The 72,089-nt window shown below is 41.3% G+C and overlaps 3 protein-coding genes and 1 non-coding gene across 4 annotated transcripts; 2 read left to right on the top strand and 2 right to left on the bottom strand.

The window, feature by feature from the left end:
- Nucleotides 1-3,056: 3,056 nt before the first annotated feature.
- Nucleotides 3,057-4,304, bottom strand: LOC119653953. Its single transcript, XM_038059114.1, has one exon. It carries the CDS (start codon nucleotides 4,302-4,304, stop codon nucleotides 3,057-3,059), a length of 1,248 nt encoding a protein of 415 aa, XP_037915042.1.
- A 14,645-nt stretch (nucleotides 4,305-18,949) lies between these two features.
- LOC119653954 lies at nucleotides 18,950-28,454 on the top strand. Its single transcript, XM_038059115.1, has 4 exons — nucleotides 18,950-19,855; nucleotides 25,408-26,106; nucleotides 26,586-27,254; nucleotides 27,414-28,454. The coding sequence occupies exons 1-4, from the start codon at nucleotides 18,950-18,952 to the stop codon at nucleotides 28,452-28,454; spliced, it is 3,315 nt and encodes a 1,104-aa protein (XP_037915043.1).
- A 28,965-nt stretch (nucleotides 28,455-57,419) lies between these two features.
- Trnal-uag lies at nucleotides 57,420-57,499 on the bottom strand. The gene has a single exon. It is a non-coding gene; the product is annotated as a tRNA-Leu (tRNA).
- Nucleotides 57,500-62,233: 4,734 nt separating this feature from the next.
- Nucleotides 62,234-64,413, top strand: LOC119656065 (histone acetyltransferase Tip60). Its single transcript, XM_038062343.1, is given in 6 exon segments — nucleotides 62,234-62,372; nucleotides 62,556-62,682; nucleotides 62,746-63,055; nucleotides 63,057-63,219; nucleotides 63,277-63,848; nucleotides 63,910-64,413. Coding segments are annotated over 6 exon segments (1,449 nt in total). The 5' UTR covers nucleotides 62,234-62,312; the 3' UTR covers nucleotides 64,127-64,413.
- Nucleotides 64,414-72,089: the final 7,676 nt, after the last annotated feature.

Below are 72,089 nucleotides of genomic sequence, written 5' to 3' on the forward strand. Positions count from 1 at the left end.
CATTTAATGAGGACTAAATCATCCACGTTTATTTTTCGATTCTCACTAAACCACTTTGCTCGTTGCTGCAACTGTGTCAAATACTCCAAACTCCATCGATGCCAGAACTGTTGTTTGAGCCTTTGTACTAGTTGCCACTTTTTTGTAACATTGTCTTCTGTATTTCCATCCGGCAGTTCAAACAGATGTTCCCCCGTCAAGAAGTGTCCAGGAGTCAAAGCGGTAAGGTCATGTGGATCAGTGCTCAATGGTGTCAAGGGCCTCGAGTTCATACATGCTTCGATCTGTGCTAGCAACGTGAACATTTCTTCCACGTTTAGCAAGTGCGCACCGATGGTTTTGATCAAATGGCGCTTCATACTTTTGACTGCTGCCTCCCAGATCCCTCCAAAGTGAGGACTTCCCGGTGGAATAAACTTCCACTTGATGTTGTTTACAGCTAATTTTCCTTGTGCTTCTTCAATCATCTTTCGTGCCGTCTCACGCAACAGTTTGTCAGCCCCTACAAAATTGGTGCCGTTGTCGCTTATCAAGGTGTGACACATACCTCTCCTTGCAATGAACCGTCTGATTGCTGCAATGCATGTTTTCGCTGTTAGATCGCTAGCGAGCTCAAGATGTACAACCTTTGTAGATAGACATACGAACACAACTATGTATGCTTTGGTGGTCTTGGTCCCTCTACCGTTACTCCATTTAATTGTGATTGGCCCAGCGTAATCAATTCCTGTCCGAGCAAAAGGTTTTCCTGGCCGTACTCGTTCCTGAGGCAGTATTCCCATCAGTTGTTGACTCGGTTTGGCGTTCATTCTGAAACAATGGGTACATTTCCTCCCGAATTGTTTCACGGCCGTGAGCCCGTCAATGATCCAGTACTTCGTACGAATCGTCGAGCGGGACCATGCAGCATTAGATGATGGTAATGTTTTATGACCAGATTAGCCATATGTCCTCGGGGTAGTAGTATAGGGTGTTTTGTATCGAAATTTGCAGCACTCTGCTGTATCCTTCCACCAACCCGCAAGATCTGGTCTGAATCGAGGAACGGTGTTAACCTAATCAGCGAACTAGTCTTGGCCAAGGGTTTGTTGGTGTTGAGTAGACTGATATCATCTGCAAATGCCTCTTGCTGAATCATCCTAATGAGAGCGGTTTCCGCTTGTCGGAGCTCATCTGACTTTAAAAATGAGTTGTGAGAGTTAGACCTCCATCTTCTGCAGTAGACGATGACTCTTACGAGTTTCGTGAATGATGAGAATCGTTGCGTTAAATTCTCCTTTTCTTCTGCCTTAATAGTTGTGAAGCATGCTGCCTTTTGTCGTACTTCTAAATTGGCGACTGCTTTGTTGCATATGAATCTGGATTTCGGCCATTTGTCTTGATGTTCCTTTAACCAGTCCGGGCCGTTCCACCACTGTACATGATTTTTTAAAAAGTTAGGGAAAATTTCACGGGATGCGACATCTGCCGGGTTTGCTTTGCTATTTATATGTCGCCATTGTTTGGAATCGGAGGAGGAATGAATGTGACTGACTCTATTGGCGATAAACACTTTCCATTTAGCTGCTGGACTTTGGAGCCATTGTAGTACGATCATCGAATCTGTCCAATAATAGGGAATGACATCCTTCCAACCATGGGCTTCTAACGTAGTTGACATCAGGTCGCACAAGAGCGCAGCGCTGCACAGCTCCAACCGTGGAATCGATTGGACCTTTAACGGTGCGGCTTTGGACTTCGACGTTATGAGTTGAACAGTTGTGGAACCGTCACGTTCCTCAATGCGTACATAGATGACTGCCGCATATGCTGCTGCTGAGGCGTCACAAAATCCATGGACTTGAATAGTTACAGTATCACTACAGTGTAGCCACCTTGGAATAGTAATTTCCTGGAGAACCGGCAACTGTGAACGGAAGTTTCGCCATTTCGCATCAAGTTCTTCTGTGATTGGTTCATCCCAGGTTCTGTGTTGTAACCACAACTGCTGCATCATTATTTTCCCTACGACAATACACGGCTGCAACCATCCCATTGGATCGAATAATTTGGCTACCTCAGAAAGCAATTGTCGTTTCGTGAGCACAGTACCTGTGATCTCCTCTAAGGTAACCTTGAAGAAGAAACAATCCCTTGCTGGATGCCATCGTAGTCCTAGCGTCTTGATGTGATCTTCCTTGTCGATGCTTAACGGTGGGTTCAAGTAATATGTCTGTTTTGTAAACTTATCTGCGACTGGCACTTCCACCATGTGGCCTAGCTCAAGGTACTCCTCCATGAATGCTACATATTGATTCCTTAAGTCATCGTCGTTGTTCAATCGTTTTTCCAATTGCGAGAAACGAATATACGCCTTTTGCTGCGAGTTGCACACGGTTTTTCCGGGATCCGCAATTTGCTTAAACGGGAGCCGAACAATGTATCTGCCAGACTCGTCCCTCCTGGTGGTCTGCTGATACCATTCCATAGCTGCCTGCTCGTCCCTTGTTACCGGCTGTTCGCTCGGTATCTCGTTGATTTCCCAAAACCTCTTGACCAGCCTATCCGTGCTGTCTTCAGTAGCGATAAATGTCAATATTCCCTCTTGATTGTTTCGAGCAGAAGTCGGACCGAGTAAAATCCAGCCAAATCTGGTATTCACTGCACAAGCAGATCCCCTTTTGAACCCTGCTAACACGATCTCGTTGTAGGTGTCTGCTCCAAGCAGAATGTCGATTTGCCCTGGAGTTCCGTATTGGGGATCAGCTAATTTTTTGACTGATAGTCCCGCTGGTAGCTTGACTGGGGTTTCGGTTGACGAATGCAAGTTCGTTATGGTCGGTAGTACTAAAGTTGACACATTGGTTGTGAAGTCTCCATACTTTGCCTTGATCACTAACTCCACACTGCCTCTGCTCTGCAGTCTTGTACCTGCTCCGACTCCGCATATATGTATCTTTGAGAATCGCCTTCGTAGATCAAGCAATTGAACCGCTGATTCCGTGATGAAACTCCTTTGCGACCCAGAATCTATTAAAGCTCTCAAAGTCACAAATTCGCCCGAGACACTCTGTACATCAATCTGAGCGTACTGTTTGATCCAGCGTTCCATCCCCAGCCAACAACGGTTGGGTAGTCGGAATGAACGGTTTAGCATCGACTGTCAATTTTTTTGAAACGCTTGTGATTTCACTGTTATGTAGTAACGAATGGTGCTTCTTCGAACATGTCCGGCACCTGCCACTCGAGGGGCATTGGTTGACGCCATGTCCCTTCCTCAAGCAGTTAAAGCACAAGTTTTGTTTTCTTGCTTCATTTTTCCGTTGTTGCTCGTCCATCTCTCTGAACTTGTCGCACTGATTCACGTAGTGGTCCTTGATGCAAATGCTGCATGCCTTTGTCGTTGTAGTCGTCAGTGAGTCAACCTTAGAAGTTTTCCGAGGAATGTTCAACGCCTCGAGTGCCCTGAACCGACTCGTCAGGAACTCCAAAAACAATTTCAAGGTGGGTAACTCTGCGTTAGCACCCAGTGATGCCTCCCATAATCGTCGAGATTGTTGGTCCAATTTCTGAGTTGTTTCGAAAATGACCAATAAGTCCCAATGCTCAGTGTTGACGCCGATGCTATTCATATTAGCGATGAACTCTGCGGTGGCGTCCATTACTCGTTTGATAGAGGAATCAGAATCTTCCTTTGCCATTGGCAAGTTGTGGAACTTGTGCAAGTAATTCCATGCCATGGCTCGCTTGTTGTCATACCGTTCTCGCAGCATGTGCCTTGCTGCCTCGTAATTTTCGTTGTTCACATCCAGATGTTGAATGACTCTTGCAGCATCACCTTGAACATGAGTTTTCAAGTACTGCATCTTTTCAACCGCAGACAGCGTCTCGTTGCAGTGAATTAACGAATTGAACATGTCATTGAACATGCGCCACTGACTGTATTTTCCATCAAACTTCGGTATAGTCAATCTTTCCAATTGCACCCGGTTCGTCGCCGCTGAACCGCTGCTGTTCATATGTTGCGTGATTGGCTGGTATGCCGCCAAGCCCGACTTGAAACGAGTAAGCAAATCCAAATACGTTTCTTCGGCGCTCTCATACTCTTCCAAGTAGGACTTCTGTTTACTGGAATCTCCTGAAAGGTCATCCAGGACTGCTCCATGTCGTTCCTGGCAAGCCTGCCACAGTTCCTCCAGACGTTGTGTTCTGGCTTGGAAATAGCCAAGGGAATGCCTCTCCTTGCTGTCCTTCAAATGATTTCGGCTCAGTCTGTTCAGACTGGCGAAATTATCCCGCTGTACTAAGATCACCTCCTTGGTCATCTTGTGACGTCACGGATCTACAAGGATACTGACGGATGGGTACTTTTAAGCTCTCTAGCACCGGAGTCTTGCCACTCTTTTGCACCAAATTGATTTGCTCAATTTACACGGTGGAAAATATTGAGTGCAAAGATTGCGGTAGAGAACAATTTCTCCAACTCGTTCAGTATCCGGCTCGACGGACCAGAAAATGTTGACTTTTCTAAAAAAAATCAAACTGAATATGGCCAAGTGCTTAGGCAGTCTCACCTAAGCTTTAAACAAATTAAAGGCTTGTGTGCTTGAACCATATTGAAATTTTATTGCATTTGAACACTTATTATATACACTAATTTTGCTTACAGGTAAAATTCTTAGTAGACTAAAAAACCGTAGGTACGAATATTACAAAAAAAACGCTATGTCAACCAATTTCTCATGCAATGTATTTTTAGCTGATTTTGTTCAATACATTTTTAATGCGAGTTCTTTACCATCGTTGTTGACAATCGAAACTAATACCTTGCATGCAATTATTGCGAGTTAATATTATACTCTAGATAAAGTATGTGTTATATTTCTTAAAAAGACTTATTCTGATTATATTCTAAACACTATGCGTGAAAGTATTCTTCCAAAGTATGCACTACATACATACAGTATATCTGACTTCTTGTACACATTTTAGGTGGTTAGGATTACAAAAACTATGAGTTGCTGGAAATTCACCTGGCCAGGGCTTAAACACAGTTAACCTTCCATTGAATTCCGTTCAAAGAGCACTCAACTACATTTCGATGTAAAAAAGTTTTAGGAAAAACTATTATGAAAGAGCTGTTGTCTCATGATGATCCTATATAATTGAGAACGGAAAATATTTCGATTTTGAAGAATGTTACCCGGAGCAGAAAAGCAAATATTCTCTTACAACCCATGCAACATTGTTTCAGAATCTGTCTTCACCGGTGAATGACATTATCCTTAATACACATACCTAGAATAAAAGTCCCTTAAAGCTGTCCACTGGATACTTTTCTTACTCCATCCATTCGTATGCTAAGAACTTTTCCAGTGAAATTTTTATGTACCGGGTCAGAATCTTTAAACTTTTTCTCATGAAACTCTGAGGATATTTCCCTCCTTGAAATTGCTCCTGTGTTTTAATGGACGTACATCTCAACGATAAAGTGAAAATTTTACGTTCTTTTCATTCAAGTCATAATTAATGTACCAGGAATTTACAGCGAAGGGACAGTAATAAAATTTACAGTTTACCCAAAATGGTTTCGCTGTTACTCCCCCTACTAATTACATCACCAAGGTCATCATCTCCCACCATGGGACAGCATTTTTCCAGTTCGGCTGTAGTGAAATTCTTTTAAATGGGTTGGGAAGTCTACTAAAATTTAATGTTGAAAATTGAACTTGAAAGTTTTCTATTTAGCCAAAGTTTCTGATAACTAATTTACCCTCCCAAATACTGTCTTTCTTTGCTGGGGGTTTACTATGAATGTAATAGTCGGTGATTGGCGGACAGTATTAGAGGAGCGGGGAACTATCAAATCGTGAGTGCCAACGTAGCTCAATACAACACATGTCACGCTGTTATTATACTCGCTAACTTCTTACTACACAATTTAAGAGGTTATATTTGTTGGGAATTTCTTTTTCTTCATTTTTTAAGGTTTTGTAGCGCCATCTTGTGTAAGTTCCCTATACATGTGCTCCCTATACATGTGAATAGAGGGTGCAATTTTTTTTTACAGAATGTAGCCATGTGGGGTATCACAGGTCTCAATTAGTACTTTTCGGAACTAGTTCAATATTTGATATTGGGTGAAACATAGGGGAGTGAGGGCTCAAAATATGACCCCGAAAATGTGTAACAGATCTCGTTCTCAGAACCTATCCAACCGAAAAATCTGAAAAAAAATCATAATGATGCATCTCTACGAAACCTAGGCCTCAAAATATATCCAGTTCCGATATCTACACAAATAAAGTTAATAATAGTATATTTCCACATTTTAGAAATTTACCCCGCACCCATCGCTGAAGTAATAAATTTAGCATGCGTGTAATGAAGGACATAAGTTTGGTCAAGTTTGAAGAAAATCCAACTATTATTAACAAAATTATAGGGGATAAGACTTTATAATTTTTTGTGAATTTCGTGCACTCTGCAACCTGCATGACGTCATCATCACATATCAATTCCTCAATACCACACGAAATGAGTTCTTATGAATTGGTCCCAGAGAATTATAATATTTTGTTTTAGTTTTTTAGTTATTTGTCAACCAGACATGTGTGTATGTAGGTATATAATATATGCGTGCAAATGAACTTTGCGGGTAGTGCCTAATTCAAATAGATATAAGAAGTAAATCGGAATGATGGGTACGATCAATTTATACACGTGCATATATGTGTACAGTATTCGGAAATTTCATTTCATTTCATTTCATTTATTTACTCATAGTGGCTTACAACTAGACAATGATTACTTAATGCTAGCTTAATAACGGCTAATAGATCTTAACGCTATCAAACGGGTGACTATTACATAGTTTGGCCAACCCGACCTTCTCTGTAATCTATTTTACTGTGTATATTTTTATTTATACATCGATCTTGACAATTTATAATAGCACTTGGTATTTTCAAACTGCGCCCGCACTAAAGGCGCGAGAAGGTGAAATTTTACTTACTTAACCTAGTTACATATAACTTAACCTAACTTATTTTAACTTAACCTAATTTAATCTAACTTAATCTAACATAATTAATCCTTAACTAATATTTACAATAAGCACATTACAATTTTCTGTGCTTATCCTCTATCCACCCCTACCAGGCAATGAGTTTCAAAAAGGGTTAGGATTTTGGGTCTTAGAGATGAACTCACGATTTGGCAGGGCCTTAAGAATGTGGCCAATGGGGAGGTTTTACCCTGTTGGTAGAGTTGCCGAATTAATGGGTTGGAATGATCCTCCGTTCTTTCGAAGAACCTTTCCATTATTGTGAGAACGTGTTCTCGAAGTGGTTTGACTTTGGCTCGCCTATACACTTCGGCGTTTTTGCCGATCTTTTTTGTTTTCCAGTTGTAAGACAAGCCTGTGCAATGTCTAAGGATTCGGCGTTCGAATGACTCGCATTTTGCCATTGCTTGGTTGGAGCAAGAGATCCAAGTTGGTGCTCCGTAACAGATAACGGGTCTTATAAGGGCCTTATACAGGGTCAGTTTGGTTTTGGTGCCGATACCTACTGTCTTGCGAAGAAGATAGTAGATGCTACTGACTGCACCCCGTGCCTTGCTGATAGCGAGCTGAAGGTGGGGTTTGAACTTGAGGAGTTCGTGCAGGGTTACTCCCAAGTATTTGATCGAAGTAGATCCGCTCACTGTGGTGTGCCCGATTCTCATTTTCAAGCGTTTAGCTTTCCTATGGATTCCTCTAGAACCTAAGTATCTAGATTTTCTCCTAAAGGTGCAGATTTGCGTTTTTCCCTCATTAATCTTGATTCCCCAACTACGGTAGTACCTGCAGAGATTTACAATGTATTTCTCAACCGCTTTGGCTGCCCTGTTGGGGTGGAGGTTCGAAGCGAAGATAAGCGTGTCATCGGCGAATTGGATGAGTTCAACGCCGTCATCGGGGATCGGAACGTCAGCCGTGAAGATATTGTAGAAAGTTGGCCCAGAAATGGATCCTTGCGGTACACCTGACGTTACCGGCAAGAGATCGGAGAATTCATTCCCCACGCTGACATAAAAGTGCCTATCTTCGAAGAAACTTAACGCAAGTCTTATTATCGGGACAGGGAAGTCATTATCTATCAATTTGTATATAAGTCCGTTTACCCACACGGAGTCGAAGGCCTTTTCCAAATCTAACGCACATGCTACTGTGGGTTTATTGTTGACGTTAAGTCTTGAGACGACAGTGTCGTGTAGGTAGCTCAGCGCGTGCTGGGTTCCGTGTTTAGAGCGGAATCCGAACTGGTGGTCAGGGATAACTTTGTTGAGATTACAATGCTGGACTAGCCCAATTGTCCATGCTTTCTCAAACAGTTTGCCAAGGTTCGATAATAGGGAAATGGGCCTGAAATTGCTTGGCTCGTTGGAGGTTCCTTTCTTTCGGATCGCAATAATTTTTGCAACTTTCCATGTGGATGGAAAGTAGCCGTTATTAATACAGTTGTTGAAAACTGCTAATAAAAACTTTAGTGAGGCTCTGGGAAGGTTCTTGATAACAAAGTTCGGGATTTCATCAGGCCCGGCTGACCTTTTACAGTTTAGGTTTCTGGTTAAGTCGGTGAGTTGAGGTAAACTCAGAAAATGTTGCGATTCCGATGGCTTGACTGAGGTGTTGGTTGTGGTGAATTTTGTTAGCTTCTTGGAGCTCTCAGAGACGAAGGCCTTGATTGTTGAATCAACAATCGACGATATAGCCGGGTTGTTTTGAGGCGGAGGGGAATTGAGCTGAGTCTCAAAAGATTCCGCGAGAACTTGCGCTTTCCTAGCGTCACTGCAGATGTGCTCCCCGTTCTTGGAAAGAGCGATATTGCGGGACTTATGTTTGCCGGTTAGCCTGTTGATATGCTGAAACATATCTGGGCCGGGCTTAATATCTGCTAGTTTCCTTGTCAGTTCTTTGTTGCGGAAATACGCCACTCTTTGCCGAATTATTGTACTCAGACAATTAATCCGGGAAAGCAATGCTTTATACTCAGCATTGACTTTATTTCCGAGTTTGTGGAAAATCCGTTTGAGTTTCCTACGCCATATTTGCCTGACTTTCATATGGAGCATGATATCGTGAGGGACTGAGTTATATTGAAACTCGTCGACTTTAATAAGCCTTGTGTTTCTGCGTGTAGCAGTATTAATGGCATCTGTGGCCAAGGTGATGGCTTCGTCGATCTCCATGTCTGATAGATTGCGGTCAGTTGCGAGTTTTTTCAAGTTCAGCCTTGGTGCAAGGTCTGCCTTGAATTTGTCCCAATCGGTGTGGGCGAAGGACCTTACGGTGGTCATTACTCGCTTTCGCAGTTGGGAGGACGAGGACAGTTTAAGTTGTACTGCGAAATGGTCAGACATGCCTGGTAGAGTAGTGCACGATATCACTTGAAAGTTCAGGGAAGTTTCCTCAGATAGGAGGAAGTAGTCAATGGTTGATTGGCTACTGGGTCTTGTCGGAGTATCTGGCAAGACCAAATCGACATAGGCTGGCGAGTAAGGGTCTTGGATCCATTTAAGCAGGGTTTCCCCATTTCTATTGACTGCCATATCGCCCCAGGAGGTGTGCCTAGAGTTGAAGTCGCCACCGAAAATGAGGTACTTGTACTTTAACTGGAGATTGCCCAAGATCTTAAGATCTTGTCCCAGTTGCTCAGTTAGACAGTTGCATTTGATGTAGACGGAAACTACCAAAATCCGTCTACCATCAGTGGTTTTTACTATTGCCGCCGCAGCGGAAGAGGTAAGCAGGTTTCGTATAACGACTTCCTCAAATTCATAGTCTTTTCTGACTAAAAGGGCAGCGCCAGTGTTGTTGTCGTTCCGGATAATATTATACCCGGTGAATTGCACGTTATGCCTGCTATTGAGGTGAGTTTTTGAAACGCAGTATAAGTCTGCTTTCAGACTGTCGATCAACACTTGGGCAGTGGCACGTTGGGCGTGTGAGATCAGGGACGCGGAGTTAAAGGTAACGACATTTAACTCCATAGATTCATCAAAAGTTTTATTGCAGCGAATTGCCGCTGCTTATTGGTGGAGGCCGTCGCGAGAGATTGCACCAATTCGCGGAAGGCGTTTGGTGCGGGGGTGGGAGCAGGTTGTGCTGCCACTCTTGGTGCAGAGTTCCTGGCAGCTTGCGCGTACGATACGCTGGGTCTGGCCAAGCTTTGTGACAGTTGTGTCACTGCGTGCTTGGCTCGGGAGCTTTCATTTGCTCTTCTTTGCTTGGCAGCTTCCTTCCTAGCTACCATTTCTTTATAAGCTGGGCACCCGCGGTAACTCGCTGGGTGGCCTGCTTGCCCGCAGTTGCAGCAGAGTACTCCTTCGGCTGCAGTCCTCGTGCATTCCCCACGGGGGTGCGCTTTCGAGCACTTGACACATCTGTGTACTATTGTGCAGTTTTGCGCAATGTGTCCGAAGTTTTGGCAGTTGTAACACTGCACTTCTTCGAAGCTCATGACTTTTTGCCAGGAGATCTTTTGATGAAGGATGTATCTAACCTTCATCACTTCGGTGAGCTCTTGAGTGGGCTCGAATGTGGCTATAAATAGTACCGATTGAGATTTCATCGGGAGGGTGGGGACTTCTCTGTGCAGAGCTTTGTCTCTGCGGGTAACCAAGTTCGCCACCGTGTTTAGTTTGAACTCGGGGTGGTCGGCCTGTAGTTCCTGCAGGATGTCCGTGGAGTCCGTTTCCCTGTGGAGCCCTCGGATAATTAGGGACTTATTTCGCAAGGAAGGGGGGGTCTTAGTTGTGGCGTTAAGCCCTTGCTCTTTCATGAGCGCGAAGACCTGGGCGTGTTCTTCCGCCGTCTCGGTAAAGATGAGGGTTCTATCCGCCCTCGTGTTTTTTAGGGATGCTTTCAATCCCTTGGCTTTGATTAATCGGAGGAAATGGGGCACGTTCAAATTGCAGCCGGTAATGGCTGGAATTTTAACCTTTTTGGACGGGGAAGGGTTTGCGGATGGCTGTGATGGTTGTGGTGGGGCGGTCACAATTTTTGCACTAACCTTAGCTTTCTTATAACTTTTCCGGCTCCGGACAAAGTTGAAGGGGTCTCCTTCGTCAATGATGACTTCTGGGTAGGCTACAGGGGATCCCACGCTGTCCATTTCAATATTTTCCTGGTGCTCCTGCTGTTATTGTTGATGTGGTTGCTGGTGATTTTGTTGATGTTGTTGCTGCTGTCGATGTTGCGGTTCCTGTTGTTGCTGCACTGCTGCAGGCCCAGAGCGGACCATCTCTTTCAATGACGCCAACTGCTGTTGCAGTTGCTTGATGAGCAGCTGCTGGCACTCTAGCTGCTGTGCCATGGCCGCTCTTTCGCTCTTCAGGTATGCAATCTCCTTTTTCAGACCCAAAATTCCCTCGTTATCTTCGGGGCCCGTGCTCCCCTCCTCCTCAGATGACATCTCCCCTGGGAGTATTATCTTACTCCTCTTGGCGGACATTCTGTCCCCAAGCCCGTCCTACGTGGCTGATGGTCGTCTTCTGGTAATGTCTGAAATAACAAAAATTTCTATAGTTTTCTTTACAATCTACTATGCAGTGTCTCAATAATTTTGAGACGCACTGTATATTATTCAATGGACGATACTTCCTTTAGGGTATCTTATTCCACTCTGGGTATTCCACTTTCACTTTCTTCTTTTCTACCACTCGGAACTAGTGATTTTATCAAATCACCACGCACTGTAATTTTCAATCCTCTGCGTCACATCTGTTCGCTTCGAAGTCTCGGAGCGAACTCTATTCGGAAATAGGCAGTTTGTTTGTTTAGGGTGAGGATAATAGCTATGGCTGCAATATGTACGTATGTCTCGTAGTTTGGAAAAATATGAAGGAAATGTTGGATTTGTAGCTATATACGGATAGAAAAATGTGCGTTGAAGTTTCTTACATAAGATGAACACAAAACCTTTATACCCGAAGCGCGAGCTTCCGGTATTCGTTGTTTTCGAGGTGGAGATAGGGTTTGGTAGTAGAGCTGTTGGTGTTAGTTCAGCAGGCGTTACCCAGGTTTTATGCTCCATCGTGAGTACCACTCCACGTTTCGTCCTGGGACCCTTTGACCACCCAGACCATGGCATACAGAAAATATTTTACGGTTGAAATCATGCATTCCGGGCTGTATCGCTCTTCCTTTCTCCGGCGAACTACCGCTCCAATCAAATTAAATTTGGAGTCATCAGAAAAAATGAACCTTTTCCAGTCGTCCACGCTTTCGCCTCTTTTTCGTCCTGTTGCGTCGCCTTTTTCTCATAAGTTTCATGACGTTAAAGGTAATAATTTTTTTTAAGTCATTACGAGTTTACGTTTGACGAGCCGTAACTCAGTCCATACTGTACCGACAAAAAATAAAAGAATAGAAGAATCGCACCGTTATTAAATACGCTTTCTTTGAGCATCGTATCATTTCTACATAAAATGCGTGGTTATTTGCGAAAAACCGTTTAAAAAACACAAGCTACCACTAATACAAAAAATTCTCATAAGACATTTTTTGCCTAAAATTGACCCTTTAATCCATTTCTACGGTTATTTCGGATATCGAATTTTCCACCACGAGAGAGGGTGTGCCCATCGATGCTGTATAACTTTTGTTTCTTATGCCACCCTCTACTTCTACCCCAAATTTCATGTCAATTCGTCTTGACCGAAAGAATCCGCACACGATTTTCAGCTTCAGTGGCTGGACAAAGGCTTTCGAGAGCAAATTCTAAGCTCATTCAGGCGGGGCAGCATCATTCGATCATTCATCTTGCTTAAGCTCGATTCCTCAAAGTGTAAATTCGCGGTGTTTTTAGCGATTAAATTATTTGAAGTAACTAAGACTTGCTTCTTTTAATATTTTTCTATTTCGGGAACCACTTGTTCCCTTCATGAGGAACTTGTTAGCACTGAGGAAGGGAGCAAGTGGTTCCCCAAATGTCGGTATTTGCAAGACCAATAAATATCACTAGCGAATAAAAAAATGCAAGTCTTAAATATTTCAAATCGACTCCTTCTTTCCACTTTTAATTTCTGGAGCCGTTTCAAATCTATTATATCATCCGATTTATTTCCCTGTAATTGCAGTCCATTTTTTCTCCCCCTTCTCTCTCTCCTGTCTGTTTACGGAAAGATGGCACAACCGACTCACTCCTTTAATCTGCGACCTACCATATCTCTTACACAGGTAAAGATTTCTCGTTGCTTTTCCTCTGTATTTAATTTTCCTTTGCGGTTTATTATAATGCGTTTAATTTTAGAAAATCTCACTCGAAAGCAATCAAATTAATCAAATCCTCGAGATTTAATGAAGGAAACATCACATACCCTAAAATAATAGTAAAGTAGGAAAACGAGTTAAAAAAAAAAACAAATAACCCGGTATATAAGATGTTCCCAAAATTTTTTGTTGGTCGGTGCAGATAAATGCTATTTGTGTTCTCTTCCTCCTTCTTTCGAGCCTTGGACTGATCACATCGGGATATAATGATGAAGTTTGCTATTGACGACTGTATCGGTGGCAATCCCAAATATAGAACTCCACCTGAATTCATGTGTTGTATGTTTGTAATTGGATGTAACTAACAAATACCGAGGCGCTATAAATGTTTGATATCGACAGGTTGGAACCTGACAGCCTACACTTACACACCGCCTCTGATGCATTTCCAAACCCTGTATTGTAATTTCCGGAAGAAAGAAAAGTGAGAGACCATCAAGCGACAAATAAATAAGCAATCCAGTTTCATTCTAACTAGATTATTTTTGGATCGTACGCATGAAAATAACTAACACACATATTTCTGGCACAGCAGGTTATTTATTCATTTCTACTATAATATTTGGTAAACGCAGGGTACAAATTGAGAATGCTAATGTCTCAATCAGGAAAAAGCTCAAGCTTCTTCTGTCTAGGTCTTATGGAATGAGAAAAGGTTCACTATTTACAAATCAGAACTCCCTCAAATTATGTAAAGTCAGTGTCAACAAAATGTTTAAGGCAACTAATCCCCAACTAGATATTTCCCTAGTGATTCCAAAAGGATAATTGTTGAAAACGAAGTTGCGTTTCCACAGAAAAGGATTGTTGTTGTTGAGAAGGACATCTGATGGCGCCCAGACGTGCGATAATCATTCGTTCTGATGAAAAATAAACTTCTTCGGCAAACGAAAATCTCAATTACTGGCAGTAATTTACTTCAGAAAAACGTTTGGAGACGAATTTACGCAACATAAATAAGAAAACAGCCTGTAGCTATGAAATCCATTCGCAGAATGCTCCAAAAGTAACGAAAAACAGACGTGATGCTAACAAATTTGATTCCCAATTTAAAGTCATGGCATTTTTCATTTTTCGAGCTCTTTGTATCTGCCTTCTCATATTTTCATTATTTTGTATATTCAATTCTCTGCTTCTTTCACGAATCCGACCATTCTTTCCCTGAAGTCTTGTATGTGTGGTCCAGAAGAAATTTTCTCCTTTTTTATCGCGGCTCCCATCCTGCATTTCTTCGTTAATGTTTTTTTCTTTGGCTATTCTTTTCCTTGCTTTACTTGAAAGCATATTTTTCCCGATGGTTGAACATTGTCAGCAATATATACTTTTAGGGGGGCACTCAAAGTTGGGAGTCGCTTTCTACACAACCAATTCGTTTAAGAATAAGGAAGGAGCTTTGTTCGGCGGTTACTGAATTGATAATGAAGCTCAGATAAAATTGTTACTGTGCACTTTTGTGCTCGAGGATTGGAAAAATGGGGGAGAAAACATGAAAGGCAAGGGTTGTCTGGGTTTCCTTTATTATTATTCCTGTTTTTTAATTCAATTACATTCAGTGCTTTTACTCTAAAACGAATTTGGAATAAATGTGATTTCATTCAAAAGCCATACAAACGCTTCCTTTTGTGATAGTTAATTCGCCAAAGGCTAAGCTAAATTTCATTATTCTTATAGGTCATCCAATAGTTACCGAAATTGTACATTAATGTTTACATAATCTAACACCTCAATACAAACACTTGGCCTGACGATGTCCAGAGTTGATGAAGTTAAAGGTCTATGCACTCCGAAGCAACACGAGCTTCTATCCATTCAGGAGAAAAATGTTTAGCAACGTTCTTAGGCAGAATGTTCATTTACAGAATCCGGAAAGTAAAGAATGCTTCCATCGCATTTCCGTCTACAGGCAAATAAGTAAAGCGTCATAAAACAAGTATGCAATCAGAACCTCGACGCTTTAAGAATAGATAATTAAAGGGTTTCTGAATTTTTTATATAGAAATATTTGGGTGTGCCCTGGTTCCAGTTTTAAGGTTTTTGTGTTTGTGTAAAAGAAAACTATTACCTACTCAAATACATTTTAGACATTTATCAAAAATTCATTCTGGAAATACAAAATAGCACAGCAAGGATAATATGGGGCATAATTGTTGGAATTTTTAAGGAAGCTCTGTATTTATTAACAAAGTTATAAAAAATCAAAGTTTCCAATTCCGCATGAATTTACTGCCCAGATAACATTATACATTAGATATGTTGTATGGTTACATGTCCTGTAACATGCGTCACTCCACCTTACACAAACACCACATGCCCATAATACGTATGAGTCATGAACACCTTATCTTCATAAAATTTATCTTACTAAACTCGAGCGAAATAATATAAACATTGTCGTTCTAACAGAAGCTAGAATCTATCCACAAGAGATAAGCGACATTTGAACATAAACAATAACATGACTCAAACGAACATTGAGCGATATCCAGTTACAAAAGATGCAACTTTGCAAACTCAGCAATTTGCGCCCTTTGTTCAACTCAACTATAAATAAGGTAGAATTGATCTAAGTCTTTAGTCTTAGGCAAAAATTCATCGATAAAATAAAGCTTACTACTCCGAGTAACCGCCGTGTTTTTTATTTTGATTAACAGACGGTACAAGCTCGTAACTGGCGCAGTCGGTTTCGGTCGTCACTTAGTTATTTTGTAAAAAAATTTCGCTAAGCCAAACTCGATCCAGAGGACACGGCAAGGAAAACACACAAAAAAAAAAAAAACAAACGCGATCTGGAACCTGCAACAATAAACGGTCACCGTAACACCAGTTATGATTCCGGTCAACCTAACAAATATAAAAAAAAAGGGTATTGCAACGCCCAGACTCCAGAATTTTAAGAGAATTCGGGTCAAAACAAATATAAAAAAGGCTTGCATCGCCTCATAGGACGAATTTTAAAAGAATTCTCCTCCAACCAGGACAAACTGAGTTGGCTAATATATAAACAACAAGTAACATTATTAGTGAAAGTGTTATATAAAAAAAAAAAGTCATCACCAGATCCTGAAAACAAAAAACTGAAAATAGCACGCTACCGGTGGGGCGAGTACGCCTACGGAAGCCCTTAAATCAGTTCAACTTTAAATCCTGAACAACTATAGTTCATCACCAGTATCCAGCAGTGTCTCGACCTCGTAGACATTCATACTGTCATCGCAAAGTAAGTATCTAAGGAACTAGAGGCCTTAGGTAAAACCTTTAAACCAACCAATCAATCAACAACCAACAAAATGGCTACCCAACAAGGACCAAGTGTCAGTAGACCAGAAGTCGAACCCTTCACAATCCCATACAATGAAGTCCTTCGACGAGCGGAAAACATACCGATATTCGATGGCGACAAACATATGTTAACTACGTGGATATCACATGTCAACAAAATATTAGCATTAGCACCATTTGGCGACGAAAGAATGTTCGTCTACGATATTATAATACAACGAATAAAAGGCAGAGCTTTACAAGCCTATTTAAATCTCCCAGACAAAGGCTGGCACTCCGTTGCATCAGCATTCAAAAACGAATTTGGCGTATCAGAATCATACGACTCAATTATCGCGAGACTACATAGAATAACTAATTTTAACCATAAATTAAACAAAAATTATACAATATACGAAATGTATCACAAATTATTAGAAATCAAAAATCTGCTTTCGCTTAAATATGAGCAGGATCCTAACCAACTCGACTCTATCATCTACAATCACAAAAATTCCGACAAAATTGTCTTAAGTAAATTTCTAGCGCTTCTTCCTAGAGCAGAATTTTGGGCTCTAGACGCGAAAAAACCAACCAATTTAACTGAAGCTTACAACTACCTCAAAGAAACCATTGACAGGGTGGATGCTACGGCAATGAAAGACGAATTTCAACCCACTAAATATCAGAAAAACTTCAATTATAATAAAAATAATTTCAAATATAACAAAAGTTATAACAAATTTAATAATCAAAACATTGAACATCCTCAAAACAGAGACAACATTAATTACAATTTCAAACAAACTAACCAAAGTTTTAATAAACCCCAAAGGAACTACAATTCCGAATATAAATATAACAAATTCAGCAACCATTCTCAAAAAAGAAATGAAACTAATAGGTCAGAAATTCCAGACGCATCCATGCGAACACAAATTACCAATCCTAAATATAATTCAGGTTGCACTCCCAGACCAAACCTAGACCCCAAGGACATGAGTTATATTTCCAAAATGTCCACACAAACCATTCAACCTGAGCAAAATTTTCAAATATTTGCCTCGGAAACCCTTTACCAATAACAAATTTATCAATCGATGGTGAAACAATTCCAATCCTCATAGACACAGGAGCAACAACAACTAGTCTTGATCAAAATTGTCTCCAAAACCTACCAAAAATTAAACTCGACATTCCGATCCCAATAGCAGGATTAGGCGGTAACTACAATGTTACACACAAACTTAAAACAAACATGCCAAAAGAATTTCAAATGCCAGAAGATCACAAAATCTTATGGAACATCATGGATTTTTCAAACAAATCTTTCAAAGGTATAATAGGACAAAATCTTCTATATCCACTGAACGCAGCAATATTCTCTGGATTTGGATACCTACAAATAGGAACAAACAGAATCCCTTTCAGTTACGCTCCACCACAGGAGATCAATAATGCTGAAGTCATAGAACCCGTTATTGAACAAAAATACCAAAATTTAACCAAAAATTTAAACTTAGAGGAACAACAGTCTCTCACCAAAATCCTAAAAAAATTCAACAACTTAATGTATAAAAATGGAGATTTACTTACAGCAACCTGTCAAACCTGTCACAAATTAGACTTAACGTCAGACAAACCCATCTATACAAAAATTTACAGATTTCCACCTGTCCATGAGCAGGAAGTGAACAGACAAATAACCGAAATGCTAGAGCAAGGCATTATCAGAAAAAGTCAATCACCCTACAATAGTCCAATTTGGGTGGTCCCCAAAAAACTTGATAATTCAGGGAAACAAAAATGGCGAATCGTAATCGATTATCGTAAATTAAACGAAATAACTGTCGAAGACAAATTCCCAATTCCAAACATAGAAAACCTATTCGATAAACTCGGAAAGGCACAATACTTCACTACATTGGACCTTGCAAAAGGATTCCACTAAATTGAAATACAAGAAAAAGACAAGTTCAAAACAGCCTTCAGTACACCTCAGGGACATTTCGAATTTAATCGTATGCCCTTCGGTTTAAAAAATGCACCTGCTACTTTTCAGCGCATGGTAAATGAAGTATTAGCGGATCATATCAATAAAATCTGCATTGTCTATCTAGACGACATTTTAATCTTTGGCACCTCCATACAGGAGATCGAAAATAATACCAAATTAATCTTCCAAAAATTACAGGAACACAACCTGAAAATACAAGTTGATAAATGTAAATTTTTCGCAAAAGAAACCAAATTTCTAGATCACATATTAACTTCGGATGGTATAAAACCCAACCCAAATAAAATTGAAGTCATAAAAAAACTTAAAATCCCTAAAACTTTGAAACAAATTCGCAGTTTCCTAGGTATAGAAAATTCATCCAAAACTACGCAAAAATGGCGACACCATTAACAGACTCACTCAAAAATGAGAATCAGATCGATTATACCGATCCCAAATATATAAACTCCTTCGAAAAACTCAAACAAATGTTAATCAACTATCCAATCCTGAAGTATCCAAACTTCAAGGAAAAATTCACTCTAACCACAGACGCTAGCAATAAAGCCATAGGAGCCATTCTATCTCAGAAAGGACATCCAATCTCTTATGCTTCGAGAACCTTCAATGTACATGAACGGAATTACTCCACCATAGAGAAAGAGCTTTTAGCAATCGTTTGGGCTACAAAATATTTCAGACCCTACCTTTACGGTATAAAATTCGAAATCAAAACTGATCATAGACCATTAGTATGGTTACAAAGTCTCAAAGACCCCGATTCAAAAACCCTTCGTTGGCGCATAAAACTCAACGAATATAATTTCAACATAAGTTACGTAAAAGGTAAAGAAAATCAAGTTGCTGATTTCTTAAGCCGCATTAATACGGACCAAAACGAAATTAACTACCAAAATAAAATACCATCAGATATAGCAACAATTCACTCAGGAAAAGAGGAATTGAACGACCACATACACATTCGAGAAGGAATAGTAAACACTTGCAAATATCAAATAATATTAGTAAAAGAAAACCAAAAAGAACTCAAAACAGTTCATAAAAATAGACATATCTACATCGACGAAATAGATCTTAACAGTGAAAATTTGACAACTGAAATCTTAAAACGCAATCTACCAGAAAAAGGAAAAATCGGAATATATAGTGAACTTCCATATTCAATATACAACAAATTACAAATACTAATCGTGAAACTATTTAGTAACAATTTAAAATTGCATTTTATAAAGTACAGCAAACGAGCAATCCATCTATTAGATCAAGAACAAACACTCAAAGTAATAAAAAACTTATGATAACCTAAAAGGAAAATACTATTTCCCTAAACTATTATAGAAAAACTAATCAACGAATACATCGATAATTGCGAAACATGCGAACAAATACGGCAGAAAGCCGTATAAAATCAAATTTGAAATTTCAGAAACCCCCAACGACGTTAACGAAATAGTCATAATGGACATTTACATGACTAAAAACAAAAATTATTACACAACTTTCGACAAATTTTCCAAAACCTTCATATAAAATATACTCTCGATAAAAACCCTATAACCCTAATAAAACTAATACAAGAATACTCCCTCGACGATTACCTACCTTGACGTGGTGAGGGAGCTCAGTAAGGAAGATCCTCCAGGAAACGGGAGGTGACACCTGAAGCCAAGCGGTAATCAAAACCCCAAGCCAAGGTGTGACTACCGTGCCGAGGGCTGAATGGTCACAGGGGTTAAGATGTGGCCGTAAACGGTGAACTCTGGGTACCAGGCGACCCCCAGTTTCAACTAGCCTTGTCTCGGCAAAAAGGGGCTCTGCCGAGATCGACTTACTTTCCCCGGAAAAATTGAGGCCATGGCAGCCAACTATGAAAAAATAAAAAAACAAAAACACAAACCTACTAAGCAAACACAATTAAACTTCGATCGTGACGATCCAACCCCGAGTGAAGGGGCAACCCTGAGCTCATCGATGGAGAACCTGAGTCTAGACTCAGATTTCCCCTTATTCAAGTGGGAACCAATTCAATTGGGACCCAGTCGTTAACGGATGAGCCGATGCAGGCCCCTTCTGTCAGTACTCCTGACCCCAGGCTCCAATCGGCGCCACCTGCTGAGGCTAAAGTCTTGCCCATGGGTAAGCACCTGTCCACGGACAGCAAACTGCCTTCGGGCAAACCGCCTTCGGGCAAACCGCCTTCGGGCAAACAGCCTCCGGGCAAACCGCCTTCGGGCAAACTGCCTCCGGGCAAACCGCCTCCGGGCAAACCGCCTCCGGGCAAACCGCCTTCGGGCAAACCGCCGCCGGGCAACGCACAACCAAAGAGCTGTGCCAAGGTTGAGGGGAAAGGAGCGTTCGGGGCACCTGCGGCTAAGGGGAAACCGAAGCGGCAGCGGTCCTCGGACGATCCTAACTCTTCGACACAAAAGGCGGCAAAGAGGGCTCGGCGGGCAACGGCTAGGCCTTCATTTGCAGCCAAGGCTATCGAAGCCGATGGATGGGTCCTGTATGACGACTCTAATCCATCCGGCTACGATACTGAGCAGTGCGAACAGCTTAGAAGGAAACTCCTCCTAGCTGTAAGGACTGCGTCCGCGCAAGGCATTAAGCTTTGCTTTGAGTCGGTAGGTGTATACCGTAAAATGTTACGGCTGAACTTTGCCGACGAAGACACGAACGAGTGGCTCAGGCAGTACTGCTCCTCCCTTAACGATGTGTGGGAGGGTGCGCGACTAACCTTGAAAAGGGTCTCTGAGCTGCCATCGATCAAAAAGTGCTTTCTCTGGCTTCCAGAAGAAGTGCGAAATGGTGTCGGGGTTCTGGAACAACTTGGTGTACAGAACAACCTTAACACTTCCACCTGGTTGCTGCTAGGCAGCAAAACAGGAGAGAGAACCGATAGGCCGGGAACTTTTCTCACTATCGGCGTTCCCGAACCTGATGTTAAGAAAGTTCGGGAAAAATCGGGTTGCCGGCTCTACTATGGGCTGGGGACCGTCACGTTACAAGTGTCGGCTCCTAAAACCATTGAAGGGGACATGCAGCTCCCGGCATCTACATCTGAAACATAAATGAGGTGCCACATCTCCCAAGTAAATTTGCAGCATTGTAAAGCGGCGACTGCACTTATCAGTCGTCGGATCAATAGCTGCAAGACATTTATATACCTCATACAAGAACCGTGGGTTGTTGGTGGGGCAGTCAGGGGCCTAAACTTCCAACATGCTGACCTATTGTATGCCAATGGAAGCGATCGACCCCGCACCTGCATGGTAGTCTCCAAAGACTTCCAGACTAACCTGGTTAACGATCTATGTGATGGCGACACCACATCGGCTAAGCTAACCATAAAAAGTCAACAGGGAGATAAAGAGATACTATGGTGCTCTGCATACTTCCCCTACGACGCAGAAGACGTTCCCAGTGGAACATTCATCAGAGCTATCCAATATGCCAAAAGTAGAGGTATGGGGGTAATGGCAGGATGTGATGTCAACGCTCACCACATATGCTGGGGAAGTTCGAACATCAATGCAAGAGGATCGAGACTACTGGAGTATCTAGTAGGAGCCGATTTGCAGATCCTAAATGTGGATAATGAACCCACTTTCTTCAACGTGGTCAGGCGAGAGGTCATCGACATCACGGTGGTATCTCCTGACATCGCGGCTCTGATCGGAGAGTGGAGAGTATCAAACGATGTCACACTCTCGGATCACAGGCGCATTGATTTCGTTATGGGCATGGATCTACCTCCACCCACTCCATTTCGGAATCCGAGGAAGACAGATTGGGTAATGTATCAAACAGAATTGAACGCCCGAGTCACGATCCCTGGGAGGCGCATCAAATCCATTGCTGGAATTGAGAAGACAACCCAGATGATCACAACTAGCATGAGAGAAGCTTTCGAAGAAAGCTGTCCACTCAGGATGCCAAAGAAGGGTAAAACACCATGGTGGAACTCGGATTTGGCAAAACAGAGGAGAACGACAAGGATGCTCCTTAATCGTGCTCTGAAGGGCGAATCAAGCACTAGCAGGAATCGCTATAAAGAGGCACAGAAGGCTCTAAAGAAGAGCATAAGATCGGCCAAACGGTCATCTTGGAGACGCTTTTGCGAAGAGACTAACTCTCTTGAGGCAACCTCAAAGCTGAAGCGGATTCTGGTCAAAGAACGTAGCCAGAAACTGGGTTACTTACGTTTACAGAATGGGAAGTACACAGAAAGCGATGAAGAAACGGCAAATCATTTGCTTGAAGTACACTTCCCAGGCAGCATCCAAAATCTAATCTCGGGGCCAACAGGTGCATACAGCCTTCAACCGAGAGATTGGAATCTGGCATGCAAAATAGTATCACTGGAGCGAGTGAAATGGGCATTTAACTCGTTCCACAGATATAAGTCTGCAGGTCCGGATGGCATCATTCCTGCGCTAGTAATAGAAGGAATGGATGCCCTGGGTCGACACATTCGGAATATATATCGGGCATGTCTAGCACACGCTTATATTCCAATTAGATGGCGGGATGTGAAGGTGTTGTTCATTCCCAAACCAGGAAAACCCACCTACACAGACGCAAAAAGCTTTCGACCGATCAGCCTAACGTCCTTTCTGCTAAAAGGACTAGAAAGATTAGTAGATCGGTTCATAAGGGATACACACATTCCAAAATGGCCACTTCACCATAGGCAACACGCCTACCAGAAAGGCAAATCCACGGAGACAGCACTCCATGAACTTACGGTAAAAATTGAAAAGGCGATGTCCGATAAAGAATACGCTTTAGGCGCATTCATGGACATCGAAGGTGCCTTCAATTATGCCTCATTTGCGGCAATTTGTGATGCGGCAAGACAGCATGGAATCGAACCGCTGCTAATCAGTTGGATCCTTCACATGCTAGAGTGGAGAAAAATCCACATATCGGTCGGCCAGAAGTCTATTGAAGCAGGATGTCTCAGGGGCTGCCCACAGGGAGGGGTTCTCTCTCCACTGTTATGGCTCTTGGTGATGGATACCCTGCTGTGGCTCCTGGAGGACAAAAAAGTCTTCGCGCAAGCATTTGCGGACGACCTAGCCGTAATAATTAACGGCAAGTTTGCGGACACAGTATGTGACCGCTTGAGTGCAACTCTGCATGTAATCCACAGCTGGTGCCTCCGCAATGGACTCACGGTGAACGCTAGAAAGACTGGACTAGTTATGTTCACTAAGAATGTCAGGTGGGGCAGCTATACGCTACCCACCTTAGCAGGGGCAGAAATCCAGCTGGCACAAACAGTCAAGTACTTAGGAGTACATTTCGACTCCAAGTTAACGTGGAAGCATCATATCCAGGAACAATACCAGAAATCCTGCAGATTGCTCTGGTACTGTAGGAATGCGATAGGTAAGACCTGGGGACTTTCACCTAAACGGATATATTGGATGTATACATCCATAATAAAACCCATTTTGATGTATGCATGCATCGTCTGGTGGCCAAGACTGAACTTTGCTAACAGCAGGAAGCTGCTAACGCAGATTCAGAGACTTGGTTGCCTAAGTATTACTGGAGCAATGAGTACTACGCCGACTGCGGCACTTGAAGCCATCCTAAATTTACCCCCCATCCACTTGGAGGTGAAACGGAAAGCAGCCAACGACGCATATAGGCTCCATACCATTGGGGCGTGGAAAGGCGGCCAATCCAATGGGCATGCGTCTATATGGAAATTCCTTGAAAAACATCCGGTAGCACTGATGCCGACCGATCATATGGCTTCCAGATTCGTCTTTGAAAAGACATACACTGTCGTAATCACCGAAAGAGAAGAATGGTCGACAAGTGGCCATGAGTCTTTTCAGATTACAGACCTAATAATCTTCACCGAGGGTCAGTCACGGAGGATGGATCGGGTGCAGGCGTGTTCTCGGAGAATCCGATTATAGAACTGGCCCGACCCCTCGGAAAAATGACGACCATATTCCAGGCGGAGATATATGCCATTTCATTGGCAGCAGAAGAATGTCTGCGACAAAAATGGAGGGGTCGCACCATTCGAATCTGTTCCGACAGTCGGGCGGCATTATCAGCGCTAGATGGCAACAACATATCAAGCTAGTTGGTGTGGAGTTGTCATCAGGTGCTGCTGAAACTTGGCCGACTGAACGAAACATTCCTAATGTGGGTGCCGGGGCACTCTAACATCGCCGGTAATGAGGGGGCTGATAGACTGGCTCGCCGAGGGTCTGGATCCACAATGGTGGGCCCAGAACCAGCTCTTGGAATCCGACCATCTACTGTCAAGTCTACTCTGAAAGGTGAAATTGCAAGGATTCACGCAACCGAGTGGAGAAATTTGGACTCTTGCCGGCAAGCGAAAATCCTTGTGAAGGAGCCTAGGGCCACTAGAGCGGCATTTTTGTTGTCCCTTAAGAAGTGGGACATGAAAACCCTAGTAGGGCTTTTGACGGGACACTGCCCCTTAAACTACCATATGGAAAAGATTGGGGTAGTGGTTTCGGCTGTGTGCAGCCAATGTGAGGAGGAGGAGGAAACTGCCCTGCACTTTTTATGCAGCTGCCCGGCATCCTCAGATCTCAGACGAAGACACCTTGGCAAGGTTTTCTTCAATGAAGAATCTGCACACTCTCTGCCTCTTGAGAATGTTCTCAGATTCGCTAAAGCCTGCGAACACCGTAGGCAGGAAGCCATTGAATAGGCAACTTACGGGGATAGTACAATGGGTCTAATAATGGCCTGAGTGCTCGGAGCTGCGGCTCCCCCCATTTAACTAAACTAACTAATACAAGAATATATAACGACATTCGGCAAACCCAAAAAGGTTATATTCGACAACGCTTTCGACGTAATATCAATAACACAATTTCTAAAGTCAAGAGACATAGAATACCACACAACAGCCCCAGGATCCCATACAGGAACGGCAGACATTAACAGATGTCACAATACACTCACCGAACGAATCAGAACTATCCAAGAAATAGACAAACAAAAGGATTTAGACTTCGTCATATTAGAAGCCGTAGAATCATACAACAACACAGTACATTCCACAACAAGCTATACCCCATTCGAAATTCAATTCGGAAAAATCAACAAAAACAAATTAACAGAAAGAATGCAAAACAGAAAAAACATATGGATTTCAAAAATTAACCAAAAACGCGAACAAAAACCCGATATAGAAAACAAACAAGTCTACGTAAAGAAAACTTTTAGAAGAAAAAACGAACCTCTATTCCAAAGAAGAGAAATAGAGAAAGACAGCAATCAAAATATAATACAGAAAAAGAATAATAAAAAAATTAACCTTGATAGAATCAAACGTCAACCCAAATACTATAAAAATAAAGAAACTAATGCAAAAGAACTAATAAAGAAAGACCCTATCAAATACACAATAGAGAAATACGGTATTTCCATTTACGAAAATGATCTAAAAACCCTCGATAATCAAAACTGGCTCAATGATAATATAATAAACTTTTATCTAAACCTCATAACAGAAAATAACAATAAAGTATATGTATTCAATACCTTCTTCATAAACAAATATTTAGAATAAGGATACGACTCTGTTAAAAGATGGACCAAAAAAGTCAACATATTTAACTACGACACAATCTTGATACCAACCCACATAAGAGGTAATCATTGGACATTAATAGTCATTAACAACAAAACCAAAACAATTTCCAACTATGATTCCCTTGGAAATAACAACAACTACACGTTAGAAAAACTACAGAATTATTTAAATCTTGAATCCCTAGACAAACTCAAGAAAGAGTTACCCGAAAAATATATAACCATTAACGAAATAGACATCCCTCATCAGCACAATAGTTATGATTGCGGAGTCTACACTCTTAAATTCGCAGAACTAATAACTCAAAATAAACCCCTAATATTCACTCAATCAAACATACCTTTGTATAGACATCAAATCAAAGAAAATATCCTTAACGGAAAAATAATTTGAAAAACTTTCTTTTTCAGATGATAACAATCATCTTTATCATGTTACTATCCATGGTAACGAGTGAACCCCAGTACATTAAAAACGAGAAAATTAAATCAAACTCAGGAATAATCTTAATCCCCAAGAACGAACCGGCAACTTTAATAAAAGATTGGTACAGAATCTACCACACCATTAACCTAAAATCCTATGTAAAAGCCATTAATAATATCCAAAACACAAAAATCAATAACAGTTTCATTAAACACACAATTAACTTAATAAAATCAGAATTAACACTAATCAATCCAAAAATTAATGTAAAAACATCTCAAATAATCACAAATAACAAAACCCTTGAACAACAAAAGAAAGAAGAATTCGAACATTGGAATGAATGCACCTTCCTGAAATATAACGAAACATTAGATAAAATGAGCAAATGCCTAGAAGTCAAAAACTCTTTCCCAGATTACAAACACTTACACTCAGTCAACATGACTACCCTGGAACTTTACGTTCAATATTGTAATGATAATCCCAAAAACGAAGAATGTATACCCCTATTTAATAACGCCTCAGAGCATAGTAACTTTTTCAATTGCATGAAAAAAGACACAGTCAACAATTGTCACACCCACCATGTCATACACAAAAGAGGACTTTTCAATTTCATTGGAACAGGATATAATTGGTTATTCGGACTAGTTGATAGAGAGGAATACAACCAGATCCTAGAGCATATGCAGATTATTGATTCCAACAATCATGAAATTATAAAAAAATTAAATAATCAAATTAAAATAAACTCAATATTGCAAGAAAATATGAACCAAATCAATAAAAATATAAATAATATTCGAAAGCAAGTTAGCACAGAATTTGTAAAAAAGCTAAACGAATTTCAAAAGTTAATAAACGAAGAATTAATTGAAATTAAAATCACTCAAGCCTTAAGTCATATTCAAGACGAATTGGAAAAAATTATTGACAATATTAACTCTGCAAAAATAGGAATAATGACAAGATCACTATTAACAAAAGACAAAATAAATACCCAAAACATCAGTCTTAACCAATTAAAATTAACAACATTAGTTGTACTACAAAAAGAGAATAAACTAACATTTGTAATATCAATACCAAACATTATTGAGTACCCACAATTCTTTGTAAGAAAAATTGTAAATCAAAATTTTGAATATCTAAACATAACCAATTCCATTGCTATAAAAACATCAGATAATAAATATTGTAAATTAGAAAAATACATTAAGAATTTATGTAAACCAATAAACTGTAAGTCTTGTAAAGTAAGAGATGAAAACTTCTCATACATAGAAGAAATCGAAAACGAAAAAATACTCGTTGTAAACGCAGAAAAATTAAATTGTGTACAAAAATGTAAACAAACAAATGTAATAACACTCCAAGGAAATTATGTAATAACCTTTGTAAACTGTGAAGTTACTATTAACAATAATGCTTACGTAAATAAAGTAATAAACCATATTGACAACCTCGTAACAAGTCCAATTATAAACATATCAGACATACAATTTGAATTCAATTTCACAGAAATTAAAATGAAAACCTTTCAAAACAATGAAGAAATTAGAGAATTGCATTACATAAACAAGAAGACCTGGATATCAACTTCTACTATTCTCCTAATAATCTCAATAATTCTAGCACTAATTCTTTTCACTTATTGTAAACTGAAAAATAAAACAATAAAAATTAAAAATGTTATCCCAACGGTAAATAAAATTAGAGAAAACCAGGCAAAATTCAATAAGGAGGACGAATCTGTTTCCTTTGAGGACAAAGTAAAGTCAAAGGAGGGGGAGGTTACATGTCCTGTAACATGCGTCACTCCATCTTACACAAACACCACATGCCCATAATACGTATGAGTCATGAACACCTTATCTTCATAAAATTTATCTTACTAAACTCGAGCGAAATAATATAAACATTGTCGTTCTAACAGAAGCTAGAATCTATCCACAAGAGATAAGCGACATTTGAACATAAACAATAACATGACTCAAACGAACATTGAGCGATATCCAGTTACAAAAGATGCAACTTTGCAAACTCAGCAATTTGCGCCCTTTGTTCAACTCAACTATAAATAAGGTAGAATTGATCTAAGTCTTTAGTCTTAGGCAAAAATTCATCGATAAAATAAAGCTTACTACTCCGAGTAACCGCCGTGATTTTTATTTTGATTAACAGACGGTACAAGCTCGTAACTGTATATATAGGCTACGTATTTTAAGGAGGGAAATACCCGCAAAGTGCCAATTCTCAGTATTTTTTTCTTATAGAAATGTTATGTTTAAAGTATTTTAATTTTAATTAGTTATACTTAAATGAAATATTTTATTTTTGGTTTACTCAAACAAAAAACAAAAAGAGCAGTAATATTTCCACTTTTTTCAAAGAATATAAGTCGGCCCGGTTAATTTTTATCTGAAAAAATCAAAAATTGCATAATTTATTGTAAACATGTATAGTTTATATTCTAAACATGTATAGTTTCTATTTTATAGGGTCAACATAAAATCTTAAAGGCTTTCAAATTATATTACAAATTTTAAACTTGAAAGTAATAAGTGCGAATTTCCAGTAAAAATTGAGACATTTATACTTTTAAAAATATTCTCTTTTAATAATATTTTTCAGTTTTCAGGTTCAAGCAGAATCCACTAGTGTATAAAAGGTGGGTGCAACATTTTAGCAAGATCAAACAAGACTGGAAACCAGAAACTAAACGCTTCAGGTATGAAAGGTTTTGTGTCTTGGTTATATAAACATATTTGAGTGGGTATTTATCCCATTTGTGTCTAGCTCATAATGTTTATGCATTTAGTTTGTTAGACCATTCACTTTAGCGATTCAGAAACGAACAGTGGGAATACTTTCTCCAAAATCTTGAGCCGGGAAGCAACAACTTCTGGCGGCTCAGCAAATATTTTAAAAGAGGGTCGAGAAGGCAAATGCCTACAATTCATGGTCCCAATGGCCTTGAATTTTATAAAGAGGGAAAGGCCGAAGCGTTCGCGGACTCACTCGAACTCCAGTTCAGGGAGAACACCGCATCGGACGACGAATCTGAAGAAGAGTACGAGTCAGAAAGAGAGACAGAAGATGACTCAACACAAAGAGAAGACTGGGAACTGCAAACAGATCAGGCGGAAGTCCAAACTATCATCCATGGACTAAGCAGCAAAAAAGCCCCAGGATGGGATATGCTTACAAACGAATGCATCAAGAATGCACCGAATAACATCGCCGAATCAATCACTGCAGTAATAAATGCAGTACTCCGTCTCAGAACATATCCAAAAGCATGGAAAAAATCCATCATCATCCTTCTGCCGAAACCGGGAAAGAACCCAACCTTCCCACAGAACTGGAGACCCATCAGCCTACTTCCAACAATTGCAAAAATTGCAGAGAGGGTAATACGGAGCAGACTGCAGGATCAACTCAACGAGCTCAACATCATCCCAGAGGAACAATACGGATTCCAACGAGATCATTCATGCGAGCTTCAACTGGCCAGAGTAGTCCAGCACATTCGCAGTGGTTTGAACAAGCGGAAATCGACCGGACTATTAATGTTCGATATATCGAAAGCCTTCGATAAAGTCTGGCACGCAGGGCTCGTAGCCAAACTAAAGAAATTTAAAATTTCTGATTCTATGATAAGACTGATCCAATCCTTTATTGCAGATCGAAGTTTTAGGGTGGCACTGGAGGGGCACCAATCAACGGAAAAAAGAATTGAGGCAGGAGTACCCCAAGGATCGCCGCTTTCCCCGCTGTTATACACAGTATACACGGCGGACATTCCAAGAAAATTTAACCGCTTCACAGGGATCTCCTTATTCGCGGACGACACATGACTCTTCCACACATCGAAACAGGCACGCCTCATCACTAGCAATCTTCAGAAGGCAACCAACACAATGTTGGAATACTTCAAAAAGTGGAAGATAAAAATAAACCCGGAGAAGACCCAGGCAATCTTCATCACAAGAAAGAGAGAACAGAAACCGGGAAAAATCCAAATCGAAAATCAGCCCATCGATTGGAAACCAACCGCGAAATATTTAAGACTGACTTTCGACAGCAGACTAAATTGGAGAAAACACATAAAGTTGAAAAGAGATGCATGCACAGGTACCCTGAAATCCCTTTACCCTTTAATTAGATCTAAGAAACTAAACATTAAGAATCGTCTTTTAATTTATAAACAATTAATTCGCCCATCTCTGCTATACGGGAGCAGTATTTTCTACCAAACATGTAAGACATATAAAAAGCAACTGCAAATATGTCAGAATATAGCTATAAGAAAAATTTTCAATATCTCGCATTATATAAGAAACCTAGATATACATAGCGATCTAAGATTAGAAACCATAGATAAGTACATTAAAGATAAAGCCCTGAAATTATTCCAAAAAATAGATACACACAAGAATAAAACTTTAAATATCTTAAAAACAAAAAAACAGAAAAAAGAAACTTATCCTAGCTTAAGGGCATTAGTATTATAAGAATGTATAGTATTTTAAGGTAATTAGTATTATAAAGTAATATTGTTAATATTGTTAGTTAAGATAAAATTAGTTAAGTAAAAGTTAGTTAAGAAAAAAATTATTATTATTATTAGTATTGTAAGTAATTTATAACTAGTATAAGATATAAGTTTTATAACGTTGTTGAAAAAAAAAAAAAAAAAAAAAAAAAAAAGAGGAACGATAACCAACCAGAGAAAAGATGGACAACAATGTCCACAGCGAAAAGGGGAGCAAAGGTGTCGAACACCAGCTCCAGATTCATCACAGTTCCAAGGACCATTCACTTTAGCATGACACTGACATTTAAAGTGTTAGAATGCGCGAAATTTGCAAATAGTGGCAAATTTCACTCAACTTGGTAGTTTTATGCTCTATAATATAACCTTCATTATTGATTCGAAGGCAAACTTAAGGGGGTATCCAGTCAATTTCTAAAAACATATGCATAAAGCACCATATTTTTTTACATATTTGGCTTGGGTAGTTTCTGAAAACGGGCCCTTGAAGTAACTGACCCTTTCGGATCGCCACATTCCTCCCCTTTTTAGCCAATACCAAAACTATTATCTGCTTCCGAAGGTACTAATCGAGATCTTTCATTTGATTCCCACATGACTATACTTGGCGAAAAAAAAGACATCCCTTTTGCATGTATGGGAGGCCCCTTAAACTAAACGTGGAACTATTATATATTACTCGCTGCATTCACAGGTTCCACTACGCTTATTATATTCGAAAAAAATGCCTTTTTCTGCAAAATCGTATCTTTTAATCTCACTGGTTGAGTCGACAGGATCTTCCGAAACGGTCAGGATATTTAAAGAATCGGTGAAAAGCGAACGTGGCGGACTTTTTAAAGATTATTATCATTTAGGGACAGAGAAAGTAAGCCTAAAAATCTGTCTTAAACCTGCTTCCTGATGCTGCGAAGGACGTGTAAATAATGAAAGAAAAAATGTTCCCTTAAAATTAGACCATTATCAATTTTTAAATCAGTGATACCAAATACCAATTGGTAATTGAAGTTCCCTAACAATTAGTGAATCTCCAACCTGCAAATCAGTAATTAAAATAAATATGAAAAGAAAGAAAAAGAAAAAAACATACGTACGAAACAACCTCTTTCACACCTTACAGAAATACTCTAAAGAAAGAAGAACCTTATATTTTTGAAGCTAAATTAACTAAAAGTAAGAGGCGAATCTGGAATTAGTACAGTGACCTTAGCAGCTGTCATATGGGAACAAGCCGGGGGGTATTAGGCCAGGGATGACTGAAATCTAAACTGAATTGTTGTATTATCAATTTATAAAAAAATCAAATCTTTGAACAGATAAACGAAATTAAGTTCATAAAGTCAACTCTTAGAGCCAAGAAAATAGAAGCATTGGAAGCAGCACAAAAGGGGGTCATCTCGTGTGTCGGGTTGGAGAAATCGATTTTTTTCTTGCATGAATTGTATCTATATATAGTGGAGAATATATGGGCAAAGGGATTTTCCGATATTCCGAATCGTTCAGAAATTACAGTGTTAAACAGGTAAGGTAAGTTTGCAGCCGCGGCTAGAGTACTCCATGAGAAAGAGCATCGAATATTTTTTTACCTGAGCCTTATAAATTCGAACACAGGTACAAACATAAAAAGATGGAAAACCAATCAATTGTCTAAACTTATTTCCTGTTTGGAATAAAAAGGATAATCCAGTCTAGAGTGAGCACTAAAAGGCTTTCAAGCTATACTCAGTTATATTTTGTTATAAGTATTGTGCTGTTTGTGTGTTCTGTGATTTTTCTAAATGGATCGTACGAAGGGAGATCGCTTTAACGTTCAACATGATGCTCGCACTAAAAAACGAGTATTTCATGGGAATCTATACTTATCAGAGAAGAAAAAGGACTTCGCATCAACATCAGCAAAGAAACTTTTAGCAAGCATTAACATGGATGTTCCAATTGCAACAAGTTTTGTGTATTGAATATTGGATTTGGTTGGAGGTTTGATATTGGAGTTTTCTCCGGTATTTCTGCAAATTTCTGCAAATAATAAAATATACGTGGTAGTAAAAAGGGAATGCGTAGGACATGTCGAGAAAAGAACGGGAACGCGGCTTAGAAATGCAAAGAAGAATCGAAAAGGCATTGGTGGAAAAGGGGCTGGAAAACTTACTGACAAGGTTATTAACGACCTCACTACATTTTTTAGGCTAGCTATTCGTCAACACGCAAATTCGATAGAAGGAATGAAGCAAGAAATTTGAGCAACTTTCTTCCATAAATGTTCTACAGACGAAAATCCTTAGCATCAAAATTGTCCAGCAGGCAGGGACAGTTGGTGCAAATGGCGCAAAGCGGAAGCTAAAGGAGAACTGGATAGTTTCCACCACGAGAAGGCACCTTTGACTGAAGAAGTTCAAACAGTCATCAAACCAATCTACGAGATGATCTCTTGAACAGATGTTTAGGAGCAGAGACCCAGAATAACAATGAGTCGTTAAATGCATTGATCTGGACTTTCGCTCCTAAACACCTTCATGGGGTCTTCTTCAAGGTCGTAGAAATAGCCACTTTTCTGGCTGTAATTATTTTCATTGAAGGATTCAATGGCATTCTCAAAATCCTAGTGACAATGGGATGTCAAGTTGGTCACATATGTCAGGTTTATGTCGACTGCCGAAATGAAGCGCGAATTTGGCGGTCCGAACGATGATCGACTGACCTCGCCAGAATTGAAACCAGAGAGCAACAATCGGACTTACAAGACTTTTTTGAAGAAACGGACGGTGATCTCTATGGGCCAGGTATAGCAGATTAATGGTGAGTTAAAATTTAAAATTGATAATCACATTTAAATTTTCAAATGCGTTTTTCTCGAAACTGCATCTTGAAAATCGGCTGCCATCATAGCTCAGAATCTATCTAACCAAATTCTTTGAAATTTTCACGACTACTTTAATACATATTTCTACGGTCCACAAACTAGGATAATTGCAATCGGACGGGTCTTTTTTTTTATTCAAAAAAAGCCCTAAAAAATCAACAAAATCCAAAAAATTAAGTTTAAAAGCCCACCAAAAAATTACCTTTTAATATTTTATAACTATCCTAGTTTGCGGACCGTGGAATATTGTCCACATTAAAATGCCGTTTAGTTTTTTTTCCTCAGATGAACACAGCGCCCTCCAGCGTGGCAGCAGAAAAACACCTTTTTTTGGAGATGGGTGCATAAATTGACACGTATTCCAAAAACTAGCCACGATATCAAGCTGAAAAATTTATCACATATACTAGAGATGTCAATAAACATATGGTGTCTTTATCCAGCCCCCAAAATAATTTTTCAAAAGGCAAAAAAAACGGCCTCCACACGAAATGACCCCCATAAGCAAATCTAAACGTAACACACTCAATCCAATTAAACTCAAATACAAAATTGCAAAAACACAGATGCAACCAGTCAACCCCTACATATGGATGTTTACTATTTTATGAAATAACCATTTCTAACCCTTATCGACAAACTAACAGAAAAGAGTATGTTTATAATCTCTCAAACAGGAATTGGATAAAAAATTAGTAGAAACAGAGCGAGAATATTTCAGGAAACAGGAAAACCCCGTTGCAGGAAACAAGCTTTCCATTTTAAATTTTCACAATAAGCCAAATTACCATATCCGTTAAAAAAAAAACAGTTCGGAACGCTCACTTGTTAATTATAATGGTTTAAAAATTGGATTCTCACCTGGCGGAAAAGAAAACGCGCTGACGCCATCGAGCGAATCATTTGAATCTTATCTACGGGAAGACATCCGGTTTTGTGTTTGTTATTTGTTACTTTTCAAGTTATCAGTCAGTTTTTAACAGAAAAGTGGAAAATTGCGTGAATGGACAATCTTTCAAATTGCTTTACGTCTCGGCAGTAATGGTAACAAGCTATATAGCAAATTCCGAAACTTTTATCTCAAAGACGATTAAACGTTCTGAGTGTAATTATGTGGTGTTTCCGAAGACTAATTATCTGAAATAATAAAAAACTTGTTTCTTTTTCGGTGGTGTGGATATTTATTCTTGCAAATGCCGATATTCCGGGAACCACTTGTTAGCACTGATGAAGGGAACAAGTGGTAACAATTTCTTAGCACTGATGAAGGGAACAAGTGTTTCCCGAACCGATATTTCGGGAACCACTTGTGGTAGTAATTGAAAGAATAAATATCCACACCAAACAAGAAAGTAAGAAGTTTTTTATTATTTCAGATTAAACGTTCGTTTCTAAAAGATCCACAGGCCGCAAGAAGATGGTTTTGCACTGAGTGGGATTCGAACTTGGAGCGCATTGAATGTTGAATAATAACAACAATAAAAAGGAGGGTTGGAAACCTTGATTTTAAATGGCTGCACACCACCACAGCCTCTCAGGTGGTAGGTGAGGAAAGTGCAGGAACTTTGCAGTCTTGTAGATTACTCACTAAAGAAGCTATTACCACACCTGGCAGCATATATGCAAATCCATATATGCTAAGAAGGAGAAATTAAAGGTCCGGTACGGATAACCGACGGGAGTTGTCTGACTTGGTGACTGGGTCGAGCTCCCGTAATGGACAGCACGATTTCGAAATCGCTAGTCGTGGGGCGGTTCGACGTTTAGGCCCCACGGCGACCAGGAGCATAGCTCCGCTTGTTGCAACTGTTTCGCCACAATCTGTGGCGACCACTTCAGCAGGTTCGCGTAGGCAGCGGATGAAGTGGACTAAAGAAATGAACCTCTTCACCATCCGCTCCTATTACGAAATAACACCGGAGGAGGGTACATCTTACCGCCCCTTGCTGCACCAGAGATTCGTCGAACGTTTCCCGTAATTCGCAGCGACACAATCCCGACCATCATCAGGGAGCGTGTTCGACTTGAGGTCATCGCAGAAACTGGTGACCGAAAGTCGATGGGGCAGAGGGAGCGGCACCAACAACACTAAGGCGCACTGCGGGCAACAGTTTCAGTACTCCCCGAAGAACTCTTCTCCACCGTCCAGCTGAGGTTTCCGCTGAGGTTCGGGACAAATTCCAAAGTGCATGTATAAAATTCTTGGAAATAGATCCTTTGCATAGACCAGATATTCCCAGGCTCTATGCATCTCCAGCAACTCTGGGAATACTACCTCAAATCAATGATGAGATTAGATCTCGACTATGGCTGGCATGTCGTTACTGCAACTGCAGTCACTTGTGTATTGTTGTGTAGTTACGACTATCAGATTGCACGGTCAAAAGATTCGTTTTCGTGTTATTGGTTTGAGTGACCGAAGAGATCCACCTTGAAAAATTCGTCTGGAACGTCGGCGGGATTCACTAAGACAGGACATTGCTAGACTGATTCAGATCAACACTGGCAATGCCAGCAGACGGGTGAGAAATAAAGTGCAGAGGGTTTACAGAAACTATGCCATCCCCAGTGAGACACCCGTAGTTGAAATTCTGGACACACTAAAGCAGAAACTTTCTGTCATATGCAGTCGGTTACGACGGTATGGTAAAAGTCACTCGAGACGTGTCCAGAATGCAACACGCGACAAACCAGCAGAGGATCTCTCAACGAATCCCAACCATATTTCTTTGTCCTCCTTAGCATTTCACGCGGGAAATTAATATTGATAGTTTTATATTTTTATGAATAACTGCCAGTTGTCAGGCTATTGAAATTTCTTGGCTCGGATTGTAGCGTCACACAACATTGCACGGGCTTTTTAGTCTCTTTGAACTTAGTTGAAATTTTAAATTATGATAATTTGAAAAACAGTTTTTCTTTCAAAAACGGTCTTTGAGGGATTTTTTAGATATCACAATAGAAGTGATTCCCGTCATTCGTGGAAATAAGGCGCGAATATATTATCCGGGTGAGGAGGAAGTACATTTACATTCAACAGCATCCACAATACATTGCAAGAGAAAGTATTATCTCTGCGAAAGTTAGATTTAAGTTTGATTCGAAAAATACATAAAGTAGTTAGCAATTACAATAATCAGCAGCGAGATAGTCGGGAATACCAACCTTCGCTAGGGAGTTCCGTGTTAGTTTCCAATTCGCCCAATTGAATGCATTTTCCAAGTCCAAGGATCGGATCGATCAATGCTGCTGGTGCATGCCTTCGCGAAGTACCCAAACATGAGGCATTTAAAGCACCTCTTTAGTGAAGTTTGTTCTCTTAGGCGGCAATCCTAACTTTTCCGGCAGCTAACAACATCTGCAGTGCCTCTGCTTGTACTCGTATTGTGGTGGTTTGAGTACTACCATAGGCTTTTCGTAAACTCACAACAGGCTCTCCGGTAAGTTCTTTCAACTTGAATTGCTCTTTCAGAGCAGTACAAATTTCTCCTTTCGATGTCACTTCATCGAGATCCCTACATTGTATATAGATTTCATACTTTTGGGCTCGCACTGCGGCATTCTCCCCAAGTGAGTTTTTCCCTTGAGTGCGAAAGTCATCAGTATTGCCTACGCTGGATCTTTTCAGCTCGAACATGAGATCCCTTTCTGGGTTTTTCAGATTATGTATACATTTCCGCTCAGATCTGTTAGGTCAGGATCAACTTTGACTTTTTGAGTATCTCCGCGTAGGACAGATTGCCCTTACTGTAGATAACAATCGCATCTGGACGAGTTCACACTGCTTTGCTTTTCGCTTCGCTTCTTTATTGGTAACTTTAGTCCATCCATCGTTTTCGTTCGTCTTGGGCTTCGCAATGCTGGTCGAGTTTTCTACATTCGCTGCACGCTTTCCTCCTTCTGAGCTGTTAGTGCTGGTTTTCAAAAGGTCCTGTCCGCCTTTCTCTTAGGCACCTGCTGATTATTTAGAGGATCCCCCTCTTTTTCACGTACTCTTTTATTTCGCCGTGATTCGGTGGTAGTACGGTTAGGCGTCACTTGGGTCGCTTGTGACATTGTTGGCACAGCGGGTTTCGGCGTATCCTTATTATTCATTCCCTCCAGATGCAATCTATTATAGAGGACCCTAATAGCCCTAACAATATTCTTCATGGCTTAGTGCACGTGGTGCTTGTCCTTGATAAACTCGGACAGCTCAACTATTTATGTCACAAGCTGAGTGAAGGATAATTGCTCCCTATAAGCCCGGCAGGGTTACTTCTTTTATACGTTCCTTCACTTTTGGCGTTTATTGACCTTGTCTGCACTTTATTCTTCATCGTCTTTGGCAATGGTGAAGATCTCAAAGTTGACGAGCTTCTTTTGAATGGATCCCTTCCTTGTTCTTGGAGCACCTCCTGCTGTCGAGCATCTTGAACATATGCGGTGGGTGTTATCACGGTTTTGTCGTCCAACGATCTGCCTTCAGTTCATCTTTGTTTATTCTTGTTACTGGTGTTCTCAGTAAGGTCGTACTTCGCTTGAACACCTCCTTCTCCAGATCGAAATAACTTGTGACATTATATGCCAAGGTGATCAACTTGCCCACCACCGAGGCGGTTGAGGGATATCGACGACCGGGAGCCCACTTGCTCACTCCCAAAAGCCGCCGGTACTGGGGTCTCGAGCCCCTGCACCGTAAGTTTCCTCCTTCTCTCGTCTTCCATGGTGGTTTTATATTCTAGGTATCCTTCCCATAGCCATTTTGGTCGCGCACCAGAGATGAGCAAACCACCCCAACTCCCCCCCCTACCCCGTGGAACTACCTTTGGGTATTACATCACGAGGCGAAGTTAATTTTCTTTCGCCTTCCTCACTTCTTCTGCTTTTCGCAGTTTATCCTGGATTACTGCGATAATGGAATTGATCGCATCCCACTCTTTCTGTCAAGCTACCATTCTCCGGACAAAATTTTCTGGTGACAGCAGTTCACCTAGAGTTTCCTCTAGGTTCCTCCTTTCTCCCACGAACCTAGGACACTAGAAGAATACGTGCCCCATCGTAGTTTGGACAATTCGGCGAGGTGTCCAATTTAAAACTGTACAGGTATTGACGGTATCCTCCATGCCCGGTGAGAAACTGGGTGAGATTACAATTGATCTCCCCATGCTTTCTCTCCAACCACTCCCCGATTGAAGGGATCAACCTGTAAGTCCAACGACCTTTTTCTGACTGGTCTCATCGCTGTTGCTATTTGCTTATGGATCTCTCCCTTTCGGATTTTTTCACCTGCGATAAGGGAGAGATGGACCTGGTGTTATCAATGTTCATCATTTCGGTTGCCAGGATGTCAATCGACATCATTCCCGAGATAACGGACGCTGCATCGTCTGAGACGGTCCTGAAGACAGAACACACCCTTAAGGATGTTCTTCTGTAAACCGTACTAAGTTTATGTGTATTGCCTAAAACCTGCAGCGCTTTTCGCCACCCTGGGACTACATAGAGTATGATAGAACTCACCACCCTGGCTACGAGCCGCCTGCAAGTATGCCGCGGTCCTTCTACGTTCAGCATCATCCTTGAGAAAGCCATACTCGTATGTGTACTCCATGTGCTGCTTAAAATTGAGTCCTCCGTCTATCATCATCCCCAAGTATTTGATGGCCGACTTGGATGTGATGATGCATCTAATGCAGGAGTAATTTCTTTTGCGGCGCTTAGTGATGAGGACCGCTTCCGTCTTTTCCTCAGCGAGTGCCAGTCCAGTACTCCCTAACCAAGCCTTAACAACACTGATTGCTTCGCTTGAGTACAACACAGCATCCTCGAGATGCTTTGTGACCACAACCAGTGCAATATCATCGGCGTAACCCACCGCCGTGGCCTCCTCCGGGACCGGAAGGTTAATTACATCATTATACATCCTTGGGTCCATCATCGATATTATACCAGAATGTTCGCTCTTGCAAGTAGCTATCGATAATAGCGGCGAGGTAGGTGGGAACACTAATCGTCGCAGAGACTTTCGTATAAGGTTCCAATTGGCCGAGTTGAATGCATTCCTCACATCCAGGGTCACCACCACACAATATTTGCTGGTACAACCCCTTCCGAGAATTGCATATTTGGTCAAGCCATTAACCATTTTGATGGCATCAATGGTTGATCTGGCTTTACAGATCCCATACTGCCTATCTGAAAGGCACCTTGGCTCTCGACGACTGGGAGTAATGTTTTATGAATAACCTGCTCCAACATTTTTCCCATAGTGTCTAGAAGACATATGGGTCTATAGGAGAACGGTTCGATCAGAGGTTTGTCAGCCTTAGGCAACAGTACCATCTTCTGCCGCTTCCATGGTACAGGAAAGTTGCGAACAGCTCCGGTCTACATTTGACGGCAAGTTTGAGGGCCTTATTCGGTATGTCGTCAAGACCCGGGGCTTTACTGTCGCCTATTCGACTGCAGATCTCCAGCAACTCTTCCCTGGTGACTGGTGCATTCGGCGTCATATTTAGGGGGCGCTGGAAGGTGTCGGCACCCCCTTCTGCTGGGGAAATAACCCCCAACCCAAGAGCATAGGGCACGTGATCTGCGGAGATGATCGGCCTCTGAATCGTCCTGTCACGATTTTACAGGCGCTACCCCACATTTCCTCTTACATTTCCGTTGGATGGCGAGCTTGAGGTTCTTGCGAGCTTCCCTAAGACATGCGCCTTTTGCCCTTGATCGATCCTACCTATTGCCTTCTGAGCCGTTCGTTTGGCTCTATGGGAAAACGATCGGAAGCTAGCAAGCTCACTATTCCACCAATAATTGGGTCTTCTAGTGGGGAATGATCATCTCCTAGGCATCGACGCGTCACATGCTCTAGAGATGCTCTGTGTGACATGGAGAGCTCTATCCGTGGAGGTGCCTGCTTTGCTAGGCAAGCCTAGCCACACCTCCATGAATGTTTGCTCATCCATAAATTTTGCAGATCATCCTGGTGTTCTTTTGGATTTCGGTTTCCGGGGTGCGGGTCTCCTGCCTTGTGGCTCGGTCCATAATTCAAAGGTGATTGCCTGGTGGTCGCTGTACGTGGGGTCCTCGCTAACTTTCCAGGACATGTCATGTGCTAGCGCAGGGTTGACAAAAGTCAGATCTACAATTGAACCAGATCCCCCTTTCCGATAAGTGTTTACATCGCCTTCGTTGGCCAGAAATACATCCAACTGGGCGAATGCTTCTAATAAGCACCGCCCCTTGCGTTTGCTGCCCCACTCGTTGCCCACGCATTAAAGTCACCGGCTATCACCTTTGGACCTCGTCCCCTTGCGTCGTGAACAAGCTCGTCTAACAGGTCTTCAAACTCAGGCAGTGTAAGACTCGGCGGGGCGTAACAGCTGTATGCAAATATACCGCTTATTTTTACCCACACAAAGCCACTAGCCACCTGATCCATGCTATATTGTATGGCTTGACAACCGCACGCCCATATCGCCGCTCCACCAGTCGAATCTGTCACCCATACACCACCGTCAATGTTTCTGTACGGTTCACTAATGATAGCAACCTCCATCGCGGGTTCGTGAGTGATCTGCGCAAGCAAATCTTGTGCGACCCTGCAATAATTGAGGTTTATTTGTATTAACCTCATTTTTTCACTGCAGTTAATGCCTTCCTAAACTCTGGGCATCTCTCACTTCCGGCAATATGCCGGTTATCCCTTCCCTCCTTTTCTTCGCACAAAATGCATTTAGGGTCTCTATTGCACTCCTTGGCAATATGTCCTTTTTGCCCCTCACATTCGACATCGATCGGTGCCGCTAGTACATGCCTTCGCGAAGTGTCCAAACATTAGGCATTTGAAGCTTCCCCACGGCCAACAACTTTTGCGCTGACTCCACTGGCAGTCGCATTTTAGCAGTTGGAGTACCGCCATAAACTTTTCTTAAGCTCACGATAGATTCTTCGGTGAATTCCTCCAACTTGAATTGTTGTTTCAAGGCAGTGCAAATCTCTTCTCTGGATGTTACCTCATCGAGATCCTTGCACTGTATATAGACCTCATGTTTTTGGAAACGAACCGCACCCACGCTGGATTTTCTAGGCTCCAACATGAGTTCCCCTTTCTGGGTCCTCCGGATTTTGCTGACATTTCCGCCTCGGTCTTTTAGGTCGGGAACAGCTTTTCCTTAGGCTTTCTTATTTCTTCCTGTGACCTATTGTAAAGCACCCTAATAGCTCTCACCATGTTCTTAATGGCTTGGTGCACGCTGTGCTTGTCTTGATGAATTCGGACAGCTCAACTATTTTAGTCCCAAGCTGCATAAAAGATAGTTATTATAGGTCAGGGCTCTGTTCTCGGTGAGTCTTGGCCAGATTACTCCTTTTACTGACTCCTTCACCTTTTTCAATTGCTGAGTTGTCCACCACCGAGGCACTGCGGTCCAAGGATATCGACGGCCGGAAGCCTGCTTGCTCACTCCCAAAAGCCGCCGGTTCTGGGGTTCCGAGCCCCTGCACCGTAAGTTTACTCCTTCTGAATTCGTCCATGTTGGTTTTATTTTCTGGGTGTCCTTCCCATAGCATTTTGGCCCAAGCACCAAAGATGAGCAAACACTAGCCCATGCACAGTCAGAAAAGAAAAGTGCATAAACACATATTTACACATCAATAGGTATGCCCCTATCCGCCACTTTGGGTCGCGCCCGATGGGAGATCTGGCAACTCCTCGCAGGTCTGTCCGTCTGTCTGTTTGTCTGTCACACCCGATTTATTTGGAAACGGCTAGCAGATTGTCACGAAAATTGGTAGGAGCATGTGATCTGTTGTTCCCTTTACATGCAGCAAGTGGTGCCATTTTGTGTTAAGTTTATGGGGGAGTTCTCCATACATGTGAATGGAGAGTGCAATATTTTTTTTAATAAAAGTTGTCATGTGTGGTATTAAATTAAAGCGCTTAATTAGTATTTTTCGAAACTGGTTCCATATTTGATATCGGGTGAAACATTGCGTTCTCACTCGCAAAATATGTCCATCAAAAAGTGTACCAGGTCTCGTCCTCAGAACCCATCCAACCGAAACATCTGAAAAAAATCACAGGGGTGCATTTCTACGAAATCTAAGCCTCAAAATATATCCGGTTCTTATATCTATACAAATAAAGTTAATAATAGTATATTTCCACATTTTAGAAATTTTCCCGGCAACTCCCCTTATGTCCACTCTAGAAGTACAAAATTCATGGATGTAAGGGATAACATAATGCACAATTTGACCAAGTATGAAGAAAATCCAACTATTATTAACAAAGCACCCTTTTTAAGGTTTTGTGTAAACACAAAACCTTATTAAAATCGGTTTACTGTCTGTCTGTCTGTCTGTCTGTCCGTCTGTCTGTCTGTCTGTCTGTTTGTCTGTCTGTCCATCACACGCATTTTTCTCGGAGACGGTTGCAGCGATTGACACCAAATTTGGTGGAAAGCTGGGAACTGTGAACGCTCACGCATACAGTGAATTACATCCTTTTACAACGAATTTAAGGGGGGGGGGTCCCCATACATGCAAAAAGAGGGTGTAAATTTTTTTTTCATCAAATATAGTCATGTGGGGTATCAAATTAAAGGTCTCGGTCAGTACTTTTCGAAGCTGGTCTTAGTTTTTACATTTGTTGGAAAGGTGGGGAGTGCGGGTGGTTGAAAGTGACCATTCCTTTACGGGGGCCATTCTCAGAAACTACCCAACCGAAAAATCTGAAAAAAATTGAGAGGCTGCCACTATATAGTGCCTGGGCTCCGAAATACCTTCCACACTGATATCTGCATAAATAAAGTTAATAATAGTATATTACTATAATTTTTAGTAATTCGCTGCAGAACCCCCCTTAAATTCATGCTAGGACCACGAAATTTCGCAACAATATAGGGTATAATATAGAGCATGATCTTACCAAGTTTGGTGGAAATCGCACTATTACTAACAAAGTTATAATACGTCAAAGTTGTCGCTTCTTCGCAAATTCAAGACTATAAATGTCAATATCATCCGAAAGTGGACATTCCCACATAATATATGCATATATTACGTGCTGCGTACTAAGAAATACACAAAACCTTTCGTACCTGAAGCGTCCAGCTTCCGGTTTCCCGACTTGTTAACTTTACAAAGCTGTACTGATGGAGGGAGTAAGTTGCTCCCGAAATATATACATATACATAATAAAATAAAATTGTAGTTTCGATTAAGCTACTGGTCTACCAATCACGGATCACTTTCTCCAGGGGTTAAAGAGGACGCATGATAGGGCATGTCTTTGTCGTAGAACGTTGTTGATGTCGAATGTTCTTGAGAGTGACTATGCTGCTTTTATCTGGCCTCGCACATTGGTCAGGGACAACCTAGTCAGTCCTATCAATTTCGTCGTGATACTGAATTCCCTCATGGCCGCGTACAGTTTTACCCTCGCCTTTTCTGAGGTATATTAATCTCGGCTTGGCCACTGCGAGAGCGAACAGAATAACTCCTGCTGTCATCATTACAGCTGGCTCTGAGACGGAACGATAGGAGGGCACAACTCGCAGAGCTCCTCGTCCTTGTACTTGTCCTAGAAGGTTGCCGATACTTCGGAACCACGAAGAAGGAAGAGCTGAACCACACTCATCAGCAACCGACACTTGCTGGAAAAGGGACCTCCGACGTTGGACATCAACTGGTAGATCGCAGATATTCTAACCGCAGCCTTGCCTATGGTGCTACGAATATGCTCAAAGAAGGTCATCTTCTTCGCTTTGACAAGATTATGTTTTGACCAACCTAAATAGGGAGGAATGTGGGACTCCTCTCCTAGGTCAGGACAACGACTTTGGTTTTCTCAGAGCTAGGCAGAATTCATGTTCAGCTATTCATCTGCTTACTCGCCGCATCACCATTCCCAGTGTTCGTTGAGCTTGCTCAACTCTGCGTACGGTAGCCAGTGCCGAAACATCATCCACGTATAAGGCATTCGAAAGGTCCGGCCCAAAGATAGATCTTTGAGCTACCCTCGATGTGGCCTACATCCTCCGCTATCCTTTCCGGGACTTGTAGCGCAGGGCACGGTCCTTCAAATATTCGCTCAATATCCGCAATATCATGGAACACAGTATCAAACAGTATTATTTTCGAGTTATTACCGTCTCAGCAAACAACGGATTTTACCTAACACTGTACTAAGTGCGAAGTATTTAGGCTCGGACGATCCTTCCTACTACTACCTGGTGGTGGTGGCCAGCGACATCGAGCACTTTTTTGTAAAATAGTGTACTTCTGCATGGTTTGAATCAGACTCTGTGGAAGTCCATGGACTAGATACAATACTCAGGTATTGCTGACAATATTATAGGAACTACAACCACCCTCTCGAGAGATTTTTGGAGCCTCCACGGATTTCCATTTAATTTTGCTATTATGGGGGATAGCAACTTAATAATATATGCGGAGTGGACCGTCTTGTCAAGTACTAGCACGTCAGGTTTGTTGTGTTATATATGACGATCAGTTGAAACTTGCGGTTCCAATGCTAGCCTATCGAGTAATACTTGCGGTTCATATTGGTAAAGTGGACATGTTCCCGTGATCAGGTCACGCTTGTATGCAAGGCTTAAATATATCACCATACATACAGCATGATGCCTGCTCGTATATTGCACTGGGCGACATAACAGTGCAGCCAGCAATGAGATGCTTACGAACTACACATTTTGGGTTGGTCTTCCTCCAACCATTCTTTCATTATGATTTTTTAATAGGCCCGGGTGGAAACTATTTCATCCTAAATGGTACACATAAATCCATCCGTCTCAGCAAAGAGCTCCCCGGCGTATCAATTCACATATTTACCCCGCACTACCTTTGACTTCCATTCATCGATCCGCTCTTGTTTTAACTTTGCCATAATCAGAGAACTGAAAGATCTATCCTCCAAGTTTAGTAGAGCCAACCCGCAATCTACCTTACAAACAGCCGCATGCAAGTGACTCGCCCACTCTTTGTTGTAAAAATAAGCGCGCAGCGAGTTGACTTCTGATGAAGTGTCGCAACGTTAGCCACGCACTTGCCTTCGATGTCACGAAACAGATTCATGCATTCCACGGCAGAATTTGGAAGATAAATTCGGAATTTAGACATAAAAGATGATATCCGCTGGTGAAAGTTTTTCAGATCGGTCTTCGTTTACCACAATATTCCCAATGCATATGCCAGCTGCATTTGTCTAAACCAAAATCCATCCGAATGCCGCGGTTTGCTTTTCGTAACAGACTTCTCGGATGGTCATCAGTATACAACTTGATATCATCCAAGTACATCAATGTGTCAGCCTGCATTAAGCATTCTATATTTTATTGTAAACCAAGCCCTCTAGCATCATTCAGTAGCCATGAAATGGGGTTCAATGCCATACCAAACCAAAAAGCACCCAATGAATCCCCCCGAAAGATGCCTTTCCGTATACAGGTGGGCTCTGAGCCATTGACACCCTCAAATTAATGCACTGACAAGGTGGTGTGCCACCCCTCTATGATTGTCGCCATCCTACAAACACCGCGTCGATAATGAGTTGCTCTTTGCAACCCTTTGATTTAATTCGGAAGTCCTTTTGGTCCTTAGACGAAATGTTGTTGGTCTCAAGGTGCAGATTAACTCTTCCACTATTAGCGGAACTTTGTGGAGGTGTTTTAATAACCCCTGGACAATTATAAAGGGCCCAATGTTGAATTTGCTGTAACTATTTTTAAGATTTCCCTTAAGGTTTGATAGATAAGTATATTTATTTACTACAATTAGTAGATGTTATAATTGTAAGTTTCCTACCCCAACAAGCCATTTGGCTACCTCCTCTGTGTTTTATTGAGCCTTGCATGTTACGATTCTTCAGCTCAGTATTCGCTTTTTACCTCACTTTTATCTTTCCATCTGAGCCAAAAATATTGTATTTGGTCTTATCGGAAAATAAAATACTTTTGCAAAACTTCCATGGTTTGTTTATATACTGCTCAGCGAAATTTACTCTTTTGATCCGGTTTGATTTATTTACGTAAGGTTTCCTCCTAGTAATTCGACCATGATAACAATTTTTCTTATAATAGAATATATCTAACAGTTTCTGGGTTACATGGTTTTTTAAAGTTATCATTTGCTTCTGCAGTAAGTTTAACAACACTCTTTTCCGGTTCTCTTTGGATTTCTCTTCCAATCCAACGTTTTTCTCTCTCATCGAATATGCGCGGTCGCCTTCGTCTATTCCTTCTTTCCACAGATTTGGTTTTTTAAAAAGTGAAATCATGTCGTGAACATTAGATTTACTAACTTTTGAAATAGAAGCAATTTCACGATCCTTTTTAAGGTTTTGTTTGCAAAACAAAAAATGTCTGTCTGTCTGTCACACGCACTTTTCACAGAAACGGCTATACGGATTGGCACAAAATTTGGTGAGAAATTGAGAACTGTGAACGCCCAGGCATGCCGTGAGTGATTTCCTTTTATGTTGAGATTTAAGGGGGGGTCTCTACACATGCAAAAGGGGGGTTGTTTCGGCGATATCCTAGACGGCCTCGTCCATGGGCTATTCTGCTTGGGCGTTGGCCAAGCTCGCGCACTAGCTCCTGGATTTAAGTTTGATGGCCATGGTTGCTCTCGTTCCGGGCTGCCGAAACTTAACTGCGGAACGATGGGCTATTCAAAACTTCTGAAAAGGAAAAGCTAAAGATTTAATACTATACTTACGTTGATGCTCAACTCTTGTACACTTGGATTTATTAAGAACACTCGCGTTTCCACTTCTAAAAACTTTTATTTCCAAAAAAACAACAATAATTTACTTTTGACAATTTGTAAATAAATCTAAAAAGCGAATTAAAGAGCGACCGCGCGTTGTAAAGTGTTCTGGATTAGAACACTTTAGCTCTTTCCAGAGACTTCTTGAATTCTAGTAATTTTCGAAGCCGGTCTTAGTTTTGAGATTTGTTAAAAAGGTGGGGAATGGGGTGGAAATTGATGATTTCTTTAACGGATCTATTCTCAGAAACTACCCAACCAAAAAATCTGAAAAAAATCATGAAGCTGCCTCTATATGGTGCCCAGGCTGAAAAATACTCTCCATATTGATATCTGTTCAAATTAACTTAATAATAATATATTTCCGTATTTTTAGGGAAACAGAGTAAAACCCCCTTAAGTTTATCCCAGAGATAGTAGTAGTATAAAATATAATATGAAGCACATTATCCCCAAGTTTGATACATCATACAGAAACAAAGTTACCTTAGCTCAAAGTTGACTATACCGTGTAAATTTACTGCAACTAAATATCAATATCGCACTGAAGTGGGTAGTCAGACATGCTAAATGCTAAAAGATAACGGGCTACGAACAAATGGGATAGTTCTACACTCAAATATACTCACAGAGGAAGCAAACCAAACCTTTCATATCTGAAGCGCCCAGCTTCCGGTTTCCCGACTTGTTTATCATTATTTATGAGTAATTATCAAACTTCTTATTTCAATATCAACTTTGTTTAGGGGCAGCATAGTGTCGGTGGTCAAAAGGTAGTATAGGTCCAAGAGCGAAACATGAATTGGTACCCACAATGGACCATAAAACCTGGGAAACGCCTACTGAACCAAGCACCAATAGCTCTATTACCAAACCAACCCTATATCCACCTCCACGTGGTGACCGCTGGGAGCTCTTTCTTAACGAAAAGCTGCAGTCGGAGAAGGATGAAGGCCAGTCTCCCGCGCCTAAAAACGTGACAAATTGTACTAACTGGCCCTCCAGGTTGGGGGTTGGGTAGGGCTGATATCCCTACATGGAAAACAATTTGTTACGAAGCACGACAAACGCGGCAACGAAAAAGGAATAGCGATTTACGCATTTTCTCATGGAAAGTGCGCTCCCTGTACAAACATGGAGTTGCCAAGCAGCCAGCTGATACCCTGTCCCAATATATAGGGTTAAGGTGACAGCATTGCAGGAGATGCGTTGGACAGGGGCCGGTTTTCTGGAGAAGAGTCGCTACACCATATATTATAGCGGCCATTCAGTAAACTATGTGCTCAGAGTAGGTTTCTTAGTCAACTAAAAAATGAAACCTGCTGTTATCGGCTTTGAAAACATAAGTTTCATTAACGTTCATGCCCCTACAGAGGAGACTGCAGGGTCGGAGAAGGATACCTTTCACGAGGCAGTAGAACAAACCCTCGAAGCCTGCCCCAGATATGATATAAAAATCATACTTGGGGATTTTAACAGTCAAGTAGGGAAGGAGCCCATATTCAGGCGATACGTTGGCTCCCATAGCTTACATCAAAATACAAATGATAACGGACTGCGGATTATTCAATTAGCAGGGTTACACGAAATGGTTGTTGGAAGTACCTGGTTTGTGCGGAAAGCGATCCACAATCAAACCTGAGCCTCTCCAGACAGGACCACTTTCAACCAAATTGACCACGTGTTGATCGAACGCCGCCACCTCTCAGCCTTGATGAATATTAGAACATATAGGAACATAGACATATAGACTCAGATCACTATCTCGTTGGCATGGTGCTACGAGCTGGAATAACAACAACACCCAGAAACCCCTCAGACAATTAGGTGAGAGTTGACACTGAAGCCATCCACAAAACAGCCCTCCGCAACACCTATAAGAGGAAAATGGATACCGCAATAACCGCAGTCAATAGAGATACTGGAGATGACGCATCAACAAATTACCTTCACAATCACTGAAGAACGTTATTATAAATACGAACACAAACATACTTGGGCCCAGCCGCAAAAATAGGCCGAACGACTGCAACCGCACCAGGCGCGGAAGTTTTACCAACAAATCAGCAGGATGAAGCCTGATTTCCGACAGAATGGACATATTGGAGCGATGGGTTGAGTACTTTGATGAACCACTGGACAACCAGAACATCGGCGAGTGGGAGGTCTTGCCACCTGAAAACGACGGACAAATACTGGCACCACCAAGTATAGAAGAAACAGTTCGTGCAATTCATCGGCTTAAAAATCATAAGTCGCTAGGAGCCGAAGGCATACAGCCGAATTGGTTAAATATAGAGGCGATCAATTACACCAAGTGGTTCATCAACTCAAGGTGTGGCACAGCGAATCAATGCCTGACCACTGACAAAGAGACATTATCTGTCTCATACATACAAAGGGAAATATCACACAGTGCAGCAATTATAGAGGAATCACGTTGCTGAAAACCATCTAGCCCCATGCGCCCAGAATATCATTGGCCCATACCAAAGAGGCTTCACTCCAGGCAAATCAGCAACAGATCAGATTTTCTCTCTGCGGCAAACAATGGAAAACTGTTGGAATATGGACATCAGTTGCACCATTTTTTCATCGACTTTAAAGCCGCCTATAATAGCATAGCCATGGCAAAAATGTACACGGCCATGAGAGAATTCGGTACTCCGATGAAATTGATAAGACTGACAAGGCTGACCCTGACCAATGTGCGAGGCCAGATAAAAGCAGCAGAATCACTCTCAAGACCATTCGACATCAACAACGGTCTACGACAAGGGGATGCCCTATCATGCGGCCTCTCTAACGTGGCCCTGGAGAAAGTGATCCTTGATGCTGAGGTTAATGCAAGAGGTATGATCCTCTTTAAATTCACACAACTACTGGCCATGCTGCCTGTGGGAAGAACGACCCGAGACGTGCAAACTGCCTTCATCCAGATCGAGCCGGCGGCGCGAGATCTTGGGCTGTACATCAATGAAGGCAAGACAAAATATATGGTGGCAATGTCAGCACCGAAAACCAACCAACCAACAACATCAAACCGCAATGGTCAAACGGGAAGAATGAAGATAGGAGACTACAACTTTGAGACCGTTGATATTTTCTCCTATCTAGGGTCGAAAATCACAACCGATAACAGCTAAATCCGCACATGGTTGTTGGCAGCCAACAGAGCATATTTCAGCTTACAAAAACTGTTCCGCTCGAGACGTCTCACCATAGGGTCAAAGCTCTTACTGCTCAAGACTATGATCTTGCCAGTCCTCATGTATTCCCCGGAAACTTGGGTTCTTAGCAAGAAAAATTGCGAACTCTTGGCCTCGTTCGAGCGATACCATGACCGTCAGATTGTAGATAAAATCCGGCTCAATAGATTACGGTGGGCGGATTATTGAATCCGTATGGATGAGGATAATCCCACCCGAAAGGTCTATATCTATGGTAGAAAAAGAAGACGAGACAGACCCTGCCTGAGATGGAACGATGGCGTAGGTCAGGACGCCTAACAGCTTTTAGGGATATCGAATTGGTGAACCTCAGCGCAAAACCGAAATGTCTGGAGTTCCTTATTAAGGCAGGCGTAGACCAGATACCGGTGGTTGCGCCGTTGATGATGAGGATCGTAGTTTGAAAAAAAAAATATGAAGTAATATTTTGGGTTTTTAGTCATATGGTGGCGTTAATTTAAGATGGTGTCGACGATATATAGTACGTATATTAAATACGGCTGGTTTAATGTACAAATATACAATATCTTTCTGAATTATACACTAGCCCTAAACTTCATTAGCACGCATATACTATAATATATACCTACATTCACATACGTCTATTTGGAGCGATTGCTATTCATATACAAATGACTAAAAAACTAAAACAAAATAATTCTTTGCGACCCCATTCATATGAACTTACTTCGTTGAGATACTGACAAATTGATATGGGATGATGACGTCATACATGTTGTAAAATGAACGAAATTCACAAAAAATGGAAAAGTTTCACCCTTTATAACTTTGTTAATAATGGTTGGAATTTCTTCAAACTTGGTCAAATTAAGCATTATGTTATCCCTTACATCCATGCATTTTGTACTTCTATAGTGGACATAAGGGGAGTTGCCGGGAAAATTTCTAAAATGTGGAAATATACTATTATTAACTTTATTTGTATATATAGGAACCAGATGTATTTTGAGGCTTAGATTTCGTAGTGATGCACCACTGTAATTTTTTTCAGATCTTTTTGGTGGTCATATTTTGCGTCCTCACTCCCCTATGTTTCACCCGATATCAAATATGGAACCAGTTTCGAAAAGTACTAATTGAGCTCTTTAATTTGATCTGGCAAAACTGGCAACATGGCTATATCCGGTGAAAAAAAACTTTAAATCCCCCCTTTGAATGTATGGAGAGCCCCCCTTTAACCACGTGGGATTTTATAGTTCCCATATGCCCACCAACTTTCATTTGGATCGGTTTAGCCGTTTTGGAAAAAAGTGCGTGTGACAGACAGACAGGCAGACAGACAGTGAATCGTTTTTAATAAGGTTTTGTTTTACTGAAAACCTTAAAAAGATATTCATTCCTGAGCGAAAAACATCTTTAAAAACTTGGAGCAGGCAATATATATTTTCCACCGTTAAAACATTTAATGTTACTCTTACCTTGTAGACTTACACTTGCATTGCATTGCATTGATTCCACTGTACTAATATTCTTTTTTCATTTATTCATTTATCTTCCAAAAAAGTGACTTACTTCTAATATATTTTACTTACAAGTAGCTTAGAATTAGCTTAGCTAGCTTAGAATTATTACAATGAGTGTTTGGCCTATCCAACCTTCGCTGTACATAGCTTTATTGTGTAAAAAAATCTATAATTTTACATCGATTCTTGTCTTTTTTATTTTTTATAAAAATTATATTGCATTATTATATTGCACTTTACATTTATATTGTGCTTAGCCTCTTTGCACTCCTGCCAGGCAAGGTGTGTCGAAGAGGAACAAGATTATTGTTTTTAATTCAGAGTTAGATATCTGGCGCGGCCTAAAGAAAATCCCTAGTGGGACTGTTTTTCCCTGCTCATACAGTCTTCTAATTGTTGGGTTTAAATGGTTTTCGAGTTTATTGAAAAACCACTCCGTAATGCTGAGAATATATTCTCTAATGGGTTCTATCTTTGCTCGCCGGTATACTTCGGCGTTTTTGCCGCACTTCTCAGTCTTCCAATTGTAAGATAATCCAGTACAGTTTCTCAATACACGCGTTCGAAGGGCATGCATTAATCCATGGCTTTCGGAAAGCAAGTGATCCACGAAGGGGCTCCGTAGCATATGATGGGTCTGATGAGAGTCTTGTATATGATTAGTTTGGTTTTGGTGCTTAGACTCACTTTCTTACCAAGAAAGTTGATCCTACCCAATGCACCATTTCCTTTGCTAATAATAAGTTTCACATGATTATTAAATCCTCCTGAAAATGCGGACTTGTAACTTGGCTGAATTAATTTTAATCCCCAGTTATGGTAGTAGTAGCAGAGGTCAACCAAGTAATCCTCTATTTCGCTAACCGCTTTGTCGGATGGAAAGTTGAAGGAACAGACGAGTGTACCGACCTCAGGGGAGGGGACATCAGCGGTGAAAATGTTGTACAGAGTGGGATCGGAAGTGAATCCTTGCAGCACTCCAGAAGTTAACGACACGAGATCGGAAATCTCATTTGCAACACTGATGTAAAAATGTCTATCCTCGAAGAAACTGATGGCAAGTTTAATCGTCGGGATTAGAAATTCGTACTTGATTAGTTTATAAATTAGTCAGTTTACCCACATGGAATCAAAGGTCTTTACTATTATCCAATTATTGTTGACGTTAAGTCTGCTAGCACAGTGTCGTGGAGGTAGCTCAGGGCGTGCTGTGTTCCATATTTAGCACGGAATCCGAACTGATGGTCGGGAATAATGTTATTGCGATTGCAGTGTTGGACTAGCCCCACTATCCATGCTCTCTCAAAAAGTTTCCCTAAGTCAGATAAAACTGAAACGGGTCTGAAGTTCCCAGGTCCGCAGGAGGCACCTCTTTTTCGAATGGCTATAATTTTGGTTATTTTCCAGGTGGATGGGAAGTAGCCGTTATTAATGCAGTTATTAAAAACCACGAGTAGAAACTTAATGGAGGCTACCAGAAAGTTTTTTCAAGACGGGATTCATAATTCATAATCGAGCTGTTACTCAAAGAATTCCGCAAGTGTTTTTGCTTTCTCAGCGTCACTACAAACTCGTACCTTGTTTTGCGTTAGAACAAAGTTGCGAGCTTTGTATTTCCCCGTTAGCCCGTTGATATTTTGGAATACATCGACGCCAGGCTTGATATCTGCAAGTTTGCGGGTCAATTCCTTACTACGGAAAGGCTTCACCATACCACGAATTAGCGTACTTAGACAGTTAATCCGGGAAAATAATGCTTTATATTTGCATTGATTTTATTCCCGTGTTCGTGAAATTTCAAGTGGAGCATTATCTCATGTGGAAGAGAATTGAACTCAAACTCAGCGACTTTTATAAGCTTAGAGTTCCTGCGTGTAGGAGTATCAATGGCGGCAGACCCCAAGCAAATAGCCTCATCGATTTTTTTGTCCGACAAATAACAATTATTTACAAGCTTTTTCAAGTTGAGTTTTAGTTCTAACTCAGCCTTGAATTTATCCCAGTTAGTAAGGGCGGAAGACCTAATTGTGGCCATTACTCGCTTTTTCTGAGAAGAAGGTGAGAACAGGTAAGGAAGGAGGAAGGTAAGATTGACTGCAACATGCCTTGTAAAGTATTACATGAGATTACTTGGTTACTCCATAGGCAAAAGGAAGTAGTCTAGTATAGATTGCCGGATTCTCCGTCAAGACCATTTGGAGATTAGTTGGCGAGAAAGGGTCGTGGAACCATTTGAGCAGGGTTTCCCATTATACATATTTAGTGGCCGTATCGCCCCGGTGTGTGTGTCTGGAGTTGAAATCGTCTCCAAAGCCAAAGTAATTAGATTTCAACTAAAGATCCCTCAAGACTTTTAAGTCATGGCGCAGTTCCTCATTTTTTGATTGACATCTTATATAAATGGAGACTATGAGAATTAAATAATGGTAGCCGCCGCGGCGGAACAGGTTAGCAGGTTGTCTATGGCGACTTCCACGAATTCGTAGTCTTTTTTTATTAAAAGGGCGGCACCGGTGTTGTTGTCGTCCCGGATGTTACTATATCCGGCGAAGTTCACGTTATGCCTGTTTTTAAGATGAGTCTCCGAAACGCAGTAAATGTCTACTTTCAGAGAGTGAACCAACACCTGGGCAGTGGCACGTTAGGCGTGAGATACAAGAGAGGCAGAGTTAAAATTAACGATATGTATATTTGGGAGTGATGGTCTTCTTGAAGATACAGGACTCACTCGTGGCTTGGGCGTAAGAGACGCTTGGTTTGGCCAAAATTTTGAAACAGTTGTAGTCTGGTCTGCTGTGCCTCGTTAATTTTGCGGGCGGCGGGATGTCCGATTTTACCGCAGTTGACGCACCGGTAAATAATTGTACAATTTTGAGCTACGTGCCCAAAATTCTGACAGTTGAAACACTGTATTTGTTCCAATGGCCTTATCTTTTCTAGTGTAACCTTCTAGTGCAGTATGTTCTGCACCTTGAAGGCATCATTACTATGAAAAGTTCCGATTGTAACTTGATTAAAATCGTAGGATTCTCCTTATGGATAGCTTTATCCTGTTTGGTCAGTAAATTGGCCACTGATCTAATCTTTAGTTCCGGATGCTCTGCTTTAAGCTCCGCAAGGATTTCTGCAGCATCGGTTCCCCGATGTAGTCCTCGAATAATGATGGACTGCGTTCTCAGAGATTGAGGTGTACTGGTTGTGGCGCTGAAGCCTTGCTCTTTGATAAGAGCAAAGATTTTACCGTGATCCTCAATGGATTCGGCGAAGATGAGGGTCTTATCCACCCTCGTATTTTTTCGTTGTTGTCTTTATCCCTTTTGACTGGAATATCCGGTAATTATCGGTATTTTGTTTTTTTTTGGGTTTGGGGTGATATTAGCCTGCGGAGTACTTCGAGTAATCTTCACATTTTTGGCATTAACCTTAATTTTTTTCGGCTTCCGCTTTGTGACGAAGTTAAACTGATCCTCGTTCGCCGATGTTGCCGCCTTCTATTATTACTGCGGTTACGGTGAAAGCGGATGCACATCCTACGATATCGTCCATTTCAATCGTTTGCTGTTGCAGCTGCTGCTGGTTTTCCTTTCGCAGCCGTTTTTTCTTTCCAACCTGAGTTCTGGTCGGAGTTCAGCAATCCCCTCCTTGAGCATACTAATAATTTCGAGAAAGTCTGCTCGAGTTTTGTCTCCGGGGCTCCGGGAGAAGAACTCCCCTCAACTAATTTAATAATAAATTTAAATTTAGAATATATTCATTTTTATAATAATTGTAAAGTGAAAATATTTGAGCTAAGGAAAACTACACGTTTAAGGTAGTAGAGATAGAGTGTGACACTCGAAATTTCAATGTTATTTCATTATTTTTTTTTTTTGGAACAAGAAAATAATACGCCATTGTTGTGAAATTTTAATATGATTTGAATGGAAACTTAAAAGGTACAGCATTTTTTTTTCTTTCAATGACCCCGGAATGTAGTCCCTTTGGTTTTCCCAAGGTGTTTTTACCCGGGAAAGCAGTGTAGTGGTCCGAGTTCAAAAGAATAAATTTGTTTCTATTCGTTAGACTTGTCGAAATACGCAAATATTTTTTAAAAATAACAAAATGTCAGATTTGTTTTTTTTTTAGTTTGAAATTTATTATTAGAAAATAAATATTTTGGAAGTTCCTCATATCGGCATGGATGTGTAGAATAAGGGACTCAAATATCAACTAAATCAGTTAAGTAGTTTTTTTTTTGAGTGCCTCCCGGAAACTTTGAAAAAGTAGTTTTCAGTAAGATCGACGATTTTTTTGTAAGAAAACTTAGTGGGAACTTCCAAAGTTCTTTCTCGATTTCTTATTTTCTAATTATATACCATATGTTTTTACATAATGTCTGGACCATATTCAGCTGACTATAACAATACAGGATCTAGGGACGATAGTAGTAGCTGCCTAACCTCTGTTTCTATCCCTACTGCACTACTGGACGTTGCATTCTTTCTGCTATAGCTTTAGAAATATTTTACATGTCAATCTGAGATTTTTACTATAGATTTTCAAAATGCTGCACTTCTGAAATATGAAGAGAAAAAATAGATTTTTTAAAATAGTCACACTATACCACTACCATAGAAAGCTACAAACCTATATTTTTCAAAAAGGCGATCACAATTCAATGAGCAAGGATTGTGAACTTTTTTCTGTTTCTGAGCAAATGCCTTCTACATAGCAACCAAATACAATATGTTCATGAGTTATTCTGGGGAGGGTAATACAGAACAAAATGTCTATGCCTAAATAAACTTTTATATGTATTAATTAAAACTACGAAAAATTAAGTTCTTGTCATACTAGAATAGTTAACCGCAAAGCAATAATTTTCAAGTCAATGTATATCCAAAAAAAAGTGTCGAAAAAAGTCGTGACAGCGGTGGGATTCGAACCCACGCCCTTTCGGACTGGTGCCTAAAACCAGCGCCTTAGACCGCTCGGCCACGCTGCCGACGGCTAGGATGTCGCTCAGGTCGCATTTTCAGCATTCTTCAGAAAATAATTTCTATTATTCAATTTGAGAATTAAATTTTCTCCCGAAAATATATGTATCTGGAGATAATAATTGAAAATTTTTCTACTTTTATCATTGCAATCATAAGAAACGAAAACAAGTAAACGGGGACACTGTGCAAACGGAAACACAGCCATCCTTGTAGTCAGATGTAAAATCATATTCTACTAAGAACTGCCGCATGTGAATCATACATGCGTCACTTTTTATCTGAAGGAGTATGGCGAGATTGAACAATTTTATTGCTCTCGGGGTAATTGAGACTTGAAATATTGTGGAAAAGTAATTAGAAAATATATTTTTTGTGTGAATTACAGTCGCGCTCAAAAAAGCAGGGAACAACATTTTTGTTTGTTGTACGTTTATTCTAATAAAACTGCAAAATTACATGAATTTGATCAATATAAGCAGACTCCCCACGTTAGAAAATGGCTATACGTTTTTTATGCCGAAATAGCCGTTTCACCTGCCAAATTACCATATCCGTTAAAAAAGGCACTCGGGACGCTCATTTGTTAAATATAATGGTTTAAAAATTGAACTCTCGAGCCAGGAATTTGAATCTTATCTATGGGGAGACATCCGGTGTAGTGTTTGTTCCTTGTTACTTTTCAAAGAATCAATCAGTTTTAACAGGAAAGTGGGAAATTGGTGCGTAAGGGGAGAATACTTCAAGTTACTTTACGTTTCGGCAGTAATGAACGACAAAAAAAGCGTACGTTTCTGAAAGATTCACAGGCCGCAACAAAAACTGGACTTTCCTGAACGGGATTCGAAGCGTGGGCACGTTGAATATTCTGATTTGAATTTCAATAATAGTGACACAAAATTCGAACGCGTATATTATCAGTTAAGATTGGTGTTGAAGTTTAAAAAATGTTAACTGCAGCAAGGCACCAGACAATATTTCAACATCCTCCTTGGCATTTCACGACGAAATTAATGTTGACCGTTTTATATCATTATGAGTAACTGTCAGTTGCCGAGCTACTGAAGTTTCTTGGTTGGAGTTGTGACGACAATATGGCGCGAGCTTTTCAGTCTGAAAACGATAGTGTTGATAGAAACCCAAGAAAATGATATAAGTGCTTATAAAAGGCATTTCTTATAAACTCATACTTATAAAAACCGCAAATATTTCTATATCTACTAAAATTAACTGCAAAGAGTCATCAACAAGAAGATTTTGGTGGGAATGTTTGAAAACTGGTTTAGAAACCGCTGTGGAGCTTATGTGAAATTAAGTAGCTAGCTGTTGAACGGAATTTCAAGGAAAATACTTTAAATTCCCGACAATTTAAAACAAGTCGGAATACCGGAAGCTCGCGCTTCGGATATAAAGGTTTTGTGTTCATCTTATGTAAAAGACGCACATTTTTCTGTCCGTATATAGCTACAAATCCAACATAATCCTTCATATTTTTCCAAACTACGAGACATACGTACATATTAGAGCCATAGATATCACGCTCACCCTAAACAAACAAACTGCCTATTACCTACTGTACACATATATGCACGTATCTAAACTTATCGTACCCATATTTCCGATTTACGTCTTATATCTAACTGAATTAGGCACTACCCGCAAAGTTCATTAGCACGTATATATTATATACCTACATACACACATGTCTGGTTGACAAATAACTAAAAAACTAAAACAAAATAATTGTCTGCGACCCAATTCGTAAGAACTCATTTCGTTGTGATATTGACGAATTGATATGTGATGATGAGGTCATGCGGGTTGTAGAGTGAACGAAATTCACAAAAAATTGTAAAGTTTCACCCCCTATAACTTTGTTAATAATAGTTGGATTTTCTTCAAACTTGACCAAACAGTGCATTATATTCTTCATTACACGCATGCCAAATGTTGTACTTCTGGGATGAACATAAGAGGGGATGCCGGGTAAATTTCTAAAATGTGGAAATATACTATTATTAACTTTATTTGTGCAGATATCGGAACCGGATATATTTTGAGGCCTAGATTTCGTAGAGATGCACCACTGTGATTTTTTTCAGATTTTTCGGTTGGATAAGTTCTGAGAACGAGACCTGTTACACTTTTTGTAGGTGATATTTTGAACCCTCACTCCCCTATGTTTCATCTAATATCAAATATTGAACCAGGTTCGAAAAGTACTAATTGAGACCTTTCATTTGATACCCTACATGGCTACATTCTGCGAAAAAAAAATTTGCACCCTCCATTCACATGTACGGGGAGCCCCCCCTTAAACTTAACACAAGATGGCGCCACTTACTGCATGGAAAGGGATCACCAGATTACATACTCTCACCAATTTCCGTGACAATCGCTCTAGCCGTTTCCGAACAAATCGGGTGTGACAGACAGACAGACAGACAGACGGACACACAGACACCGTCTCGATTCTAATAAGGTTTTGTTTCACACAAAACCTTAAAAAATGGCTTCTCACAGTGCCCCAACTACAGACAGAGAAGAATGAAAACGAATCTCCAGTCCCTACCTGTTGCTACTTTTCAATTAATCAATCAGTTTTCAACAAGAAATAGGAAAATGGTTGGGTGAAAGGACAATCTTTCAATTTAACTTATGTTTTGGCAATAATGTTAACGAACTATATAGCGATCGAGGCAAAGTCCCCGAAACGCAAGATACCAAAATGGAAAAGTTAGGTTGCTGCTGTTGTGAGGGATTCAAACCTTCGACCAGATGAATATTCTACGGAATCTCTCTTCACAAGATCTTTCTTTAACTGGAACATGATAAATGAGTAATAGTGACACAAAATTCTAACGCAGTCATATATTGTCAATTAAGTTTGGAGTTCATGTTTAAAAAATGTTAACTCACATTGAAATGATCCCCAAAATCCCCAAATTTCGGCCGGGGTCTTATGAAATTATTTGTGCAGCATGATACGAAACAATATTTTACCGTCTTTCTTTATATTTCACGCGCGGAACTAATTTTCACGTTTTAAGGTTTTAATGAGCAACTGCCAGTTGCCGGTCTATTGAAATTTCTTGGTGCGGCTTGTGACGTCACACAAAATAGCGTGGGCTTTTTAGTGCGATTGAATTTGGTTGAAATTTAAAATGCTGATAATTTAAAAGATGTAGTTTTTTTTCTAAAACGGTCTTCGAGAGTTTTGTTAGATTGCACCATAGAAACAATTTCCATCCTTAACCAAAATAAGGCTGGGATTCTAATAGACTCACCACATTAGAAAATAACTAAATTTTTTTTGACAACCAAACAGTGGTTGCACCTGCCCAATTACCATATCTATTGGATAAAAAACCAATTCGGAACGCTCATTTATTACAAGCTGCATATATAGCAACATCTTTACCTGGGCGGTTATAAAATGTGCGTTTCTAAAGATTCATAGGCCGCAAAAAAAATGGATTTGCACTGAGCGAAATTCGACCTTGGGCCGGTTGAATATTTTGCGGGATCTCTTTTCCTGTGACTTGATTTGAATTTGACTAACAGTGACACAAAATTCTAACATATATTATCAATTAAGATTGGAGTTAAAGTTTAAATAATGTTAACTCAGATTGGAATGAATCCCAAAATTTAAACCTGACTCCAAACAAACTGGACTCCGTCGGACAATGGCGATACACTTCTTACGAGTATTTCCTTTCGGGGCAGGTAAAAAAAATTTCAGCCAGGTAGTGCGAAATGATATGAGCAGTAGACACGAAACAATATTTCACCGTCCTTCTTGACAATTCACCCGCGAAATTAAATTCAACACACTGTTATCTCGATAAGTAACTTCCAATTAACGGTCTACTGAAGTTTCATGACGCTATTTATGGCGTCATACTCAATGGCGCGGACTTTTCCGTCCATTTAAGAGTTTTGTTAGATTGCATCAGAGAAATGATTTCTATGCAGTATCTAAAGCAAAGAATTTTGGAAAAAATGCAACCGTTCACGGTTTCCTTCACAGATAGGTCTATATAGCCTATACTCCAAAGAAGATGCCATTTATTTCCCAAAGAAATTTTGAAAAGTGATTGGAATATGCTGAAGAATTTGCTAATAAGTCAGTACCTGAATACCATTATTATCTGCTGCGAATTTTAATTCAACCTTTTCGGTTCCCATGACCTGCAATTGGTGTGGAGAAAGTGGGCATAGCCTTACAAGATCGCAATATTGGGCCAACAGTTAAACAGGGTGTTAGCAGCATCATGATATCAAAAGGATTCTTCTCAGTCAACCAGCTTGCATTTAAATCCGATAGAGCATTTGTGGTAACACGTCGAAAAGGAGGAACACAAGCGAGAGCAGCAAAATGGTGTTTGGAAGGATCACATAACGGTATCTGGAGATCTATTCTTGTAGAGTCAAGGAAAAAATGGTCAACACATAAAATTTTAATTTACCCAATTGATGGCATAAATTTGTTTTCTTTGTATTAAATTTGAAGTGTCCAAGTCCAAGTGAAAATGCCATTATTTAGTTACATTTCACATTTAATGAAAATTATTAGTTTTACTATTTGCGGTATATGCGTTCACTACGCAAAGCCAAATAAAAATCTCCATCTTTAACCGCGCACAATCAAAATATCGTAACTTAATAAAGATAACCCCCCGTAGTGTTACCACATCACAAGTTCCAATGTTATTATGCCTTCAATTGAGATAAACTACCTCAAACGTCAATATGTAAGTAGTAAGAAGAAGCAAACATTTTCAATTCATCAGAGTTTCGTGAATTTTGATATTATTAATGAAAATCACGACGAAAATGGAAGTAGATGAAGATATTTCATCGATCTGTGAATCCACAGTAAGTATAGTTTCCAATGAAATTGGGGTTCAGTCCCACAGCATCTGCATTGCGCTGTAATAAACAAATATAAAATTCAAAACAAAAACATAACCTGCTCGGCAACAAAAACACACTTCCCTTCCGAACATTTGACAAGGCCAGTTAACTCACTAATTTGCGATTTTTGAATCCTTCTTGCAGTCAGCCCTTACGGAAGGTTGTCGTCTACCGGTCCGAATGCACGGAACAGATGACTGGCCTCTTGCAGAAATTGTCAGCATAAAAGACGTTGAGGGCACGAAAATATTTTATGTTCACTATGTAGACTGTGAGTAGATGTGTAGAATCTTCTCGAATGTACGCTAATACACAAGTGTGCATTGTTCTGTAGTTAATAAGCGCTTGGATGAATGGGTCTCGGAGGATTACTTGGATACACGGAAAGTGCAGTTTCCTCGACGCGATGGGACTGCCACTGGGCAGAACACAGGGGTCACAACACCAAAGAAGTTCAGCCATTCGGTCACTGGCCCTGCCTCCCGGCCCACCAGCCCCATTTCCTTGCCCAATAACGACATTGTGAATGGAAGTGCCGTCCTAGCTGCCGCGCTACAAAAGAAAATGAATCGGAAACGGAAGGTACACTTTTGTTTTTCCGTTCAGCCACAAGCTATTCATCGCTTAGTTACAGGCAACAGTTGTTGAGAATGAGGAAACTTCACAAGATGGCCAGAACGTAACACCACGCCAGTCCGGGAGTATGGTGACCCACCACGACGACGTCGTGACTCGCATGAAGAACGTAGAAATGATCGAATTGGGACGACATCGGATAAAGCCCTGGTATTTCGCTCCGTACCCACAGGTATGAAGGCAAATTAAGTAAATCGCTGAGGGAAGTAATAACGGCCTTTTCCCTCAGGAACTATGTCAGACGACCTGCATTTACATCTGCGAGTTCTGCCTCAAATATCGCAAAAGCAAAAAGTGCCTCGAGCGGCACTTGATGAAATGTAACATTCGTCACCCGCCTGGCAATGAAATCTACCGGAAGCACACGATCTCCTTCTTCGAAATTGACGGTCGCAAGAACAAGGTGTACGCGCAGAACCTGTGTTTGCTAGCGAAGCTATTTCTCGATCACAAAACACTCTATTACGACACCGACCCGTTCCTCTTCTACGTAATGACCGAGTACGATTCCCGGGGATTCCACATCGTTGGTTACTTTTCAAAGGAGAAGGAGAGCACGGAAGACTACAATGTTGCTTGTATTCTAACCATGCCGCCCTACCAACGCAAAGGTTACGGCAAGCTCCTCATCGAGTTCAGCTACGAATTGTCCAAGTTTGAGGGGAAGACCGGATCTCCCGAGAAGCCACTGTCGGATTTAGGCTTGCTGTCGTACCGCTCGTATTGGGCGCAGACAATTCTGGAGATCTTCATTACAGCCAAACCCACAGGAGACAACGAGAAGCCAACTATTACAATTAAGTGAGTCTCCCTCCCGTCGCTGCGCCACACGACACTAATTGCCCAATCTTTTGTTTTGCAGTGAAATTTGCGAGATTACCAGTATTAAAAAGGAAGATGTGATATCAACTCTACAGAATCTAAATTTAATCAACTACTATAAGGGACAATATATCGTCTGTATCAGCCGAGATATTATCGATCAACACAAGAAGGCCATGGACAAACGCAAGATCCGGATCGACTCGAAGTGCTTGCACTGGACACCGAAGGACTGGTCGAAGCGGTCGAAATGGTAACGTGACCGAGGATCCACGCAACCACAACCGAGTCAGAAAGAGATAATTTCCACTAAACATTTTCTTCTGGGCGTCGCAGCCAACCAGCTTTCGCTCGTCTTCTTGTTGATTGACTGGCGCTATGGAAGCTTCTCTGTTCGGCATTCGGATCAGTCCCCGTTGTTGCAGCAAGGAAACTATTTCTAAAGCTTGAATTAATGTCTTAACTCTGTTTTGCGTTGCCTCTAATAAAGTCTGTGGTAAAATATGTTGAGAAAAATAAATAAAAATAAGCTTAGGTTGTAAGGCAGAAATCCCGTTTTTTTGGTATCGTTCTTGATTCTAATATGCGGATGATCATACTAGGACTGATTTCGCCTTTCTCATGATAGAAGCGAAAAGTGGATCTTCTTTGGTGCCAAAGTCAGGCCGGCTTTCTCCAGAAGTCAAACTGAGCCACCGCCTAGGGGGTCAAATCCCGTGGTGAAGAGATCAGTTTCCTAAAAAAGTGTTGACATTTGTTTTCCAGAAAGAGGCATCGTTGCTTAGGGGCTTGCAGTATATCACACACATTACACAACGTTAATCTACTTTGATGCCAATTTTCAAACCTACTACTACTGCTAAAGTAAGTAGGAAAGGAGTGCTACATTTCCAGTTTCTAAGATTTCCCTTGAAATTGTGGGAATCCAATCGGGTGTTTAATACTAACTAATTGCAGTGCCTGCTTGTGGTGTTCCCGCGCGGGAGATCCAAGGCACTGAAACTCACTCTACATAACCTAGTATCCCCAACCTCAACTCATCCCGGAAAGATTCGGAGCCACCCAATGTTCAGGTCTGCCACATTCATAGGCATCTTAGCATCTTGAACATTCAACGCTGCTTATTCCTACTAGGTAGGCCTGTCTGGAAGATACAAAGATACTATAGCACGAGAATTTTGCTAATAAATCTTAAAAAGGACGTTGCTGCAACGTGGGTGCGACAGCTACGCTGAGGATGTCGCTCAACTCTCTCATATTGCACGAGTCTCTGATATTGAAACATACCATGCTTCAGGTCTTCGGGGGTACCAGTGCATTTGCAACGGTCGGGGGACTCACTCACTTCGAAGGGATGGAAATACGTCACCACTGTGTCAAGTGGCTATCCAACCTCTATGCCTCCCTCGACCCATCTTTCGGGATCAGTGTATAGGTTCAGTAGCCTTTTTCGAAGTTCCCACCCTTACTGTCATCTCCTTTATTACCCCTTTCTAACAGCTGTTCGGAAATCTGCAGTCACCTTGGATGGATTCGCAATCGTCCTCTAGTAGAGACAGTTCGCCTCACATATTAGAAGATCACCCGGGATGACATACATTTCCACACCCAATGCTTCCAACCAGCAATGTCATTGACCAGTACGTGCAACACACCCTCTTCCCGTGTCTAATGCTTCCACCTAAAAAGGAGCCACATATAATACGATAGATCTCCCAACTATAAAATGCAAACAACATTTTGGCCCCCGATATCAGAAATCATTCTTGCTGGAGAGGAACCAGCCTTTGGCACCTTCAAAGTCTCCCTTGGAACTCAACTTGACATCAAACAGACGGGCTCTTGATTGCTTGATTTGACAGTATTGTTCTTTCTGCAATTAGTAATAAGGGTGCCCCGCCTTTTCGTCCGCCAGGTCTAGGTTAATTCTATTTGATGACATGAATGGCCTCATTTCTATAAAGTTCCATGTTCTCCGGAAAGACTTCTTAGAAAAGGGACACCCGGTTTAGCCAAGATTCAGATTCATCATCATCATCATCAACGGCGCAACAACCGGAATCTGGTCTAGGCCTGCCTTAATAAGGAACTCCAGACATCCCGGTTTTGAGCCGAGGTCCACCAATTCGATATCCCTAAAAGCTGTCTGACGTCCTGACCTACGCCATCGCTCTATCTTAGGCAGGGCCTGCCTCGTCTTCTTTTTCTACCATAAATATTGCCCTTACAGACTTTCCGGGTGGGATCATCTTCATCCATACGGATTAAGTGACCCGCCCACCGTAACCTATCGAGCCGGATTTTATCCACAACCGGACGGTCATGGTATCGCTCATAGATTTCGTCATTGTATAGGCTACAGAATCGTCCATCCTCATGTAGGGGGCCAAAAATTCTTCGGAGGATTCTTCTCTCGAACGCGGTCAAGAGATCGCAATTTTTCTTGCTAAGAACCCACGTTTCCGAGGAATACATAAGGACTGGCAAGGTCATAGTTTTGTACAGTAAGAACTGATAAGTCTCTGCGCGTGCCCGCGTTCTTTGAGAATGCAAGATTACTCGGTATGCGGCATTCTTCCGCTCCATTGCTAGCTTACATTCATCGTCAAACCACCCGTTCCGACTCCTTTTGCGGCTGGGGTCAAGTATGTTTGTGGCCGTATCCATGATAACGTTCTGTAGGTGATTGTGAAGATCATTTGTTGATGCTTCATCTCCACGATCTCTGTTGACTGCGGTTATTGCGGCATCCATTTCCCTCTTATAGATGTCGCGGAAGGTTGTGTTGTGGATGGCTTTAGTGTTCACTCTCACCTGATTGTCAGAGGGGATTCTAGGTGGTATTGTTATTCGAGCTCGGAGCACCATGCCAACGAGATAGTGATCCGAGTCTATATTGGCCCCCATATAGGTTCTGACATTCATCAAGCCTGAGAGGTGGCGGCGTTCGATCAACACGTGGTCAATTTGGTAGAAAGTGGCCACGTCTGGAGAGGCCCACGTATGTTTGTGGACCGCTTTCCGCGCAAACCAGGTACTTCCAACAACCATTTCGTGTGACCCTGCTAATTGAATAATCCGCAGTCCGTTATCATTTGTTTTTTCGTGTAAGCTATGGGAGCCAACGTATCGCCTGAATACGGGCTCCTTCCCTACTTGGCTGTTAAAATCCCCAAGTATGATTTTGATATCATATCTGGGACAGGCTTCGAGGGTTCGTTCTACTGCCTCGTAGAAGGTATCCTTCTCCGACTCTGCAGTCTCCTCTGTAAGGGGGCGTGAACGTTTATGAGGTTTATATTTCTAAACTTGCCTCGTAAGCGCAGAGTGCATAGCCGTTCGCTTATGTTTTCAAAGCCGATAACAGCAGGTTTCATTTTTTGGCTGACTAAGAAACCTATTCCGAGCACATGGTTTACTGGATAGCCACTATAATATATGGTGTAGTGGCTCTTCTCCAGGAAACCGGTCCCTGCCCATCGCATATCTTGTAACGCTGTTATATCAGCCCTATATTGGGACAAGGTATCGGCTAGCTGCTCATCAGCTTCATCTCTATACAGGGAGCGCACGTTCTATGAGAAAAAGCGCAAATCGTTGATCTGTTGTCGTTGCCGGGTCCGTCGTTTTAAAGTCCGTCCTATCTGAGGCTCCTGTTGTGGCTTCGTAACAAGTTGTTTTCCGTGTAGGGTTGTCAGCCCTACCCAACCCCCAACCTGGAGGACCCGTTGGTACAATTTGTCCCGTTTTTAGGCGCGGGAGACTCGCCTTCATCCTTCTCCGTCTGCAGCTTTTCGTTACGAAAGAGCTCCCAGCGATCACCACGTGGAGGTGGAGATAGGATTTGGTAGTAGAGCTGTTGGTGTTGGTGCAGCAGGCATTTCCCAGGTTTTATGTTCCATCGTGGGTACCAATCCACGTTTCGCCCTGGGACCTATACTACCCTTTGAACACCTTTGGCACCTTCAAAGTCTCCCTTGGAACTCAACTTGACATCAAACAGACGGGCTCTTGATTGCTTGATTTGACAGTATTGTTCTTTCTGCAATTAGTAATAAGGGTGCCCGCCTTTTCGTCCGCCAGGTCTAGGTTAACCGTTTACAAATCCCATTTGATGACATGAATGGCCTCATTTCCATAAAGTTCCGTGTTCTCCGGAAAGACTTCTTAGAAAAGGGACACCCGGTTTAGCCAAGATTCAGATCCCTCACATTTAACCAACACCTCTCGAGCCAAATGCACGACCATTGCTATGGCATCGACCGAAGATTAGACTTGTCGAAACCCATACTGCGGCTTCGTTATCCTCAATATTTGCACTTCTTCGTTCGACGGAGTCCGTGATAAGTCTCTGCGCGCGCGCGGGATTGTATGTGGTGTCATAATTCGTGCTCGGAGCACTATGCCAACGACATAGTGATCCGAATCTATATTGGAATCCCTATTTGTTCTGACATTCAGAGGCTGAGAGGTGGCGACGTTCGATCAACACGTGGTCAATTTGGTTGAAAGTAATCCCGTCTGGAGAGGCCACGTATGTTTGTGAGCAGCTTTCCGCGCAAACCAGGTACTTCCAACAAGCATTTCATGCGATACTGCTAACTAAATAACGCGTAGTCCGTTATCATTGGTATCCCTATGTGTGCTATGGGAGCCAACGTATCGTCTGCGGGCTCCGTCCCTACTTGACAGGCTTCGAGGGTCCGCTCAACTGCCTCGTAGAAGGTATCCTTCTTCGACTCTGCAGTCTCCTCTGAAGGGGCGTGAACGTTAATGAGGCTTATATTTCCAAACTTGCCTCGCAAATGCAAAGTGCATAGCCTTTCACCCATATTTTCAAAGCCGAACAGCAGGTTTCATTTTTTGGCTGACGAAGAAACCTTCTCCGAACAGATGGTTTACTGGATGGCCGCTATAATATATGGTGTAGCGGCTCTTCTCCAGGAAGCCGGTCCCTGTCCATCGCACCTCTTGCAACGCTGTTACATCAGTCTTATATTGGGACAGGGTATCGGCTAGCTACTCAGCAGTATTCGGTCTGTACAGGGAGCGCACGTTCCATGAGAAAATGCGCAAATCGTTAAACCGTTGTAGTTGCCTGGCTCGTCGTTGTAAGATCCAGCTTGACCAAGGTTCCTTTCGTGGCTTCGAAACATCGGCTTTTCGTGTAGGGTTGTCAGCTCTACTCAACCCCCAAACTGGAGGACCGCCTTCATCCTTCTCCGTCTGCAATTTTTCATAAAGAAATAACTCCCAGCGCTCATCACGTGGAGGTGGAGATAGGGTTTGGTAGTAGAGCTGTTGGTGTTGGCTCAGCAGGCGTTTCCCAGGTTTTATGTTCCATCGTGGGTACCAATCCACGTTTCGCCCTGGGACCTATACTACTCTTTGACCGCGGCGGGCAAAGATGGTGTCATTACAGACGAATTCTACACCCGACTGGACAAACTTTTTGACGGGTTGTGCCCATATCCTCATCGGAAAAAGAGCTGCCTCAAACATATTTTACGTGGGTTGGTGGGAAATACTGCTACCGAACAGCCAAAAATATCCATAGCCACAGGAACTAGACTCCTCAAATCAATATAGTAAAGTTTAAAGACGATACGATCAAAGTGGCTTGCACAGAGCTCACCAGTCGAATCTGAAAATTCGCCCTACTCTCCTTTACTTGGTGCTCAAATATGCCGTCAGGAAGGTGGCATCAGTTAATACCAGAGGTACGTTACTGGTAAAATCCGTGCAACTGGTGGCGTACGCAGGCGCCTTGGATATTCATGCCCAATGGATGCTTCGTACGAAGGAAGTGTTCGGATAGTTCGACTCAGCAGCATGTTAAGTGAGGCTCAGTCAATGAGTCCAAAGTGCAATAAAGGAGGCTGTTAGGAACGCACATTGGGCGCCAATTCTATTAAGAAGACAGTCCAGCGTAGCATCACCTTGTTACCAACACGGTCACCAAGAATGTATGTACTCTATGTACTCTAATAGACGTGAAGTCTCGAGGCGGATTGATACCACCGAGCTACACTGACTAACGGCCTAATAAGGGAGGGGATAGGATCACAAAAAACCTGTCGCGCGCGGGATGGACGGGGAAGGAATAACTCTGACCCGATTCTGACATCCATTCGACGAGTGGGCCCGTCTTTTTTCTCTTCAGGGGGGCCAGATGATATGATAGCCCTACGGCTTTCTTCTTTAAACAGGATTCTTTCAAAATATTGCGAATATTCACTTTATTCCAGTTCGACTTCTCTTCAAATTTACCTTCTTCTCTTTTCAAATTTACCTCTCATGCAGTCTTAGTATAAGTTGAAGAGTATTCCTCATAAGTGCATGATTAGTACCCCTTATTAAAACTTACTGAAATAATAATATACAGAATATCCAATGAAAAACTAACAGAAAATACCTTTAAACCGTACCAAAAAGCGATAGTTCAAGCAGGTTATTATTACTCCAGCTTTGTGTGAATTATAAAAAAAATGTGCATTCTTCTATATCTGATCGCCGAATCCACGGATCGTGGCGAAACGTAAAGGCATAGATCATTGATTATTTTTAAGAATTATTATTATTTAAAGAAGAATTTCGAACATATGTTGAAGGATTACGGATCATCAGTCACTGCTGATGGCATACGTTTTTACATCTTTTTTCCTAAGCAGACGGTCACAAAATGGTACGAAATCTATGTAGTCGAACACATGTCGCACACGCTGCAGAAGATGAAGACCACATTACTGTATGACTGCGGCAAAGAAGTAGTGGCAATTCTTAACCATCAGCAGCAATCGATTACAAAAAACATGACACGCAAGAACACAACCAGTTTACAACGCCCTCAGAAGCAAATTTACGAAAAACCTGCACTGAAATTACAGCGGTTCACCATAACAAAATTATCGTAGGTTACACCAACTGAACTTGATTTGTTCATCAAAAGTCCGCCGTTCAAAAATCACCGCCTTGAATTCTTCTGTGATTTCCCTTTTTTACAAAAATGCAACTCCAACCTTGGCAAAGTTAGTTTTGTTTTCAACGGTATCACCCTTATTTAAGCACAGAGTAGCGGCACTGCTATTTCACTATTCAACTAGGTGAGCTTGTTGTAGATCATTTCAGCGTATACGAACCCCGACGCATCATAGAATTTATGTGGTATACACGACAATTTTTTAGAGTGACTGATCCAACGAGGTACATGGCAAACTTTCATTTGCGATAATTCGGTCCCGTGTTTTTCCAGGCATTCAGAATATCTTCCCATGGGGTATCTCATCTGATCTCCACTTGCCAAATCCTCTGCATCAAAGCCTTTGCGTCTATAGTCACGGGTGGTACCGACTGTAGAAGATGGAAAATTCGAGCAATATTTAATAATATTTGATGTTTGGTTAATTGGTTTTCTGGACAGTAAGTTACCAAACTTTGACGCAAATTGTCCATGATCGAGTCTCACATTAATCCTAAGGTGGTAATGGTAGTCTCCCCTACCGCGATTCTCTTGCTTCTTCTGGGATCTGGTTTAACAGGTGTGGCAATGGGAAATACATTTGCTTCGAGGATTACCGAACTCTGGTATAATATTTCACATTCATTTGCAGATGATTTATTTGATCTGACTGTCCCGACATTAATCAGTCTAAAAGAGTATCGATCCCAGCTTTGTTTATTGAGCTAAGAAAGGATTTCCATTTTTGATGTGTAATTATATCCTCGAAGTAAATCAACTCCTGTACTTACGATAAACGTAGAAATAGCTGGTGTTAATATTTCTATCCATTTAGGTTTGCCGATGATGCATCCCGCTTTAGGTAAAATTGTTGCCAGTGATTTCCTAACGTAGGCCTCTCCACATTAAGATAGTAAGTGGATAGAAAGTTAGGAGCAATTTCTATTCTGACTACCTAACGAACAGAGTCTGCATACTTTCCACCAATTCTTGATATTGTCACTATTGTTTTCACTTTATTCAATGGCAACTTATTGGCTGCGGTTGAGATTTGAGGAGATGAACGACGCTTGCGATCTTGGGACGAACAGAACATGAATTGTCATGATTTTTATACTTTGATCAGTAGCCTTCGCTAACGCTGTTGCCAATACCACGCCATATGCTTGTCTTTTGCTTTCAGTATAGGTATTTATATCCTTTTTGTTATGCAGCAAAGTAAGACGATAACTAGTAAAAACAAGTCGGAATACTGCAAGCTC

This window comes from Hermetia illucens, chromosome 4, assembly GCF_905115235.1.
Source record: "Hermetia illucens chromosome 4, iHerIll2.2.curated.20191125, whole genome shotgun sequence".
Lineage (NCBI taxonomy): Eukaryota > Metazoa > Arthropoda > Insecta > Diptera > Stratiomyidae > Hermetia > Hermetia illucens.

Bases quoted from the DNA above. Each gene is read 5' to 3' on its own strand.
- LOC119653953 (XM_038059114.1), bottom strand. From the start codon at position 4,304: ATGACCAAGGAGGTGATCTTAGTACAGCGGGATAATTTCGCCAGTCTG.
- LOC119653954 (XM_038059115.1), top strand. From the start codon at position 18,950: ATGGCGACACCATTAACAGACTCACTCAAAAATGAGAATCAGATCGAT. The intron at 26,107-26,585 runs GTATATGTATTC...TTTCTTTTTCAG, and splicing joins TAACAGAAAATAACAATAAA to ATGATAACAATCATCTTTAT. The intron at 27,255-27,413 runs GTTGATAGAGAG...AATATTCGAAAG, and splicing joins ATAATTGGTTATTCGGACTA to CAAGTTAGCACAGAATTTGT.